This window comes from Dunckerocampus dactyliophorus, chromosome 11 (assembly GCF_027744805.1).
Source record: "Dunckerocampus dactyliophorus isolate RoL2022-P2 chromosome 11, RoL_Ddac_1.1, whole genome shotgun sequence".
NCBI classification, from domain to species: Eukaryota; Metazoa; Chordata; class Actinopteri; order Syngnathiformes; family Syngnathidae; genus Dunckerocampus; species Dunckerocampus dactyliophorus.
Genome location: NC_072829.1, coordinates 26,863,981 through 26,936,069, shown reverse-complemented (window position 1 = coordinate 26,936,069; position 72,089 = coordinate 26,863,981). Strand labels below are relative to the sequence as shown.

At 42.1% G+C, this 72,089-nt stretch overlaps 3 protein-coding genes across 8 annotated transcripts; 1 reads left to right on the top strand and 2 right to left on the bottom strand.

The window, feature by feature from the left end:
- Nucleotides 1-19,765: 19,765 nt before the first annotated feature.
- fgf18a (fibroblast growth factor 18a) lies at nt 19,766-30,948 on the top strand. 3 transcript variants are annotated; one of them, XM_054791834.1, is made up of 5 exons: nt 19,766-21,230; nt 24,846-24,885; nt 24,978-25,155; nt 29,345-29,451; nt 29,542-30,948. In XM_054791834.1, exons 1-5 carry the CDS (start codon nt 21,199-21,201, stop codon nt 29,812-29,814), a joined length of 630 nt encoding a protein of 209 aa, XP_054647809.1. In that variant the 5' UTR covers nt 19,766-21,198; the 3' UTR covers nt 29,815-30,948. The 3 variants fall into 3 exon arrangements, with proteins under 3 accessions (XP_054647809.1, XP_054647808.1, XP_054647807.1); XM_054791833.1 differs by having other exon boundaries at nt 24,975-25,155; nt 29,545-30,948; XM_054791832.1 differs by having other exon boundaries at nt 24,975-25,155.
- A 4,619-nt stretch (nt 30,949-35,567) lies between these two features.
- On the bottom strand, nt 35,568-53,250 carry LOC129189770 (F-box and WD repeat domain-containing 11-A). Of its 2 annotated transcripts, XM_054791827.1 has the most exons (14): nt 53,088-53,239; nt 51,070-51,174; nt 48,549-48,617; nt 46,722-46,941; nt 46,345-46,531; nt 45,387-45,477; nt 44,909-45,046; nt 43,942-44,060; nt 41,981-42,230; nt 41,622-41,740; nt 40,064-40,174; nt 39,899-39,977; nt 39,469-39,633; nt 35,568-36,727 (listed from the first exon to the last, which is right to left on the bottom strand). In XM_054791827.1, exons 1-13 carry the CDS (start codon nt 53,124-53,126, stop codon nt 39,472-39,474), a joined length of 1,689 nt encoding a protein of 562 aa, XP_054647802.1. In that variant the 5' UTR covers nt 53,127-53,239; the 3' UTR covers nt 35,568-36,727; nt 39,469-39,471. The 2 variants fall into 2 exon arrangements, with proteins under 2 accessions (XP_054647802.1, XP_054647803.1); XM_054791828.1 differs by lacking the exon at nt 51,070-51,174 and having other exon boundaries at nt 53,088-53,250.
- A 624-nt stretch (nt 53,251-53,874) lies between these two features.
- On the bottom strand, nt 53,875-65,642 carry LOC129189771 (eukaryotic peptide chain release factor subunit 1). Of its 3 annotated transcripts, none has more exons than XM_054791829.1 (11): nt 65,484-65,642; nt 65,034-65,143; nt 62,460-62,635; nt 60,157-60,296; nt 59,934-60,072; nt 59,593-59,783; nt 56,964-57,093; nt 55,533-55,706; nt 55,371-55,435; nt 55,143-55,290; nt 53,875-54,867 (listed from the first exon to the last, which is right to left on the bottom strand). In XM_054791829.1, exons 2-11 carry the CDS (start codon nt 65,117-65,119, stop codon nt 54,785-54,787), a joined length of 1,332 nt encoding a protein of 443 aa, XP_054647804.1. In that variant the 5' UTR covers nt 65,120-65,143; nt 65,484-65,642; the 3' UTR covers nt 53,875-54,784. The 3 variants fall into 3 exon arrangements, with proteins under 3 accessions (XP_054647804.1, XP_054647805.1, XP_054647806.1); XM_054791830.1 differs by having other exon boundaries at nt 65,488-65,642; XM_054791831.1 differs by lacking the exon at nt 65,484-65,642 and adding an exon at nt 65,228-65,383.
- Between the last annotated feature and the right edge of the window lie 6,447 nt (nt 65,643-72,089).

Below are 72,089 nucleotides of genomic sequence, written 5' to 3'. Positions count from 1 at the left end.
CATTGCCATGAGCCAGATCAGGGTTTCCCGTTCCAAACTGTACTGTGGCCTTTGTTTATTGTGAGAAAAGCATACCCCATTGTGTATTTATACTACCAATATTTTTCTGTATACTGTATGTCACTTTTATGTTGTCTTTCTTCATCTTGTGTCATGCACTCTGTAGAAATACCACCATGAAAACTTGTTATCAGCTCGGCATTGTCCAGAGAAGTGTCAGTGTTTCTTGGCTTGGAGCAGTCCTTGGCAGAGGCTGGATGAGGACGTGTGCAGCAACAGAAAGCAGAAACTAAAGATGGGACATTCTTAAAAAGCCTCTCCCCCCGTTTTTCTGTATGGAAGTCAGACCTACAATATGTCTCCAGGCTGATGCAGCATCTGTGCTTTGTTAGATGTACTACTGTTGCACAAGAATCTGGGGCAAAGGACAACACTTGCTAAATAGCTTGTTTATTGTTAAGTTAAAAGTGCATTAAATTGTGGCGATTTGGAGATTCTTCATGCAAACAATGCAGTTTGAATTGAAAATAAACTCATGCAGACCACTGGTGGAGAGATTGCCTTTGGTGCTTGCTTCAGCGGGTACTGTTTAGAGTCTTCTCTGTGTGTGTTTTTGGGTTTAGGGCGGTTAATTCAGTCTATGATTTACAAACATTTAAGGCCCTGTGCATGTTTCATTTTTCATTTAGTCACAGCCCTAGGCCATGTCCCGGATCGCAACCGCCTCGCTCACCTCGACGCTCCCCTCCTCATCGTCTGGTCTGGTCTGAGGAGACGAGGACCTGCTGGTGACCCCGCAGTCTGCAGAATCCACACAGACACACACACACACACACATTCCTGTAGCTTTCTATATGCACCCTCAGACACACACACACCAGCCAAGAAAACACAGAGCGGCAGACAGAACACACACATGCAGACAACATGCGGAACAAGACGTCTAATGCCATTAATACAAAAAAATGTACACAGACAGACAGGTATGACACAGCTGGCACAAGGGCAGACATCACACGCTCTGGAGAGTTACAAGTTTGTTAACATGCTACACACGCAGAGTGATAGCCACTGACACACTTACTTTTAGATGCATTGCCCCCATGTTTGAACCTTGTCACACCAAAACAGAAATGTACACCGAGCAGACACGCACACACACAAACACACACCTGTGGTTTGGGGCCACAAAACAGAGAAGGCTTTGGTCTTTGAGCTGTCTGTCCCACTTAAAGTGAGCTCAGCTTGTGAAGAGGAGCCTACGGAGAAACACACACACATACAGTGATGAGTACACTGCTGGAGCAGAAGACCTGACTAAGCTGAATTTCCCCCTGATCCCCTTTCCTATTTTCCATGTGCCTCAGCGTAGGAGAACCTGCACCAGGGAGAACTAATGCCCACCATGCACGCGTCACAGTTTGCTTTCACAGCTCCAACTGCGACGCACACATTTCACTCTGTTTTATTTTCCCTCTGCAAAGCTTCGCATGATTCTGCCTCCACTTCCACAACCAAACTTGAAGCCTTATCTCCTTTTCAACACCTCCCCAACTCCCTCCTTCCTCCCATCATCCTTTTGTCATGTCTGTGGTGCTGTGTGGTTGACCAACAGCCAGACAGAGACAAGTGCAGCGAGCATGCGGCCAAACTTGCCTGCTTCTCCACCCAAATTACACGGGACAGTCCCAATTACCCTGTGGCCAACCCAAGAATTTCCTGGGTTATATGTGCTATAGTGACGCGTGCAGGGACAAAACCTCCAACCCCTCCTCCTTTTGCTGTGGTTACAGGGGGTGTCATTAGACGCTTGTTTTACTGTAACCCCAAGAACGTAGCCGCTGGCCGCATCCACGCCACAGGAAGTGCCACTGTAACGTTCTAATAACTGGGATGCATGACAAATGGGAGCGTTAGGGCTAACGCGCTGCTCGTAGTAAATTCCAGCCGGGTCCAGAGGGAGATACTGAGGCAGCATTGCAGGGAAAATGAGAAATTCTAGACAAGCTGCTGTGACTTCTGGGAGGCAGATAAGCATTAGCTGTAACATTTTATGGGATTTTAAGCGTGACGAGAACTTTTTGGACTGTAAGCAAGGTGTAAAGCGCACATGTGGAGGAAAATAACAGATTTATCGGGACAAAGTTTGACTTGGACTGTCGGGAATATTAGTTTGCAGTAAAACTTTCATGCACAACAAAGGAAAAATTAAGAGAGAGACAAAACAGACTTGACAATAATGTTTCTTTTGTCATTTATTCCATGATGTCCATTTATGAGCTGACTCAAGCACAACATTGACAATATATTTTATTGAGCATTTTTATTTAATAATCCCCTAAACGTCTTCTCCACTAACCTTGTACAATTTGCTCTGCTTTATGTGGCAGCTGCATGCACTTGTAGTCTTTATGCGTTTGTAAATACAGTGGAAATTCTAAAGACACTGGTTGACACCTCATTTCAAAACATTTTCTCCCACAATAAATAATGTAAAGTAAATCAATCCGTTCCAAACTGAAATTTTCACCATTAAAAAAACACGTATTAACGATACAGACAATGTTTTAAGTATGATTCTTTATTAATAATTCAACTATAAAGATAAGGTAAACAATGTACAATAAAACAAAAAATAAAGCAAAATTACTCAATCTTTGAAGATGCCTTCCAGACACGTAATGGAGCAACAGGACGGTGTTTGCAAAGTGACACAGTCACCTAGTGGTGTTTTATAGGTATTATTGGAATTAAGATGTTTTGTGTCAATCATTTTAGCATGGCTGGTGAGGAGTTCAGAGTAAAACCACTGCTCCTTCACAATGAGAGGATCCAGTTGAGGTGGCTCGGGCATCTTGTCCAGATGCCTCCTGGACGTCTCCCTGGTGAGGTGTTCCGGGGATGCCCAGCCAGGAGGAGGCCCCGCGGCAGACCCAGGACACGCTGGAGGGATCATGTCTCACAGCTGGTCTGGGAAGCCCTTGCTGTCCTCCCGGTGGAAATGCTGGAACTGCCACTCTAATTATTTCTATGCCACACTATATTCCTTTTCTGATTCTATGGTTATCATTACACTTTGCCAAGTTCCACTGCATGCGCTCATTTTGATGATAATGCCACAACAGGATATGTAGTTCATAGGCATTTTTTGCATTGAGGCCAGTAAAAGATTCTCTTGTCAGCACTAAATGTGACACAAGGCAGACTCTCTGCAGTATGTCATGGCAAAAAAACATGGACTCAATTTCCATTTTCTTTTTAATTGAAAGCAAACCATGGCGGGAGAAGAGAAAAAGAGATGACTGGGAAGGGAACAAGTGAGAGATTGACACGGAGTGGGAGGAGTATGACTAGAGTGATGTAATGGATGAGAGGGATTAGCCTTGAACAAAGTGAAGGGATGCTCTGTGGTGTCACCTGTCGTTGCTCTGACTCCGCCCATCAATCACCGGGGGCGCCGTGCACCCGCAGTGTGTGCTGTGTACAAGCGCCCGTGTGTGCAATCAATTTGTTTGCATAATTTCAAAGTGTGTTTATGTGCGCATGCTGATTGTACGTATCAATATTCCTCCTGTCAGCACTAATGTGCACCATGTGCTTGTGTGTTTTCTCGCATTGTGTTTAGTGTGCGTCCGCATGCAACACTCTGCTGGTGCTTGCCCATCTGCTGCTGTGTAGCTCATCCAGCTTTTCTAATAGCTCCAATAAGCCTGTGGTTTGCCGCCTCATACGCACATGCACACATAAGAGTGTACACACTGGAGCAGGAATATACACAAACACAAACCTTTGCCTGCATGCTTCTCTCGCTGTTATTCTTCTTCCAAGAGAAAGAAGCTAAAAAAAAAAAGACCATTTATTTACTTTCAGTTTTTGAAGCACCGTAGAGAAAGAAAGAGAGCAAAAATGAGGGAGTAGGAAGGTAAAAGGTGGGAACATCAGGATGAAGACAAGTGAGAGTCAGAGAGCGGCAGCTTGAGAGGGAGTGAGAGTTTGTCAAGTAGCAAGTTGTGGTTTGGTCCACTGCTGCATTTGGTTTTGGCTTATGTGGCTTGGGCAGAAATGAGCGAGGAAACAAACCTGGTGAGGATGGAGGAGAAAAAATGAGTAGATGAGTTCACTCAGAACACTTGAAATCATGTTAAAGTGCTTAATAAACGTATCTTCCAAGGGATTTTGTCAATGTTGAGGTTGTGCAAGCATCTCATGAGATGAATTAAGGTTCACCACAACTATTTGAAATATTCCAAGCCGTATTTATGTTTGTCCGTGTCTGCTCCAGGGAGCGCTCTGCCCGGCCCAGCCTGACTCTGGCCTGCCTTCTGCTAGGGCTCGCTTCAGTAGCAGAGTCTCTTTCCAGCCAGTGGGACCATACTGGGTCCAGTTCCAACACACTTATTTACATTTAGGGGAAAATATGCCTTTTCAAATATGCCCTACAAGACCTTTTTAGCCAATGAAATATTTCTACACATGTAAACAGGACAAATTGTCAGGCCGACTTTGACGCGATCCCCCTGGATGTGGTGGATTACACTGAGATTCAAAGCCAGGTTGTTCCAGTTTATCCAACAAAACAGGCCTCTCTTCAACGAGATGTTTATTTGAACCCGCTTGGGAAAAGCCAGGTGTTGCCAGTGTACACAGGCCTAATGCGGTTTGAGGGAGTTTACCTCCGAGTGCAGGTGCTTGGAGGAGTGTGCCGCAGTGTTCATAAGATAAGACCTTGCCATGGAGAAGTGTGTGTGCAATGACCTTTTAAAATTATAGGGACATTTAGCTGCAAACAACCAGAGCCACTGACTGAATGTCACCAAAAGCCAAAGAGGCCACAACATCTTTTATTCCATCTTCAACTCTTTAATAGCATTCTGTCCCTCCCTCATCCTCTGCTAATCTAATCCAGAGCATTGTGATCACATGGAAAAAACAAGTACACACATTTTCTTGTTAACTATAATTGAAACACACACACACACAGGGGGGTATGAGGTAGGGAAAGAAGGCAAAGTGGGGGAAAAAGCGAAATAAACTGTTTATTCAAAAGGCAGCACTTGGCCCCTTTTGTTGTGGTGGGGACCTGTCTTTTATTAGCAGCCTGAAAAGCCTTCAAAGGCTGGAAAGAAAAAGGACATGCCAGGAGACGAGCGTATACAAGGCAGGGGATGGAGAGGGACGGATGGGGAAAAAAGGGGGTCTGGAAAAGGGGACAGGGTAAAAAAGGATTGGAGAAAGAGGCAACAAATAGGTCTCTGGAGGAGGGCTGAGATTCCAAAGTTATGTCTGTACTGGCATGGAATGGAATGGGTAAAATAAAAAACATTTCAAATACATGTGATTTATGATTTTTTGAAAATAATAATAGAAAGGCAAGATGCTGGATGTCCTCCATCGCTGTTCTGTGTTCTTTTCTAATAAATACAATTTTGACTTTAGTTTTGTTCTTAACACTCATATTTTATTAGTAAAACTCCAAAATATAGACTTACATAGACCTACGTATAGGGCTTTATTGGCTTGACTGTTCTGGTCTGTTTGTAGCATTGTGCACTGGCTGCACTCTCACTTGTTACTGAGCGTATCAGAGGGAGTGCATGTTTATGTGTTGGGAGGATAAGTGGGGAATGATGTTTTGTATCACATCTTGATAGCTATATTTAAAAGTATTGGTGCATGAGCGTCTGTACCTAGGAAGATGTGTGTGTATGAGATGTCAGTGTGTGGTCGATGGATGTATTTGGGGATAGCATGGAGAGGCTAAGGAGGCATTCCCTCATTGCGTAAACTTCAGTGCTCTTATCTTTCTCTCAAAGTAAACTGTCAGTGCTCTATTGCACCTCTTCTTCTAAGCGTGTATTCACACTTGTCATCTGATTGCGTTTGCTCTGCTAGTACGCTTTGTTTTGGTCAAGTGTGAACGGCATCATCCAAACCCTGGTGTGCACCAAACAAGCAAACCGAGATTGCTTGATAGATGGGTCTCGGCCACCTTGCAAGTGAAGTCTGGTGCGGTTGACTCGAGGTGAAATGTGAACGCTACACAGACCATGACAGCAAAAAGCATGCAAAAATGTTGTGTTGAGACTTTTCTATGTTTGAGAAAATTAGTTGGAAATGCTGTCTCTCTGCTCTCTATCTGTGTGTGTTACGGCGCTCTTTAAAAGCATATTTTAGAAGCGTTTTGTGAAATCTAAGCTGGTAAATACAGCCGAATGGAATATTTCAGTTACGTCACGTATTATGTCACAAAAGCTAACTTTATGCATACGTTCTTTACAGCTCAGCCTTCGGTCCCACAACAAAAACACCAGTGTGAACGCTAAGTAAACCACTCTAATGTGTGCACTAGGTATGTTTTTTACATTTTTGGTCAGAACGAGGCGACCAAACCGCAAGTGTGAACGCAGTTTTAGTGTTCAATATGTTTGTCTTCTTAAGTGCTGTGGCCTCCAACCGTAAAGCAGTATGTGCACAGTGCATTTAATCCCGTTTGGAGTGCGTCTGTGCATGTGCATGCACACACACACTCGCGCGCACGCTGACTCACTCTGGAAGGCGAATCAAAGTGCTCTGCTTTCAATAAGAGTCACAATCAGCAAAGTGGCAGCAAGAAATGACATCACCACAGCTGGGTCCCCAGCTGGAGCAAAGAAAGGACTTTGGCACACGTGTGTGTGTGTGTGTGTGTGTGTGTGTGTGTGTGTGTGTGTGTGTGCGTGTGGATGTATTTGTGTAACAGTGTCAAAAACCAGCAAGTGCACAGTTTATTTGTAATATGCATATTTCACGCAATTCGTAAACCCTGTGGCAAGGTAACAGGCAAGCACTCCAAATGTGCAACCTTTCCATAGCATCTGGAGGTGTGTGTGAGTGTGTGTATGATGGCGGAGAGCATAAGTGAGATTTCCAACCTCAGTCATCCTGTCGGTCTCTTTTCACATTCTGCGCCTTGTTTCTATTGGAGCAGACAGTGCTGCGGTGAGAAAAACAACAGGAATTTCATCTGTCACTGATTAAGTCCATTAATGTGTTGGTGTCTGATGTCTTTCACACTCCTTCCATACACACCGACGCGCAGCTGCACTCACAAACATACAAGACACACACCCCTGCTCCCACCACACGCACACACACACTGCGACCAAGACACACCATGGAACATCATCCGTGTTTGTGTGCACGTGTGAGTTTGTGTTGGGTGTGAATGGATTTTCACACGCTAAGTCATGCAAGCCGGAAAATACTGATCATAAACTGCCGACCAGCACCAGTAACCATCAGGCCCGCGATGAGCCAAAATATACACACAGACAAACACACACCATGCCACTGCATACACAAGCTGGCGATGCGGTTTACACATGCTCTGCAAGTGCCTGTTTACACACACACGCACGCACACACGCACACACACACAAAGCAGCGCTATCGAACGCACGCATGCATCACGCCAGCCGCTGAAAACACACTGCTACCGAACAAACCACGCAACCAGACAAACGTCTGATGTTGTTACTGTGGTATGTAACACTCCACCACTGTCATTTTAGGAGCCAACCTCGCCGCTTCGAATATGTGCAAGTGTTGGGATTCTTGTAGAAGCACACATGTTGTTGTTGGCTGAAACCAGCTCAGGTGCTGCTTTGCCAATCCATTCTGTACATTTCATTTCCAGACCTTCTGCCACTATGAAACACATCTTCCCATTATACTCAATAGAGTGCTCCCTTTTTTTCACCAGTGACCTCAGTTTGGATCTTTAGTCACATGACAAGTGGCTGTTGCGTTTTCTCAATACAGCTGGAACTGTAATGCGTTTAAACTTACAGATAAATAGAATGAGAATTTGTGTGGATGGAAATTTTGTCACGATATTATGGTTATAGGTAATGGTTTGGTTTATTTAACAGTGGCAGGCGGTGCATTTCGTACTGGGGCCTTCGGTGAGGACTTAAACGACCCAATCCACCACTTAATACCACCACTATCGCATCACAATTGTACAAACCATCAATAATATACATAAAAGCAATGTAACCATGCATGGCATTACAGAATTAGCGATGAATATCATTATTACTCAAGCAAGAAACCCAGTTAACCCTTTTTCTTCAAATACAAACTTCTTCACCACAACATAATTTGGAGCTGCTCAGAATCAATATTTATCTAATAACATGGAAAAAACATAAAAAATGAAAGAAAAAAAAACATCACACTCACCCAGCCACTCACTCGTAAGCAGTGGTCTGGAAGACGGTGTGCAAGTTTGAGATGTTGGAACTGAGCACTGCTGTTAACGTGTTAAAGCCAGATTAAAGAAGAAAAAAAGAGCGTCAGACTCTGTGTGACTCTGTCGGGATGCTACATGAATCAGGCATTATGATGGTAACGGTGTTGTAACATTACTGGAAAACATGAATGGCATTAGTAACGCCGTTACTGTTAATGCCTTTACTCCCAACACCGCTCAACGGTTACTGATAGTCTGGTCAGTTCCTGTTTTAAACGTGTACCAGGTCATCATTTTCAACAAGAGCAACAGAAGATAAAGAATGTTGCAATTATTCTTTGTTGTTGCAATGAAACTTCTAAAGGTGTACAACTCAGAAACTCGACCTAAAAATAATATACTTCTTGTTTCACGTCTTGTTTCACGTCGACAGTGTGCTCTGCTGTACTTTATCATGTATTTTACCATGTGAAACATAGTTAGATACAATAATTGGATCCCTGCATTGATGCCAAAATGGTGCATACTTAATATCCCCCGCGTTATACAGTTGATCTAGTTTAGGGTCGCAAGACGTTGGAGGCGATGCCAGTTGACTTTGGGCGAGAGGCAAGGTACACCCGCGACTAATCACTTGTCAATCACGGAGCACATAGAAACAGACAACCATTCACAAAGTCTTTGGTGAACCTAACATACTGTACGTGTTTTGGACTGTGGAAGGAAACCACAGGGCCCTGAGAAAACTCACGTAAGCACAAGGAAAACATGCAAACTCCAGGACAAGGCATATTGTACTCATAAAATTATTTAATTATATACCAATTACAGCGCAATCTTTTTCATATAAAAGTCTTGTGAGGACGGGCTCCACGATGATGTGCATGCAGCAAGTGCGAGCTATAAATCTATGACTTAGCCTAGTCCAACTGAGCCGGCTCGCTGTTACGTTATGCAACAGACATCTTGACTCATTTATATGTATTTTTGTGATCACTCGCATCTGTGTGTTTGTGATTTCATCATGGGCCTAGCGCTAATTCTGACATTGCGCAGCTCTTGAAAAGTGTGAGAGTCGTCGACAAAGAAATATTTAGCGTTGCAAGAGGAGCTGGATATCAGTGACCCTCAGAAAAACAGTGTATTAATCGTAATACATTGGAATCTACGATGTTGGATGTTTCTAAAGTTGTACAATTACGGAGTTTTTTGCCCCCTAAAGTTGCACATTGATATGACATAGGGCGACAACAAATCACACAAGACTCCAGCACATCCCAAGGACTGACTCCACAAATGTTTTCATTGTTCTTCAGAATTTTGCGGGAATTTATGTGATGCCACTACAGTGACGGCAAAGAACACAAATGAGATGATAGCCATAGAACCAGATATGGAACTTATTGCGACACAGGAAACCAGTACACATGTCTCTATCCTGGCTACTCAGTACAATATGGCTAAAGTGAAACTCAGTTGACACAACTAACAAATTAAGAATTGACTATGTGTTAATGCAGTGGTGTCCAAAGTGCGGCCCAGGGGCCACTTGTGACCAGCAGCTGTTTTTCTATTGGCCTGTGGCACATTCCAAACCTAAAATTTAACAAGAAAACTAAAAAAATAAAAATAAATTTTAAAAAAACAGCAAAAATGGAAAAAGAAGCAGTAATTTTACAAGAATAAAGTCAAGATATTAACAGAAACAGTTGTAATCTGTCAAAAAAATTTACAAAAATGAAATCATAATATTACGAGGAAAAATAATGTCATTTTAGTAGCATAAAGTTGAAATATTAAAGAAAAATGTTTTTTTAAGTTGTAATATTATGAAAAACAAATATACACTATATATATTTATATATACAGTATATACATTTTGCTTTGTAAAATAGCAAAGTGGCCCTCGCATCCTTTAACTTTTCACTATGTGGCCCTCGCTGGAAAACGTTTGGACTCCCATGTGCTACTGTGAAGACACTCATCTCCCAGGCACACACAGAGTCATCCCTCTGCATATTTCCCATGTGTTAGGGGTGAGCACATCATTTGTTTTTTCTGTATACACATGTATGCCAGTTAGGAATATTTTCACTATGTCAAAATGGTGAGTAACTTTAATTTACTCTTGTCATGTAATCATTTATTGTTACACTTGTATTGTATGACAGCTAAGAATGTTACACAGTTACTTTCGACATTGCCAGGTTTTTTGATGGCAGCAGTTTGAATCTGTAACTGATTATTTTAATTTACATATGTTATGGGAAAAAATGAATGGAGAATTACCAGCGCTCCAGAGTGGATTATGTTTGACTTTGGAGGTTCCACTGTGCTCAGGAATGTTGCTTTCTCCTTGCCCAGCTCCTCTCTTTCAAATGGAAGCCGCGCTGTGTCAACGTCAGCAAGCATCAACATAAGCAAGCTATGGATGGACATCAACAGCAGCGAGAGTTTAATCCATGGCTGGGACCCAGACACCAAACAGCGGTCTTCACATCGGAGGAACCAGTGCGCTCCAAGTATGACGGAGGCACGTCAACTCAGGGGTGAGACCGCTCAACCTTTTTTTTCTCAACCATTATTTATTCAGGAAGGGATCTACGCTTCTACAAAGGCACCTCAGTGGTGGCATGAGGGGAAAGTGGGACTGAACCCATGACCTCCCGTCATCAGCTTGTTTATACTCAAGTTTATGCCCACTTTTCTTCAAATTCATAATTCATGGGGATGTGCACCGTTGAATCATAGATGTGGACATAGTCAAATAGAATAAGATCACAGCTGTACACCAGAGGGGGAGGTAAGAGACCTGAAGGAACAGAGCAGTGATGAGGGACGGCTACCAGCACCCCGCAACTCACATTGATGTGCACTGTGAACCATATACATCACACAGCATGGTCCATAAAAAGCCCACATGCTTGCAAAGATGCATTAGCGCGGGGAAGTATGCACAGACGTTGCTCACATGTAGGAATTCCATGTTTGAGTCCTTGCTGAGGAATTTCGAGTTCACACTCATTTGCAACTATTTTCTGACTTTCTTCCTGTTCTGTCATACTCCACTGATCCATCATACGCCTTATTTCCACCACAGGAAACATACGCAAGGCCCTGCCACTCTTCCACAAGTCTGACGTGCAATACAACACAACAATCCAAATCCAGAATCCTGTCATGTGCTATAATTCGGCACTTTCCAGAACACTTAGCTTTCCCTCCAACTGTCACGTCTCGTATATTACTGTCAATCACGTCATCTGCACCAAGCAGAGGTGTCATCCATAATCCGGTCCGAAGGATTCTTGCAGGCCTCACCTGCACATGAATGACAACAGGCCGAGGAGCCAAGACACATGCCGTTTTGCTTGTGGAGGGCAAAAAAAGCGAAGTGGGCAAAAACAAAAAGAGAACTTTAAAACGAGAGTGATTTTTTTTTTTTTTTTGCTCCAAACGGACAAAAGCTTATAAAGCATGACAGGAGAAAATGCTAAACTACAAATGACAGAATAGTGAGGTCCAAAATGGACAGATGGGTAGACGGAGATGGTCGGTCGGGGCAAACTGGGGCTACCATACTGAGCTGGGCCATGCTAAGCTGTATGGCTAGCAGGGGGCTACCCTGCAGGCCTCTCCATATGGAAAGTGTTAGCCTCGCGACTTCTAATGAAATGCAGGCTGACGTCAGACAAGCACCCACCCATTGTTTTGCTGCTTAATTTGTTATAATATTTGTATTACAAATGAGGATTCAACCAGGGCAGAGGAAGAAAGCAGCAATGACTTTTACTGTAAAAACTCCAAATGACAGAGGGACTGCTAACACAAGACGACCCATGAAGGGTTCTCATCTGTCGAAGTGGGAGGTAAAGTGGCCAAACTTGGGTGGGTGCACTTCTGTAAGGACTTGGTGTTAATTGCACATGAAAGTTTAGCACAAACAAACATTTCAACATGACAATATTTTCTTAGAGAAATGCATCATTCTGCCGGCAACTGACTGACTGTTTTATGTATCCTCCTTTACTCATGCTAAAGTGTTATTTTTATATAACACTCTCTCTCTGGCTTATTCCAGAAGGACTTGCCACCGCTTGAGGATCTGGTAGACGTCACGCAGCAATCCAAGGAGAAGAGGATGAGGAAAAAAGCCAGAAGATGAACAAAGGTAGATAGAAAACATGCAAGAGAGACATGAGATTAATGGAGGGGGGTGCATGGTTCTTGCTCTCCCACTCTGACATGTCAGCTCCAAGGTGCTTTACTGGCATGAGTAATGATGGGAGGTGCTGCCAGTGCAATTACATAGCACATTAAAGGGTTTTTATAAACATTACAGTTCCTCCTTTGCCCAGTGGCAAGGCTGAAGGGCAGCAAGAGAGGAAAAAACTGAATGAGAAGTGATGAGAGAAGGTAGGAACAGCGGAAAGGACAGCAGAGAAGAGGAATAAAAGCGACAAAGATGAGGGAGGAAGAGGAAAAGTGGTGGAAAAAGGAAGTGGAGAAGAGAAAGGAAGAGTAAGAGTGATGGATGATCAACATAGTTCTCCAACAGTCAGAAGTATCACAATACAAACAAGATACTGTAGACCAAATCAAATTAAACTCCATTGCTGAATGTGTGAAAAATACTGTACATAAACAACTAGTGATTTCATGTCCAACACAAAGCACAGCTGCATGCAGGGCGTAAAATAATTCTACACAAATACGCACTCCGACCAAGGAACACACACACACACACAGCGACACTACATCGCACACACCCTCGTTGACCCAATCTGCGTACACTCGTGTCCGCTGACACAATAGCTGCGCACGCCACACAACACAGCTGTGCACAGCCTGTCACAGAGGTCCACGACACACTCCCTCAACCAAAAACACACAACCATCACGACCATAATCAAACAAACATGCCAAACAAACACCCAGTGTGTTGAACGCTGCATATTTATACCACAAGCTTGCTGGTCAAAAGCAATTAACTAGAACATCCTCAGAGAGTGTGGAATCTGATCCTGATAAGTAAGGTCAGACAGCATACACACACAGCACCATGGTACTGTTAAGAACAGTTAACCAGGATCTGGGGACAGCACTGTAACCTGCCCTAGACTGAATTCAGCTGGGATAGGCTCCAGCTTCCACAGTGATATGTGTATCTTCAAGAACACCGACTCTCAAGGTGAATTGTTACCGGACCTGTTCGAATGGTGTCTTACGAACGACTCTTCAAAATGAATAATGAGAACCAATTCGCAATTGTGAGTCGTTCTTACTGGCCCATTTCCATCCATTTTCTATGCCGCTTTTCCTCATTAGGGTCGCGGATGGGATAAGCTGAAGCCTATCCCATCTGACTTTGGGCGAGAGGCAGGGTACGACCAATCACAGGGCACATATAGACAAACAACCATTCACACTCACGTTCATACCTGGACAATATATATATACTGTATATATATATGGACAATTTAGTGTCTCCAATTAAACTAACATGCGTATTTTGGAAGTTGGGAGGAAACCGGAGTACCCGCAGAAAACGCATGCACATACGGGGAGAACATGTAAACCCTACACACAGATTGCCAGAGATTCTAACCCAGATCTTCCCGAACTCCTGACTGTGTGGCCAACATGTTAACCACCAGGCCACCGTGCGCTCACCCATTTCGATCAATTTAAATATTGTGCAAAATGTATTTGATTTCAGTAATTCAATTAACGACATGGGGAAAGTTTTTGATTTGAGAGATATTTAACTTTTTGCATAGTTTTTCAATTTTTTATGTATTAGCTGTAAACTAGTCATCACAATTATTAAGTAATTAAGAAATTCAATCTTGAAATATATCATTCGGTGTGGCGTGATGAACAATGTGGGTCCCCGCTTGTCATTAAGGGGTGATAGTGGGTCCCGCAGCCAAACCAGTTGAGAACCATTGTTCTAGAGATTGATTTCTTCCCCTGGTTTCCTGTGCTGGTCAGACATTCTTGAATGGCCCCTCTCGGGCTGTGTTACAGTTGTGGTTTGAACCAAAATTTAAAAAAATACACTTCACTGCTTCTCACTTTGCTTAGCGTTCACACCGGTGTGTTTGTCATGGGACCGCGCAGTATAGAACAGACACGTATGTTTTCATGACATATTACGTAACGGAGCTCAAATATTCCAAACCAAAATGCCATCTGCTGGGTAGATTCTGTAGGTAATTTTTATTTTCTGCTATATTTACCATCGTAGATTTCACGAAAAGCTTCTAAAGTATACTTTTAAAGAAAATTGTTGCACACAGAGAGGGAGAGAGCTGAGCAGAGACAGCAAAAACAACACCTTTTCTCTTACATATGTGTCACTTCTGCAGGCTTTTTGCTGTCATTTTGACACTGGTTGTTGTCTTTGGTCCATTTAGCGTTGCCATTTGAGCTCAAGTAAATCAAACCACACCAGAGTTCGCATGTAAGCGGACCCAATCTCTCGTGGTCACGGTCTACTACCAGGGCTTTGATGATTGCGTTCACGCCTGACCAAAAATAACTGTACTACAGAGCAAACGTACAAGAGTTTGTTTTAATCGAAACAAACGTGACAAGTGTGAAAGCACCATGAGAGCTCCTGATAAACGTTTCAAGGTGGATCCTTATTTTAAATACATCCTGAACCATGATTCTAAATTATAGAGCACCCATATCAGATCAGGTCGGTGTCATAAACTTTGCTGCTCTAATGTTTCGGCACATGTTTTGTATTAATAGATACTTTGGCAACCATTAGCAGCATCAATGACTATAAATCTGCTAATATTAAACTCTGGATCACTCTGGATCCGGTGATTAAAAACATGATTAAAAATCATAAGATGTTGTGATGGCAGGTGTAACTTGAAGTTGCTGGGAACGGTTCACTCTATAAAGCCAAAGCATTGGCCTGACTTCGACAAACTAAATATCATGAAGAATCACCCTGACGTAGGTCCAGCGCGGTATCCCACTCTTTAAGTGTCAAGTTATTCTGGAGCTTCAACTGGGCTGCGCCGAGACAACAGCTGCAATGGATTCTGGGACAGAGCGGAGAGTAAACGATAGTCATTGGATTAATCCTGCTAAGGGAGAGAGAAGTACACCACCAACATCGCGGCTAATAAAAACAATATTTAGTTTTTCTCTTCATCCAGCCGCGCCGCTCTATCACACAAGGGTCTCTCAGCTAATTAACTCCTGCTCTTACTTAGCTGCAGCTGTCCCATCTCGCGCACGCAGACAAGTGGCAAACAGGTTCTCGTTTCAAAGCCGGCCACACTGTACACATTCCACCACTATGCATGGGGCCCCCCTGTCATCAAAGGGCCTTTATTAAGTGTCTCATACATTTACACATTGGGAAACGGTTTAAACTTGGCCCGTGATTAACAGAGCAGCGATATCAATCCCAGAAACCAGTGTTAGGCTGACAGCTCAGCATCTGACTTGAAGTTTAAGGTCTGCAGGTATTAATCAAAGCCACAAGCCTCCTCTTTTTCTCTTTCACCATACGCATGGTCCAGTCTCCCCCCCTCCAAACATGCAGGCCAGCTCATAGGCCAGGCTAATTGGGCAAAATCCTCTGCAATCCTTCAGGATGATGGATTGCATTTATACTCTTCAGACTTTTCAAAGTGTGCACAGCAGTTTGTCTTTGACTAAACCAATGTATTTCCAAACTTCACTCACACTGTCTCATAGAGTCCGCCTCCAGTTTGCAGCCTAAAGTCCAAAACACTGTGCTCCTTCGCCATGACGACCTTGGGGTCAAGCCAAAATGCCCTCATATAATGAGAGTGCTGTTTGGGGATTTGCTTGACTGTGATAGAGAAAGGGCAAGCGCACGCAATGCACCCTGGGTCTTTGTCTGGGTGCTAACGGTATTGACGAGCACTGATCGATGTTAATTGCTAGACAGAATGGCCATATTGACCAGGCTCTCTGGATGAAGAAGCCTGCAGGCCCACTGAAAAGAGCGCCAGATACAGAAAGAGAGAGATGCTGGGGTTAAGATCTGCTGCAGTTACTGGGTACCTCAATGCGCACACACTCTCATTCACTTTAATGAGACGAGAGAAGCTCACAAAGGCATAACGTCCATCAATGCCAAGTTTATTGAACACAAAATCTGTGTCCTTATGACAATGTATTTTTGAGGGCATATGAGCATCCATGTATGAGGTTTGCCCATGTGTGTAGCAAGCTATAATGGCAAATGACAATAGGGACTTTCTATAAAGACGCAATGGTGTGTGCGTGCGTGTATGCGCGTGTGTGTGAATGCAAGTTGCTGTGTGTGCGACTTATCCAAAGATCGATAGGCAGAAGCTGCAGAGGCAAAGACATGAGCAATCAATAAGCAGGCTGCAAACAGAGGCAGGGACAAGGGGAGCAGATAAAAAATGGCTGGGTAGATTAAAGGGACAGATAGGGAGGACAGGAAATGAAAGAGAGCGAGTAATGAGACAGATGAGGAAACAGAAAAAGGAAGCTCTACAATGGCTTTCAATCTGTCTTTTATTCCAACTTGAGGCTACTTTTGGGATCAGTTTTATGGAAAGTTCTTAATGTCCAAACAGGCTGTATGCCACTGGTGGTCACTGGTGGTCTACTGCTTCAGTTGCAGGCAGTGTGGGTTCAGTCCCCCCTCGGTGGCGGTGTGAATGTGAGTGTGAATGTTTGTCTGTCTCTATATGTGCCCTGTGACTGACTGGTGGCAGGACCAAGGTGTAGTCCACCCTTCGCCCAAAGAAGGCTGCAGCACCCATGCGATCCGGAACAGGTTAAAAATTTGATGAATGGAAACAGGCTGAATCTTCTGAATGGCTTTCTTTCTTTCATTAGAACTTTTTTTTAATGGAAGGCTGTATTTGTATTCCAACCACATTGTGGTAAAATAATCAGCAGCGTGTGATCTGACAAGAATAATGGATACAAGCCCCATTCAGCAACACAAATCATGAAGAAGGTCTAATGCTTCTTCTATGTTTATTTGTTTAACTGCAGAGAGTAGCAGGCCTTTATTAGGGGCATGCCCTTCTTCCACAACTTATGTGCAATAGTTTTTTTACGTAAGGTCTTGGACTATACCATTGTTCTGAGCATTGGTCAGTCCAATGATGCTGTCAGACAAATCATTTTATGCCGCCAAAAAGATGACAGTCAAACATGATCACTTAGATGGCTTAGATCAGTGGTCCCCAAACTTTTTTGACCCACGGACCGGCTTCTGTTCCCACAAATCTCCCGCAGACCGGGGGCGGGAGGGGGTTCGTACATTATAGCGATCTAATTTATCTTATTTATTATGTATTGTGTAAAACTAAGACATGAATAACATCAAATTAAAAGCACAAAATGAATGCTGACCCACCATGCACCAGTTCAAGTTCCAGCCAAGTTTTTCCAGAAAGATGATTATATCGCTGTTTGACGTGTGTGGTAACAGTCAGTGCGCTAGCATGAATTCACTTGAGGCAAATGTGCACATTACCGCTCAATAAGTCATCAAAACTTACCTTTATGCATTCCCACATAGTATCAGCATTTGACACCAAATATGAGGTGAAAGAAAAATGGTAAAAATACAGTAGTAGTCTATCTGTGCGGCATGAGATAAAGTTAGCACACGCACAATGGACATGCGTCAAGTGAGGCGGATGTAACAGAGAGAATCCGGCCACTTTTCAAAATAAAACATAAAAAAAATGAAATAATGGAAATTATTTTTTCTTTCTGTGCGGCCCGGTACCAAATGACCCACAGCCGGCCGGGGGGTTGGGGACCACTGGCTTAGATGACCGTAAATTACAGAAAATTAAAAAATAAATTAGATATTTTGCCTCCTTTGCAGCCAAGATCATTGAAGATGTATATTGTATTATCATTCCATCCAAGGAAAAAAATATAAAACATTCAAGCCCACAAACTGCTGTACCTTGCATTCTATTGACTGGTTGATAGAGAATCCTGAATTCCTTGAACACAACATGCTCGACATCCTACATTGCATTATTCTTCTTCAAAGGCAGGTTACGATGTGTAGCTCTCCCATGATGTCACAGCTACTGCAATATGGCCTAAATACCCGACAGTGGAAATACAAGGCAGATCAAGGTTTACTGTTTCAGACTGTACTGCTGAGTGGAAATGTGCCTTTAGAAAGACTCTCAGGTTCAGAATTAATCAATCAACTCTCCATTTGGCTTTTTTGTAGTATACCAAGCGGTATTCAATAGTCCTTCGTCTTGAACCCTACCATCTGGGCTTAAGCGTACCAGACGTCCTCATACCTCATCACCACAGCGCGGTTCAAATCCTTCTCCACAACATTTACACTCATGTCCCTTGCAGCCGTGTGGCAAGCAGGCGAGAAAGCACCCAAACACAGGTGCAAAGACACAGAGTGAGCCAGTGGTATAGGAAAGGAGGCCAGAGGCTTTTCAGTGGAGCATGACTGGAAAGGCATTCAACCGCAGCACCCCTGTGCACGTCCCGGCTCAGAGCATGTCCACTTGCACAAACGTGTGTGCATGTGTGTATGATTTAAAAGTACAATGATGAAAAGAATAAGCCTTCACTCGGAGCCAAGATAACTGTCCCCTCCCACCATCAATGCGCTCTCCTTCACTCTATTCTCTCTCACTGTGTGTGTGTCAATGAAAGGTATGGCAAGAGTGTTGTGTTGGCTTGGCTGACCGTCTGCGGTTGTGCAGCGGTGAGAGGGAGTTTTTTTTCGGGGGGGGGGGGACGCAGAGTGGGCGTTTCTGCAGAAATCCCTGAGAAATGTTCCTTTTGGATCTGTGTCCGTACTTACATACCGCCCTCCCGACTGTCTTTCATTGTCCGTTTCATTTCCCCTCTTAAGGTTTCACTTAAAAGTTAAGAAAAGGGGAGTCAGAATGTATCACTTGAACGAGCAGTGACGGGGGGGTGTGGGGGTGCTGTTGGCTGCGGGGGTGTTATCAGAGGGAGGATTCATGGGGGGTGGGGGGGCGGCTGTAGCAGCTGATTTTTCAAGCGTTTTACTTGTTAAGGCAGGTGTCTTTCATGGAAGTTACACACACCACATCTATCTATCTATTCACCCAACCTTTCATTTAACCTATCCATCCATCACTCACACTCTAGAACCAACTAATGATAGAAGACCACCACCAAGGCACATGCCAACCCATCTCCCGCCTCTTCGTTGGGTCATGTCCCATCCCTCCACAAAGTTTTTTTTTCCTCCATAAACCTCCTTGGCAGAGGTCATACAGTTCTTCTCGTGTTCTTCACCTTTTGAAAGTGTCATTTTTTTCTGGTGCAAGATGGCCTGCATCTCATTGCAAGTGGCTAATCCCATTTTGATCCAATAAGTGTGCATGTGCGTGTGAGAGAGTAAAGAGAGTGAGCGAGGGGTGGGAGGCAGGGAAAGGAGAGGAAAGGAGGGAGGGAGGATTGATCAGCGTCTGTTAAAATCTTGTTCTGGTTTTCTTAGAGTGAGGTCTGTGCCTGCCGACGTCCCTCTCCCGTGCAGCCCCCTTCAACAAGATCTGTTTATGCAAAGAGACGGTGGATTTTTTTAAAGCGAGAACATCTGCATAATAACAGGAAAGTGGATGAAACCACATTGCTGGGCTCATTTTTTGCGTTTTCCCTGGTGTGAATGAAAGAGAGCGGCAGCAAAAGAAGAAAAAGGAGAGAGGAGCTGCAGGTTTTGGAATGGGAGTGGATCTGTCAGTGTGATTTTGGGTAAACACGTTTCCAGTGTTCAACTTTTATTTCTCCACTAACCTGGCGAGCTCGACCCCTCTCTTGTTGCACCGCGGAACGGAGAGACTTTCGTGCTTTTTCCCCCAGTCTTCATAGGAACTGCTTAAACTTTCTAGGTTTAAAAAAATAAATAAAAAGATCGGATTGCATTTTCCCCCTTCAAACATTTTGGAGGTGATGTCATCTTGCAGTGTTTTGGCTGGTATTGTGTCGAGGAGGCTAAGAGAGAAGTACTGCAGCCAGGCGGCAACCAGCGGCTGAGGGCGGCGTGCAAGTCCGGAAAATCAGGTGCAAAGTGCGGCTGTCATTTCCTCTCCGACTCCGCCACCCAGTCACAGCTGTTCCCATCTTCTCAAGCCACCCCTCCCTCGTCCTTTCATAACCCTTCAGTACACTCCCCTGAGCTGGACCGCTCCAGGACCTCGTCGACCTTTGTGACGGACACTGTTAGTGGGTGTCACCGGAGCATCAGACCCTAGGAGGCATCGAGAGGGACCATGACCAATGCCGCCTCGCATCACCCTGCGCCCGCAGAGGCTACATCTCCAACCGGTCATGCTCTCCAGCAATCTGCTCAGGTAGCCCACAACCTCCAACAGTTGCTGGACTTCCTCTACTGGGACTGAACCTGCCCTCCCGTTGTTTTCTCGGATCGAACCCCTCCACTACCTTCCACGTAGAGCAACATTCCACTTACACATCTGACGGTTTAAACGTTACGCATTGGATTACGCACGCCATTACGCACGCATCGCATCGTTCCACCGGGCTCCTGAGGGTCGCCAATCTTTTTGGAGTTTGGAATCTGTAAACAGTGCGCGCGATTTCACCTGTTCTCTTCTGTGCCGGGGGCGCGCATCGTTTAAGGCTCGACATTTTGCGCCCCCGCCCACTCGCCTCCGGCGTGGACAGCAGCTGTTTGAGGTTGCCCTGCGGTCACAGTGGCCCGGCCACTCCGGCCTCAGACCCCAGCCTGCCCACGGCCGCATATTTATCATCCACGCTGTGGGAACTGGGCCACGCCGCCGCCGATGCCAACTGGAGTGGCCGCTAACTCTTTGACTCTGCCTCACATCCACCGGATTTCAACAGCAGGGGGAAACTCTCCGGGCTGCCGGACTGGCTCAGGCCGAGCGAGGAGACTGTCTCTGGGCCAAGTTCCATAGTGGAGGGGGGAAGCGATGTGGCCCCTTCTTTCCACGCTGACCGTCTTGTAAGTCTCTCTTTTAAATGTCTTTATCGTGCAGTAATCAGATATCTGTGTTTAAAATATTTTCAAATAAGCCGAGCAGCACATGAAGATGATGGAGGGGTTGCGGTGTCAAACGATTACATCACTCCTCATCAGTCCCCATGGAAAACATGCCAGGAAAGCCCTGTTTTGATTGGCTGACAGTTCAGGGTCACTGGGTCACACTAGGGGCTGTGTTACTCATAAAAGCTGCCATAAACATCTCCATCACCTTCTGCACTTACTCCAGGGATGGCCAAAACTGGCTCGGGAAGGCCTTTTTCCCATCACCAATTTTTTCAGCGCTGAAAATATTTTAGAGTCAAATAACACCAACTTTATCTAGTGGGATAGAAGCATGATAAAGTGCCAAAAGAAAATCTAAAGGAGGCGATCTAAAGGAGCTCTCCCACATGGCAGTCTTCTCTAGATACTTCTCATTCCTCACATAACCTGGACAGGGTGTGTGCTGCCGCTGCCGCCGCCGTTGCCCAATTTTCTCCTCTCTGCATCCCACTGTCTCCATTTTACCCACCTAACTGCCTACATCTGTCTCCTTGACTTGCCTTGAACCATTTTTTCCACAGATGCTCGCTGAGATAAAACGTATGAATTAATAACTGATGAATGACGGCGCCCCTGGCAGTATCTGAGGAGGAGCAGACCGACTGTTTAGTCTGCTGGTTTTAGTTAAGGTCGACCAAAGCCAATCATCGAGCCATTCATTTCCTCCTTGCCTATCACTTTACCACAGACACTTATGGATTTATTTCCCCCGCCCAAAAAAATGACATTTCACCCGTTTTATTAGACCGTGGCATGCAAAGAGTCCGAACCGCAGCAACCTGTTGCCACTCTCTTAGAAGCCGCAGCTCCACTTTGAGGCTTTCTCTAACTATTGTTCCACAGTCGGGCCTGTTCCTGCTGATATCGCTCACACACCCACTTGCCTCGCCACCGCCGCCGAGGCCCACAGACTAACATGCAACGTGCCGGGGCCCGCTGTTGCAGTGTCGGCCTACCACTCTAACCGCTACTACACACAGATGAAACCACTGCTCTGTGTGCTGAATCCCAGCAGGCCGACCGCGCTCTCTTCACGCCGGTGCCCAGTCGGCGGCGCTGAGGGTTCGCTTGTCCAACCGCAACCTTCTTATGGTGGATCTGCTGGGACGCAGGTTTATGATGTCAGAGAACGTTGCTTGTTTTGGCAGGCAGCCAGTGCACACCGGGCTTTCCCTCTCTACCCTCTGCCTCCTTTCTGACTTTTTTTTTTCACCTATTCTCTCTTTTTCTCATCCCTCCCCCACCATCCACCGATCTCTTTCCTCTCGCCTTCGCTCCACGGCTGGCATAACACAGAGTGTCTGTGGTTTTTGTGGGAGCAGGGGAATCCAGTGCCGAGGCACTTTTCCTTCAGTGTCCTCGACGGCAGTGCGGCCATGGTGTTTTAACAGCTGAGAGTCCTCACAATGCTCAGGTTTTTTTGGCTGTGCAGGCAAAATGTAAGGGGGCCAACACAGCGTTGCCAAGGATGTCTGCATCTATTAGAATGACTCAAGGGTCAACACAGCAAAGTATGCGCTGTCAGAAATAGGCGTACACCATGTCTGTGTAGTTTCTCAGCCATCCAGGTCTTGATAATCCACCAAGGCTGACTCCAAGGCCTTAAAAAGCTTTTTGGATCAAAGGCAAAATATCTTTAACAATGAACAATAAGTCTAGTTGCCTTGAATTCATTGATGAGGAGTGGCATGTACAGCATTGGGCACTGGCCTGACATCACATATGAAGTTTCATAAACAGCAAAGTTGAGTCTGAATCAGCAGCGCCTCTGCTGGTTGCAACCAAATAGTGCATTTAATTTAGCCTCAACTGCTTTTTCATCAACAATCAAATACACATGTAACGGATGCCAGCTAGTATGGCCGTGCGATAGTATTGTGTAAACCTCACTCCCTGACACCTCAAGAGCTGCTCTGGACAGTGAGTTGACAAACCCAGGGCTTTTAGCTCATTGGCTAGCGCTGCTCAACTTAACTCTCATTCGGTAAGGATGTGTGGTCACGCGTGTGCAGGGCTGGACTGTGTGGATGACCAGTTACGCACCCGCCCACCGATTTATCAGTCATTGTCAATCCAAGCTCGTATTTCTAAGAGTGTGGTAAAAAGAGGAGAGAAAGGAAGTAAGGGTATGTGGTGATGTACGTGTGCCAGAGTCAGGAGGCAGTGACTTGTGTTATGATGTGCATGACTTGTAACCTCTTCCCCTTTCTTTCCCATTATTTATCTTTTTGTCTACTTCTCACGCCAGACCAGACCACACTCTGCGGTTACTGTCTTTGCTGCTTTTTTCTGCCTCCTTAGAGAGTTAACCTTTTATGATTCCCTCCCTTCTCCTCCCTCTCACATCAACCCCATTCTTTCTGATTTTATCTCTCACCTCTTTCATTCCTTGGCTATTTATTCTTACATCACCTTCTCTCCATCCCTTTGTGTCCCTCTCAGCTAAGCTCTCCTTCACTATCTCCCAGCCTCAGCAGTGGTGCACATGTCTTTGCTTTGGCCCAGCTGTCAGCTGCCTGCTCCTCCTGTATACACACATCTGTGTGCATGCCCATGACAGTGTGGAGGAGTCACCTCACTAACCCCAAACATAAAGCCTGGAGGCAGGAGAACGATAGGAGGGAGAGACAAAGAGGTGGAGGAGAGATAGGGAGGACAACAAGCCAGAGAAAAAGCGGAGCGGGAGAGGGAAGCGGCATGCGGAGATAGCGCAAAATGAGGTGGGGAAAGACAAGATTGGCGGAATTGTTTTTCAGCCTCCACTCTTGGTTCCGAAAGTCATCAAACCACTAATGCAGAGCAGCTCAAGGACCAACAGATTTTGTAGAATCCCATTCTAAAGCTGTAAATAACAAGTGATAGCTCCAAGGTCGATGTCTAATCTTAGATCAAGTGAGATGAATTTTAATAAAACCAGATGCTTTGGTTGTAATGTAACAACAGAAGCTGTGTGACTACACACATGAATTCTGCATCACCATAATTATTCCTCCAGAAATGATTTTTCCACACATTTGGTAGCTCGCGTTCTCACTTATTCATAGCATCTCTAATTGGTACCGCAATACACTTCTGGCCAAAACCACATCACAGCCCAGTGTACACCTGTAGTCCAGCACAGCTGTCTACATACACACAGCAGCCAAATAAACCGACTCATTCCCTCAGATGTGTGAAGCAAAACATATTCTATTTGTCCCGGCATGTTTGCCATTCTGCTTGGTACCGGTGGGTCATTTGGAGGCCACATTTTGGCATGGCCGGGTCAGAACTTTATCCTCGGAAAGATGGCTGGTAGCGTAACTATAAACAGGTCTATGGGTGTTGCCTGTCTGCTGATGCCTGGACATCTGCCTGTCTGTATGTCAAGCTGCTGTGCCAGCCAGCAGTGTGAGTAATCGGCCAATAAGGAAAAGAGCTGTTGAACTGTAGAGAAGGGAAAAAAAGACATGGGAATGAATGATGGTGTCATGCTTGAGTTTTGCAGCTATCAATGTTGCTTGACTATTCCTGTGATTCCACTATTTCCAGATGTATCCAGATGTTGCTGGTGATGTGCAATCCATTACAGGTGAGCTGCATGACAATGAATGATTTTCCAGAAATAAAGACAAGTTGTATTTTCATGGAAGTTTCTCAAACCTCTGTGTGTGTTTGCAGCAGGTGTTCGGTGTGGATGGGGTCAACTTCAGTGTGCATGTGGAGAACCAGACGCAGGTGCGAGACACCATGAGTCGACGACACCACCGGGTTTACCAACTCTACAGTCGCACCAGCGGCAAACACGTCCAAGTGCTGGGCCGCAGAATAAGTGCCCGGGGAGAAGATGGAGACAAATATGGTAAGACAGACACACACACACACAAACATACAGACATTGAGGTGTGCAGGGAGCACAATAATTAACATTTTGGCACTCGTGAGAAACATTCCGATTGCTGTGCACGCTCACGCACCCTAAAGACAGCAAGTACAAAGACTTGAAGGTTAAACAAGTGAATGCTTGAACGGATGCAGGCTCACTGACAATAGCACACACACATACAGACATGCCTCCCCGGGCTTTGGCACAGGGGCATTGGAGCTTGTCTCGGAGTACAAAGACCTCATCGACTGGCTGCTGACTCAATGATTCGCAAGCGAGCATAAGACAGAAAATGAGCGAGAGAATGAAGGTATAAAATTTTTAAAAAGGAGTGAGTAGTTAGAATAGAAAGCTGGTAACTGGTGTCAGGCCCGATGTTAGAAACTCATCTTCTCCATCGATCTGCGCATTGATTTCACATCCTTGCTGTTGTCTCCTCTAGATTTAAAACAGCAGGCTTCCTCTCCCCCCGCCTCCCACCATTCTTTAACACCCCCTGTGTCCATCCCCCATTCCATCCTCCTCTCCACCTTCAGTGTAATCATGTCTAACCCATTCTTAAACTACACACAATCAATGGGCAGAAGGCGTTCATGTTTCCTTGGATGCTCCTTGTGTTGCATATCACTGCCTTTCACTCACAAGTTACTAACATTTCACCTCCAGCAATATAAATGTGTCGGAAACCACTCCAAAGACTAAAAAAAGCAGGTATCGCCTGCGAGACAAACGTATAGTGATGAAACGGGAGGAGAGTCGGGGGGAAGAGGGAGGGCGGAAGGGAGGTATTGATTTCTTTTGACCCCTTTGTTGACTAAGGTCATGTAGGAACCATTTTAGGGATTTATTTTTAACCAGGCACAAGCACTCTTTGAGGAAGTGATAGTGCCCGGAAGGATGCTACGCTGTACGTGCACACTCAAACACACAGGAGCACACGTGTTCATACACACCTTAACATAACGTTGTAGAAGACATCCCGTCTGAGCCTCCCCTCACTCCTCTCTGCATGCTCACAACCCTCAGTGTTATCTTTTTGGTTTTACGAGGCCCATTTGTGGTCAGTGGCGTTATCTTAAAACCATCTGTTCAACCAGAGATAGTTCCATCAGCCTTTTAGAACTATGCGGTCTAAGAGTCAAATCTAATCTGACCATAAATTGGTGTGATCAGTAGCACGCAAAAGCTACATTTCCAGTCCAGTTTGGTTTGTACGCTTTAAAACAGCAAGCGTGTGACGTAAGTGTGACGTCAGACAAGCAAGGAAGTGTAAACTAGAGCTGTACGCTTCTGTCAAAATGTGAAATGTAAATCAAGATATTCCTGTTTAGAATGGAGATTGCGATTCTTTGGGAGAATTTTTTTTGTTGTTAATCAAATTTTTGCACGATTTATGAAAATGTCGCCTTGTGCTGCTTTATTTCAACTACTGGTGGTCTTTTGAACCTTCTTCGTGAGACTTCATGAAAGGACATTTGACAGGGGATTTTCTTAATGAAATAAATAGGAAGACTTAAAATCATCTACAAAGTCAAAACACATGGTTTGTGATAAAATGATAAAAGTGTGTCAATTAATTAATGCGATCACTCAGCAAATAGCTGCCACCGGCAAGGCTTGCTTGTCAGTTGGAAGAGCGAGGCAGAAGCGTCGGCCATTATGCCAACGACAGTGCCAGTAAAATGTCAGCGCTTGTTTGTGATGCAGCTCGTGAAGTAAAATAAAAAGAATCCCTGTCATTTCTAAGTAAGCGTGCATGTTGGTGTGACTGGAGATCGCAAACGATTTATTGTGCAGCCTCGATGTAAACTTCCATAACGTTCAAGAAAAAATAAATTAGGACACAAGAAGTCTGAAGCCACAGAAAATTTGTTGTTTTAGCAATGCTAGAATGACTATGCAGTTTTTTCATTAATTCGTTCCAAAAGGTCAGACAAAAAAAACGAAACGTACAAAAACAGAGGCAATTTTTCCCATAGGAAATAATGTCAATCCTATTAATCCATTCAAGAAACCCCATAATAAGAACAAAAAGTACATAAATACATACAATAGAGAATAATTATATTTTTACATGGCGAAAACAGTGTAAAATGCCCGAGTGGATGGAGCTTACTGTTGCATCCTAGTGAGATCACACTCAATAGTGTTTCCCACCTTCTTAATCAATTTGTTGGCACTTACAACTTTCTTTAGCCCCATGGTGGGTTATGTGGGTTGGCACACAAAAACAAAATGCATGGACAGTGAGTCAGCAACACATAGGGTGCTTTATTTTGGCACTTGACTTCGCAGAACGACACAGTACACGGCAAACTGACTAGTTTGTTACGTGCAATATCGAAAGAAACTTGAGACAGTACAAAATCCAAGGTAAAATTTTGACAGGAAGACAAAAATGAATACGAAAACCGTACGAAAGCAGAAGTTTGACTGTGTATAACTTGAATGGCACTGAGTAGAATGCAGACCTCTTCCTTATTAAAAAAAAAAAAATAGCCGCACGGTGGACTAGTGGTTAGCATGTTGGCCACACAGTCAGGAGATCGGGAAGACCTGGGTTCGAATCTCCGCTTGGGCATCTCTGTGTGGAGTTTGCATGTTCTCCCCGAGCTTGCGTGTACTCCGAGTACTCCGGTTTCCTCCCACAGTCCAAAAACACGCATGTTAGGTTAATTGGCAACTCTAAACTGTCCATAGTTTAGAGTGGAATGGTTGTTTGTCTATATGTGCCCTGCGCTGGCGACCAGGGTACACCCGAAGTCAGCATACCCCCGCTACCCTAATTAGGATGGATGGAAGTACTACACTAGCTGTACTGCAATTGCTGCTGATGTGGTACCTAAAGGGTGGAGCTACTCTAACTGCAGTCTGTTGATTGTTCAATAAGGAAATTGTGTGCCAATGACTTTTTTGTGGCATTTTCACATTTGTTTCTTGTTTTGGACTAAAACTGTACCCTGTACGGTGTCACCTTTCAGCACCCTTTGTTGGAGTACTAATTGCTTTAATCGTTTGGGATTTCAAAACAGCGCTGTTGTCATGCCGAAATAACATTTTTAAAATGCTTGCACGTGAACTGCCCTTTTTTTTTTCCTAAATCCTTTTCTACCGAGCGGTACAGTTTGGTGTGTAATTTCTAGCAGAGGTGTGGACTTGAGTCACAATTTTGATGACTTTCGACTCAACTTGACAGTAACACCAAAGACCTGCAACTCGACTTGGTCTTTGACATCAATGACTCAATTCTTGACCCGGACCTTAGTACGTTCCGAAATATCAAATACTTGATATTTTCAGCTGAGTAAAATATGTGCTGAGTAAAATATGTCCCCATTCAAAGTATTCAACTAACGTGATCGTTGTTATGTAATTTCCAGCAAGAGAACATATTTGCATTATTGAATGCATCTATTAACGTACAATCAGGTTTAAGACCAAACAACAAATGTGTAAATCCTGAATGCTATGTCAGGACTCTTTGTGTGACTAAGTCTTGTCGCAATGGTTTCATTTTATTAAAAAAAATAGATTGATACATTGTTAAAATGGAATTTTATTAGGGTGACACTATGTGCTTATGACTTATTTATGACTCGAAAATGTCAAGCCTATGACATCGGACCTGACTTGACCTGTCTTGTCTTGATGAGATTTGACTTGGACTTGCACGTCTATGCTCAAGATTTGACTAGAGACTTGAGATTAAAAACTTGAGACTTACTTGAGAGTTGTAAAACACTGACTTGCCCTTATGGTACTTTAATTGTTCTTTGGTACAAAATGCATATGGTGTATTCACACTATGCATGTCCAAAACAGCAAAAAGAAACCAATCCACTTCCGGTCTTAGTATTATTTTAAAAAGACACATTTATGTTTTTTTCAAGGGTTTCCAGTTGTCACACATACAGTATTCTTGCGGATCAATCAATCAACTGCAATGGGAGTTGCACTGCAGTACCACAGCAAATATGTCTCCAGTCTTTTGATTGGTACTATACTTTAAACTACAGTACTTTTGACGGGAAGTATGTTCACTGCTTGATGGGGAAAAAAGGAAAATGTCAATAGATCTGTCAGATAAGGAGATTTTGTTGACACTCTTGTCATTGTCTTCAGTGGCTCTAACGTCTGTCTGTCCCTCCGTCTGTCCCTTCACAAGCCCAGCTCGTAGTGGAGGCAGACACCTTTGGAAGCCAGGTGAGAATCCGGGGCAAAGAAACCAACTTTTACCTGTGCATGAACCGCCGGGGCAAGCTGGTAGGAAAGGTGAGAGACGTCCATGTACTCTCCAGACATAAAAAAAGATTGTGTTACACTGTCCTGACCAGCCCCTCTTTGCTTCTGCTGCTCTCTCAGAAGGCCAGTAACAGAAGCGCCGACTGCGTCTTTGTGGAAAAGGTTCTGGAAAACCACTACACAGCTCTGATGTCAGCACGCTACACGGGCTGGTATGTGGGCTTCACAAAAAGAGGGCGCCCTCGCCGCGGTCCCCACACGCTCCCCAACCAGCAGGACGTACACTTCATGAAGCGTTTCCCTCCTGGGGAGCAGCCTGACCTCACCACACCATTTCGTTTCACCACCATCAGCAAGCGAGGCAAGCGGGTGCGCGCTACTGGACCGCGCTAGTGAAGGGCCATGCTCTAGTCGTCCTAAAAGCCTTGACCCTAAACCTGCCTATGGCTGAACCAGTCAAACAAAAACCAATCGCATTCCACTGAATAACTCCCTTTGTTGGGACAAACATTGACCACAAATTTGATTAATCATTTATGGGGTTTTTCTCTACACCAACCATTTTGCCACTACAGCCCCTTTGTTATAGATTATTCCTCGCAGATTTTATTCCTTTCTGGGACCCTTGGTGGTCCATCACTGGAAGCGATACGGACTTGGTCTGCTTCCCTTCACGGAGCAGAACTATTGACAGAATACCTGAAGGGCAGCCAAGGCTCACGGCTCGACAAAGGCCTTCATTCCACAGCCACAAAAACCACATGGCCTTTTACATCTCCTGTTGTGGACCAGCTGGACAATATCAAGAATGGAATTACAACTGGACCATGCAGAGAGAGGACAAGGGTGAAAAGGAGCAAGTGTGCGCTCCGTCTAAAGGGAAAAAGACTACAGTGTGGACGAAGGGATGGGATGATCTACACAGATCACACGGACCAATAAACGGATTGCTGACATGTGACGCACTTATTCCTCTCACCGCTAAATAGGTGGGAACCTGTGAGAATGACTGACGGGTGGATGAATGGAGTGACTGACTCACTTAATACATGCATGTCTGTAACATGAAGATGAAGAAATGTATGTTTGCGTGTGTGTGTGCGTGTGCGTGCGCGTGTGTGTTTGTGTTAGCGCACCATCAAGCGTGAGTGAACTCACAGCAGGGCCTGACGCTCGAGGAACTGGAATGTATAAAACAAATGTACCAAAAAAACAGTCGCAGAAAACCAAACCAGTGAGCAACCAAAGACAAGTGAGGGGGCTCCTCCCTTTTTGCCATGACCACAAAGGACACAGCACCCTCAGCTTGGCGGCGCAGAGAGGTGATGATGATGATGAGCAGCACAGAGGGGGAGCACACAAGGGAAGGTGCCTTCTCTATAAGCATTGCTATAGAAACGACCCGGGGGACTACGCTCCTGTGCGATACCGTAGATACAGAATGCTGCTACCAGGACATTCAGTGGAACAAACCAAAGTCTCATGCATACACACAGGAGAACAAAATATTAAAGGGAACAATTTATTGAAAGCTATATATAGAATATATATATATATATATATATATATATATATATATATATATATATATATATATATATATGTATATGTATGTATATGTATATGTATGTATATGTATATGTATATGTATATGTATATGTATATATATATATATATGTATGTATATATATATATATATATATATATATATATATATATATATATATATATATATATATATATATATGTATATGTATGTATATGTATGTATATGTATATGTATATGTATATGTATATGTATATGTATATATATATATATATATATATATATATATATATATATATATATATATATATATATATATATATATATGAAAGAAGACAGAAACCCTAAATAAGCAATCTTACTATGATGGTTAGTATAATTATTATGATAAAATTATTTCTTTTATTTATTTCAGCTCTGTGTGCAGCAGTCTTTCTCGACTCAGTAAACTCTACAGAACCATTTCATGTGTCTCTGAAGTGATTTGTCTTACAAGATGCCAAACACAAAAGCATGCATTTTTTTTTATATAGAATTGATTGAGGACCATGAGGCTCCTTAAAATGTGAAGGAGAGACAACTTCCCTATGGAAGTTTGGATACTTGAATTGATTCTGTGAGAATTTTTCTTAACTACATTTGAAAACTTCCATCCATCCATTTTCTATGCCGTTTATCCTAATTAGGGTCATGGGAGTATGCTGGAGCCTATCCCAGCTGACTTCAGGCGAGAGGATGCCAGCCAATCGCAGGGCACATGTAGACAAACAAGCGTTCAGTCTCACATTCATAGCTAAGGACAGTTTAGAGTCGCCAGTTCACCTAACATGCATGTTTTTGGAATGTGGGAGGAAACCGGAGTACCCGGAGAAAACCCTCTCACGCACAGGGAGACCATGCAAACTCCACACAGAGATGCCCTAACGGAAATTCGAACCCAGATCTTCTCGATCTCCTGACTGTGTGGCCAACATGCTAACGACTGGTCCACCGTGTGGCCCCCATTTAAAAACTTAAAAATAGTTATTTAGTTGAAAATGTTTTACTTTTTTCTTGTAATATCAGTAATATAAAATCAGTGCGTCCCGAATGCTCCTTCTTTTATTGACATTCACGTGTTAAAATTACAAAAATTACTTTTCTGTCAAAAAAACTATCCCTTTGTTTTTAGTAGTATATTGGCTATATTCTTGCAAAATCACAGCTTTTTCTTGCAGTATTTTTCTCATATAATTATGACTTCATCCCATAACTATTCATCCTAGTTTTAATGGGGATTATTTGACATTCACTCATTAAAATTCTGATCTTATTCTCATTACATTTTTAATGTAAAAAAAAAAGTAAATAATAGTAATAATAATGTTCATTTTTTTAAGTTTAGTTTAGTTTTGGATTATATCGCACTTTTCAATTTACTAAAAGATGCTTAACAGAAGAACAGAATGAAACAAAAGTAACAATAGATTAATATATATTTTTCAGTTCTTCTAGAACAATTAAATACAATTATGACTTTTTCTAGTACAGTAATTTTATGTTTTTTTCCCCCTCTTTTCTCCTTTTGTTTTACATAATGTTAAGACTTTATTCTTGTAATCTATTCACTTCATTCTTATTTACTTATTTATCTTTTTTCTAAAACTTTTCTAAAAATTTTTTTTCTTATTTATTCCTGTTAAATTCCATGGAAAGTTTGCAACTTGAACATTATTTTTGCAACTGTAAGTGGAAAAATAGTTACTTCCATTAAGATATGTTTCTCTTTTTAGATGATCCTATATAACCTCACCACTCCCATATGGTGATGTCACATTCAAGAGTCAGCTGTCCAAATCCTCCAGTTTTGATGTTTCCAGCTTAGATTAAGCCGTGCCATTCGGAGTGCAGTCAGTAAAAGCTGTAAAGTTCCTCCCTGCAGTGAGAAGCACCCTGTAAGGAAAACATGCACTATTGTGTTTGAGTTGCTTCTCTTCTCATCTATCCCCCTCTTTACCCTCCCCTTCCTTCCATATCATAGCAGGAGGTCATTGAAGAGATGTTGCTGCCAAATGACCCAATCATCCTGGCAGACACAAACAGCTGACTCAGGGGGGGAAAGGGTTGTGCCAGAGGATTCCTATTGCAAGGCAACAGGAATCTGTGGAGGTGGGAGGCCAATGGGGGTGTGGGATAAAAGAAGAGCAAGTCAAGGGGTGGCGGCGTAGGTGGAGGTTCATTTCTGGAACGTTGTTCCAGCTCCGCTCGGGAATGATGGAAATATTTTGCGTAGCAAAACCCAAGAGTGGAAGGTGTATGGTAATCATGTCGAGGAAGGAATGCCAAATATGTGCGTGAGAACGGAGCAGTGACCTGAGAGCTGCAGGAGTTATGGGCCAAAATCCCACAGACCCAGCGGAAGCACACACACCCATACACACACACACACACACACACACACACACACACACACACATCATATATACTAGCCGTGCTCCACCAAGCACAAATCCACTCTACATAACATATTCCCTGAATTTGTGAAATAAACTCAACATGAGGACCCCGCCCTCCATCCTGGCAAACACCTTCTGTATCAAGCCTAAACTACATACATTTTGTTTCTTACACAGGTATAGCAATTATACTTCAAGTACAATATTGTATTTATTCAAACATGCATTCTTCTCTGAGTTATACAAGATGGTGTAGTGGCCTACTGTAACAGGTTGTTGTTTCGTTGGGGGAATTAGCTGACTTTATACTGCCATCTGGTGGTTGTGGATCCTACACGCCACTGTGATGCCATGGAAAGTGACAGGTCCCTCAGGAGGAGATGGAGTGTGTCGAGTGTGTAGATGTTTAGTGTTAGTGGTTTGAGGTAGTAACGCTAAACATAAACTCTATCCTAACCCTGAACACTAATTAAAACACTTACTCCTAACACGAAACCCAGCTCATCTAAAACCCCAAACTTATGCCTAACCCTAACCTTCACAGTAACAAAAACCCTATGACAAAGCCCACCCCTAAACCTTACCCTAACCTCTATCTTGTTGGCATCTGATTGCATGTGGAACGCTGTGGCCATTACCGATCCCGATAGGAAGCCATACATTTGCTCCATCAAGAGGCACTCAGTGAATGAAACATTTTGTAAGTATCGGTCTTGAAATTTTTTCCTGGGACAGTCTCGACGTTTCAACTGTGTTTTGTTCAGTGGTTTTAGGTAGAGCTACAATATGCAAATGCAAGAAGGGGGAGTGAGACAAAAAACATTTGGAACATGTAATTTAAAGAAAAAAAACAAACTGAAATAGGTTGTTTATCACCTGATCAAAAGTTTAAGACCACAGGCTATAAAAGCCAAAATCTGCTCCAATTTTCATTTTCTGTCAGACATTCCCACTGTCATGCCCTCCTGATGGCTATAGATAAGAAGCTTTCTCTTTTTGAACGTGGTCGGATTGTGGAGCTGCATGAACAAGGCCTCTAGCAGCGTGCCATTGCTGCTGAGGTTGGGTGCAGTAAGACAGTCATTCAAAATTGTTTGAAAGATCCTGAGCATTATGGAACAAAAAAGTCAAGTGGTACACCCAAAAAAATTACACCTGCGCTGAGCTGGAGAATCGCCGGAGGATCCGATTGACTGTCCATCAAGACACAGGACTTCCACCCAAATTAAGCCCCTTACTGGTGCCGACTGCAGCGCAATAACCATCCGACGGCATCTGCGGGAGAAAGGTTTAAAAAACAAAAAACGAATTCAAAGACCTCGTCTCCTTCAACGCCACAAAAATTTAAACATTGAAAGGTGGAAAAATGTTTTATTTTGACTTTGAAGGATCTCTAATGAGAAAAAATTTAACTTTTTGACCATCCTGCATGTCCCCCTGATTTAAATCCCATGGAGAACATTTGGGGATGGATGTTAAGGGAGGTTTATACAAATGGCCATCAGTTCCAGACAGTTGATGCCCTTCGTGAAGCCATCTTCAGAGCAATGTTCCCACTAGCCTCCTGGACAGACTCGCATCAAGTGTGTCCAAACGAAGTTTTGAAGGGATTAACGAGAACGGAGGAGCTACTCATTACTGAGGCCTACTGAGAAAATGTTTTCTTCTGGTTTGGAGAGTTTTTTATTATTTTTTTGAGCGATGGTCTTACACTTTTGATGAGTTGATAAAGCGCCTATTTCAGTTGTTGTTTTCAATACATTACTTTTTCAAAGCATTTGTCTCACACCCCCTTCTTGCTTTTGCATATTGTAGCTCTACTTAAAACCTCATTAAGATCCAAATGTGAAAAATGCAAATTCTAGCTATTTTTCAACTGGTCTTAAGATTTTGATCAGGAGTGTATTCAAGCTTGGAGTTGGAAAACATGCATGATTGCAAAGTTGGAATGCCTTGTAGGTAATTTAATTGAACTAAGGCAGTAAATTAATGAGTTAATTCCATGCCTGCCAAGTTTGTCTGCAAGGAATATATCCATCTTGGTCTTCGCTAGAAAAGAAATTAAGAGTAGTGCTGGATGTGCAAATGGGGAGGAAGCAAGAGTGCAAATCCGCCCCCAGTTTCCCACACAAACACACGACATGACAATTAGACACTTGTCCGCGTTACAGTTGGCTCAACACTCACTGTCAAGTACTTTATTCACAATAAGGTCATTTTCCTCTTTAAAAAATCATTTTTAATATACAACACAATTTTTGACAAGACAAGTCCGTTTACAACTAAATTTTGAGCTCAGGAATTCCAGCTTCTCTCATAACCAAAGCAAGCACAGAGATGGAGTGAGAGGGACAGACAAACAGGAGATGTGAAGTTAGAAGAAAAAAAAAGACAGCAAAAAGGGAGGGAGAGGACTAGTATGAATTTTGTACTAACAACCAAAAACATACTCAAATAAAATTAGAAAATAACTGTTATAAAAAAACAGTACGAAAATAACAGTTAAAGAGAAAAACAAAATAGCTGAGGTTGCTGTATCCACAGCAACCTCACATGCATGTCAGACGTTTTTGCTGCTCTGCCAAGTCCACATACATAAGCGCACAGTGTGCGCCCATATTCCAAGCTAGTGTGCATCCCTGGGGGGTGGAGGGGCGGGAACATGAAGCAGGAAGGGAAGTAGTTGTTGTTGGGGGGGTTAGATGTTGAGAAACAGGGAGGAGTGAAGAAGGGGGTGAGAGGGTAGCGTGCAAGGACACACAAGGTCTCCAGAATGCACTCCCTCTGTCTCCGCCCCATCCTTCCCTGGTTTTCCTGGAGCCGACTTAAGAGTCTCTTTCTCCTGCGTCACAGCTCCGGCCATCCTCTGTCCAGCTGTGCCACTCTGTGTGCGCATTTGCATGTGTGTGCATGTATATGTAACATATAAATAGAACTATAAGCAATTCCTTATCTGTCAAGACTGTTTTCGACTGTGGGTGGGAAAACTCAAGAGCAGAAGCTTCATACATTTTTGGGGAAAAGTGACTTATATAGTGTCTGTTAATACTGTCATTAGTGTATTTTACAAAACATAAATTAGTAGAAGGTGAAACTCCTGGGGAAAATACGCTGGTTCAACTGTCGGGCATCTTTAGCGCTGGTGGAAAACGGGCACACGTTTTGAGGTCCTTTCTGAGTCTGGAAGGAGGCGCGAGCAGGCATGGATGTGGACAGAGAGATGACGAAGAGGAAGGGGAAGAGATGGGCTCCTTTCCATGATGGACGCACCCATCAAGCCCAATCAGCCCTGGGCTCCAAGAGAGGGTGCGGTTGATGGAGCCACCTGGGGGGAAAGAACGACAGTTCTGGTCTGCTTAGTGGGTCTAAACAACAGCTGAATACAATTCTTTACACAATGTGAGAGCAGGGCTTGTGTCTGTAAGATGTGCAGACTTTCAGACTTTTATTGTGAAGTTCAAGCTCTTCTGTGTTTGTTTTCTGCAAAGACCAAAAATAAGGAATTTGAATGTTTATCTACATTTTAAATCACTCATCAGTTGGGGTGTCACGAGACGAGACAATACACCAGATTGGGTCTCCAAGAACAGAACATTACTGACAATCTGTGGCAATCTACTAATGTAATTTCTACTGCGTTACACGTCTTCTGCACTGTGTGTGTATGCTACCGGCTCTGCCTCCACCCACTCAGACAAAGAGATGGTATGACTCAAAAAGGCTCACTCCATTGCAAGTGTTCTATGGAACAAACGTGCCAATGTGCTGAAGCCAATGCACAAAGTGAACTCTTGTCGTGCCTGTTTGGAGGTGATAGACAAGGAAACACCTCATTGTGCACCTAACGCATCCAAAACATGTACATAACGTACAAACGGCGACAAAAACGTTACACCCCATTAAACAAACAGCGTATCCCACACACAACGTTGCTAAAATTCAATCAAGGAAGTGTACATGCACATGAGCTGACATTTGCATTGACACACAATGTGAACTTCAGAGTATTTCTGGGTTATTTGTCCTTTTTTTGTCAATATCCAGACGACAACGAACGTGACACTGATTCAAAATCAGAAATATTGTGATTTTTATGTAAGTGCAATTTTTGCTAAAAGAGACATTCATTTTAGTTATCATTTCATTTTTTGTCTCTTTATTATGTTGTTTGTTTAATTTATTTCATTTAAAAGCTCTTGAAAGTCCAGTTACAATGTTAAATACTCTTGAGAAATAAAAGTCGCTTTTGATACGGTGTACTTCCATTATTGTGCCATCATTACATTTACTCATTCAATGCCACAATGTCAATTTGTAAATACATTATTTTGATGTAAAGCAACCCTTTTTTGTGTTGTTTATGTTGTGGTGCAGTTGTTTAGATATTTCAGCTGTCACGAAAGCAAAAAAATCTTCTCAGAAAAGAAGCCGTTTTTCTCCCATTTTGGTTGGGAACTGATATTTTCCTGAAACTTACCTATGTTCTACTGCTGTTTACTAATGAATGGAAAAAGGTAGAAATACACTTTTTCTTTTGATGAAAGACGAGAGTCTAATCTTTCTTTTGGCAGGTTCCAGGTTGATTTAGCCATAGAACACAATACTCTGTGTGCCATGAAATATCAGTCAAAATCATCTAAAATGTCCCGTACTGGAGGGGTTGAATTTTGAAAAATGAGTTAAAAGAAGAGAGTTAAAAGATTTTTCTCAAAAATAAATTTTGCCAATATTATCATTTATCGGCAATAATTTGTGGGAAAATTATCATCCAATAAAATGTGTTATTCTGACAGGCCTACGCATACAAATTGCAATATATTGAGGCGGGCAAAATTATCATGTTCATTTTCATTGTATGTCCATGAGATACTTTTTTTTGTGAATGAGAAATCTTGTCACATTTTAATCTCGTGAGATCTTGTGACACCCCTAATGATCAGTTTAATCAGTTATAGTGGAACCTTCAAAGTCAAATGACCCAAAAGCCAGACAACTTGGAGTTCAAGTACAGTTTGACGGAAAACTGGTCTTTAAAAAGTCGCCATGAAACACGTCACGATTCAAAGAGGAACTGTGCTACTATAACCATATCAATGGAAATGCAATTCTCACTCAGTGGCAGCATGTAAAGCCAATATACATACTGTGTATCTTTCAGGCGTCAAAGTGTGAGTAGTTTTACTACAATTTACATTCATTGTACCGTGGTTATTCAGGAAGTTATCATTCACCTTTACGGTATTTCTTACAGAAACAACTTGGAAGTCAATCATCATAGAATAGATTCTCTTTGACTGTAAATGTTATTTTACTAAATATTATTTTAAAAGAGATGGGAGAACTTCTCTGAATGTTCTAAACTCCTGTTTCCTAGAGGAACTACCATAGCCTGGATGGCGCACAACTTCCCACAGGTGGTGATGTGCTGTCAAACAAGTTCAGACTGATTCAACAGCGCCTCTGCTGGTTGGTGGACTCCGTTTTGCCTCAGTCGCTTAAAGACGGGATTAATCAATCAATTAATTCTGCACAAATGACATGAATTCTTAATAAGTGAATGAATCAGTTATTTTGCCCATCCCTATATAGGGATCCATGTGAGAATGTCAGAAAAAGAAAAGTCAGCTGACATGCCGACAGATGTGGCAACATTCCTTAGTGTTCTTCAGTTCTAACAGTGTGAGCACAGATGGAAAAAGCTGTTCACACTGAGGGGTAGGCCAGATGTGCGTACAGTGGAGAGCGAAGCGCACACTCTGGAATCATTCATTGACGGGCACATTTGTATGGAAACATGGAACATTTGACACACTTGAAAGGGATCAGCATTTAAGTTGGCAGTAATTCTACACGACTAAAAAAAAAAAAAAAAAAAAAACAAATTACTAAAACTAGTTTGGATAGCCTGTCTGAGGCCAGATGCTTTAAGCTGTGTTGAAGACATACTTGCGTATCTTTTCACCAGATCAGCATAAAAACACATCTTGAAGACAGACGCAGTATTTCAGGATGAAGCATTTTTTAGACCCCAGTCAATCAGCTGTCTAATAGTGTGCAAATGCATACCTGCTATCTAGAAATATACGTGTAGGTGCGGGAGGGAGACCGCCCTTCTGACTGGCCATTGGTCAAGACGTTCAGGAAGTCCCAAATCAGAATGGTGTCATCGTGAGAGCTGCTAATGATCTGGAACTCATCAAACTGCAGACGGAACACGCGGCCAGAATGCTCCTAGGAACAAAAATTAGGACATCTGAAATTGTGTTATATTAGCAACTACACCATTGTGTATTAGCAACTATTAGGTAAACCTGCACAAATATAGAGCATACAAAAGAAACAAGACGAATCAATACATCTTTACAAAGACGATGACGCTCAGTTTTGAGTATAGAGCTATTAATTTAACATATTTAGTATTCTGGTTGTACTCTGCGGTGATGAAGTGCTTTGCATCATACTGACAGGTGTGCATGCACTGGGTGTGAACACTCACCACCAGAGTTCGCAGGCATAGTGTGCTTGCAGGGGCTCGCGGGTCCAATGCTGCCTGCAAGTCCCATACTTTAATCTTACTGCAGAGAGAAACGTGACACAATAGTAAGACACAAACCGTGCTAGTTGCATAGAAAACTAAGCGCTTGTTAAAGGGATGACCCACCCATCATAAGCACCACTGACAATCCTCTTGTTGTCAAAGCGGATGCAGCGCACCAATTCTTCATGACCCTCCAGCACTCGCAAACATGCGCCGCACTCGATATCCCATAACCTAAGGCAAGAGAAGCACAACAAGCAAAATAAAATGGCTGTTACACCATATGCTCTTATGTTATGCGCCACTATGTGCAGCAATCAAACCTCATAAGCATGTACTGACATATTAAGGCTGCTCACATAAAGAGAAAGTATTAATGCAAAATCATAAGCAATCGATATCTTTGTAAGGGTTTAAAGGGATGAATAGTATTAGGTCTGTCAAATGAAAATACAGACTTACATGGTAACCTGCCAGCTTCAGATCACAACAATCAATGTAAATTTATTTTACTCGAGTATGGGAATTTTCTTTGATGTGCATACTGTACATTTGAATAACTGACAAAAAACATTTTGGTGGTAGTGAGCCGGCAGCATTATACATCAACCTTTATTATTATTTTTTTTTTTCCACACTCAAGAACTTTATTTATCCGTTAGGAACTTCATTTGTGCAGAGCATCAATGTGTGTACAGTTCACGTAGCCAGCAACACAACACAATAACCCGCATGCACTCAACAAATAATCATAATCATAATCAAGTAATTAACCATCAATTAACAGTCAACATTGGAGAGAAGAGAAAGCCTGCTAGCACAATAAATAAGTAATGATAAAAAGAAACCATTTGTTAAAAATATAAATCAATAAATTGATGAAATAAAATATTTCAAGCACAGTTTTTGGGAGGGGAAAAAAAAACAACTCTATGGGGCATCTGTTCAATAGCTAGTCAAATCCTATACCAGTGGTTTATACACCACTGCGTTGCATTGACATCACAATGCAACAGAAAAGGTCATTAAAACAGAAAGTCAACTTAACTCACGGTACAAATAAATAGCACAACATGTAACAGTTAGGTAAAAGACATATAACCGGCTACTCCTGCTATGGGGAGAGGGATGAACAGCAACTAACGTTGCAGGAGAGGGAGCTGCCGCTTGGTTGCCCAGCATGCTTTGTGGGCACTTTGTATGTGTTGTCTGCTAGCCCTTGTTGTTTATTGCCCACATGGTAGTAGTAGTTATGTGTTAACTTGCTGTGACTGTGTGGTGCTGTTTATTCTTTATTGGTTCTGTCCATTTGCAGTGCACTGTGCAAGCTAGTCGTTGGCTAGCACTTGCGCCAAATAAAGAGTCCATCCTTCATGAGGGTATTACATATCTTTATATTCTACCGTATTTGAGGTGAACTCATAGGCTGAGTATACTTAATTGCATGTTCTGGCTGGTCATGTCGGGCACTGCTGCCATCTAGAGGCTTGTTTTATGTTTAAGCATAAATAAATCCATTACTATAGAAAGTCCCCCTGACACCTCACAGCACCTCCCCATTTGATAAACACTGTCCTATGCTAACGTAAGAGCCAGGATGTGCACTAAAGTCTTCATCTCATCATAGATCACAAGCCTACATGGAGGAAAGAGGCGTGTTCCAGGTCAGTGTCAAACTTACCTAATTGTGTTATCAGATGAGCCGCTGACAACCAGTCTATCCCGATACTGTAGACAGGCAATGCCCCGCTTATGACCGTTTAGAGTACGCACAAATTCACAGGTGCTGGTGCTCCATACCTGCAAAAGAGCAACAAAACAACTTGTAAAATGAAAACTGAAAAACTCGTACCCTCGAGCACAGCAATTACACGGTGGGAGTGTTTAGAGCATGATATTTTCTGGGAAAATCAGGTATGCATTGAAAGTCAGGTCTGCACTGACAGAAGAATGTGAAGATAAAAGCCTAACATTGACATGTAAACACCACCTCATTAATGCACCAATCTGTGCAATATTCATATCTGAGGTTCCTAGTACCTTGATGGTGCGGTCCCCTGAGGCAGAGACAATATATTTGTCGTCAAAATCGACCACGTTGACAGCCGCCCGATGACCCACAAGGACGCGACGTAAGCTAATATCTGTCGGAGATGCCATGTCCCACACAGCGATCGAGCGGTCCTTAGAGCACGTGACCATCAGGCCATTGGCGAAGCGTAAATGAAGCACGGCCTCGTTGTGGTGGATCAGTGTGTTCAGTACCTCGCCCGTCGTCACCTCCCACACCCTGTACAGAAAGAGAGAGAGAGCGAGAGAGAAAGAGAAAGGACAGGAGGAGCAAGGTTTAAAGGTGTAATTGGCCAGGAAAGAAAACAAAGAGTGAGAAAGGTTGACAAAATGATGAAAAGAATGCAGAAAGAGGCATGTAGATGGGACAGCGGGAAAGAAGATTGAAGAAACAAGTGAGTAAATGCAGCAAAAAGGAAAATGGAGACACGAGAATATAATGCCAACTCGTTTTACAATCCAGAGTAACACACTGTGCGTGCTGCCTGTCTACGCACGAGAACAACATAGGACTGTGCTGCATCTTAAGAACCGGGTGTGACTTGCAGAACACTCTGGAAAAGTTCTTGACGAGTTGATGCTGAAGAGCTTAAGTCACATTTTTCCTGGACACCCCTTAAGAGAGCACAGGTCAGGTACGACTCCAGGAGAGAATGGACATTAAGCAGCAGAACAATGCTCATATTTACAGATTCATCTCAAGGCACATGTATATTGTGCTGTAAAAATGGGGGCAGTAGCTACAAAATGCAATAATAATGAACTGATGAAGAAAATCTGTTATAAAGATCATTAACTCAGTTTATTAAATTAGTTAATAGAAGAAAATGTAAAGTCAAAAATTAGTTTTATGAATACTATGCGTAGTCGCCCTCTTCTGGCCATTCAGAATAATGCATGTTGGAGTCACCTCATTAGGGTCACTAATGGGGGTGTTAAAGGAAAATGAATATCAGCATTATAGATGTGATATTACAATCACATATTTTCTTTTTAAATCTGTCAAAAAACATCACAAATATGTAAGTAGACATTGCTGTGATGTTAAATAGTTGCACTGCTTACTCCTTACTAAGCATTTATGCACGGGAGAGAAGGGCAAACTAAAAAAAAAATGAATGAACCGGTCTGGCATAGTGGTTTGGGCGTGCAACTTCTTAAAAATATTTATTTTTAGCACACGTGAATTTCTAACAGCACACCAGAATTGTGTGCGTAAACATCTATCTACTAAATCGACTTGGACTGACATCAATGACTTGAGACATCAGTCTGATGACTTGAGAATACTTCAGCTTTTCAATGAATGTGTCGAGTAAAATGTGTCCCCACTGAAAGTATTCAACTAACGTAATCGTTATGTAATATCCAGCAAGACAACATATTTTCCCTTTGAGTCTGCCTCATTGAATGCATCTGTTAACGTCCGATCAACCAACAACAAATGTGTGGATTATATTTCTGTGCAATGACTAAGGCCTGTATGCTATGTCAGCACTCTTTTTCTGTGACTAAGTCTTGTCATACTGGTCTTTTTTATTTTAAAAAAATAAAACAAAAAATGCATTCATTGTTTTTGTCAAATTTTATACATTGTTACATTCTTAACATGGCATTTTACTTGGGAGTCACTAAACAGTGCTTATGACTTATAAGGACTCAAAAATTTCAAGCCCATGACTTTGGTCTTGACTCGACCTGTACTGCCTTGACTTGAGAGTTGACTTGGATTTGCACGTCTACATTTGAGAATTGACTTGAGACTTAGTTGAGTCTTTCCCAACTTTTGTACAATGTCGCTGTGTTTGAAGTTTTGCTTTGCCCCAGGGTAAGGTGTAGTCCAAATTACTTAATAAATAAAATCTTGCTTGTGAATGCCCAGTTACTGCGCAGCTTGAAAATTATTTGTTACGACAAGATGTGTTTCATACCTAACAGTTGAGTCAGAGGACCCAGTGACGATGACCCTCTCATCATACTGGAGGCACAACACTGAACCTGTGTGACCAGTCAGTATTTTCAGACACTCCAGTGACTGTTTATCCCATATCTGCAGGTAGAAAGAGGAACAATAACACAGAGGACACGCAAGGAGAGGAATAAATTAGTGATTTTGGATTGGGTGCAGATTTAGGTCATGCAAAGAAAGGCCATTTGTCATTGTGATGCTCGTGTTCTGTTCACGCCCCATTTCCCCACTGCTGAGGCGAGCTGTACGTGTGCGCTTGGAGAGCAATTTAGTGCGTCCCTGGGCGCGCGCCAGCCTCCTGCAGAACAATAAGATGACAAATCCGCTTCTTTCCCACTATCCTCCCCTCCTCTTCATCATCTTCTTTTCCTCTTCTCCCAGGCCAGAGAGATAAGTGGGACACACAACAGCACTAGAGTTGAGCCCTTTTAGCCTATAATTCACTTGTTTGCTTTCTCATAGTCTTCTGGTTAAGGCCAAAGGCAGGAAGATGATGGTGCATATTGAGACAAATGAAAGGTTACTTTCATAAATATACAGTTATAGTAAAAAATAACCACACGCATATTTATGTAGACTTCAATATAAACGCTTGAGGTTGTCACTTCTCATGATGCAGCACAAGTGGGATCAATGCTAATTACTGAGGCAATGTGGACAAAATGAAACATGCAAACTGTAAGGTTTCACTTCCTCAGACACAAAGGCAAACAAACGTAAAAGTCCGATGTGACATTTGATGCTATCAGTCAGTGCGGTGGCATACCAGTTTAACACAATGTTCCTTCTCATAAAACTTAAAGTAAGAGAATGATTTGGTTTGTCAATGTCATTTACCTACTGTGTAAATACTGTTTAATAACAACAACAACCAGTTATTCTATGGCACTTTGAACATTGTAGAAACATACAGGCAGACACACACAAACCTTAATGGAATTGTCCCTAAGGCCACTGATGATCTTGTCGTCATCGTACTGGAGACAATAAACCCCTTTACTGTTTTCTGAGCGACATTGAATCCTCTGCAAATTGTGTCTGCCACATCGCCAGTTTGCCTCAATAGTCTGGAGGAAAAATAAAAAAGTACTGTAATGAGAAAGACAAGGATACAAGTAGAAAAACAATACTATTTTGGTGAGAGGATATACAAAAATAGTCGAGTGTTATTAAAAGGAGAATAAATCTAAATGGCAAAATAGAAAGAGGTGGTTGGTTTAAAATGAAAACTGTATTACAAAGCTAAGACAAAAACAGGGAAACGTGGTAGAGTTGTGAAATAGAATGTTGATTAACCAATGCAATCCTGATGTCAGTTGTTGGTCAGCAACACAAATTTCCTTTGTAAAAGGCAGAAAAATGAATCAACACAAACACTTAAGACACATTTGCTTAGGATTCTCTTACCTCTATGTCTTGGATGATTTTGGGATAAAGGGAGTGATAATAAGAGTTGGGTGGGACTTCTGATGTGCGGTTTTTGAACAGATATTTCTCCCTATGGGGGGGGGAAAAACAGTTTTAATTTTTTTTCTTCTCTTATTTAAACCAGATTCCACACTCAAGGCCTTTGCAAAATAGTTTAAATCCTAGGTTTCCAAAGTGGAGTACGGGGGTAATTGTTATTAGGGGTATGTGAACAAAAATGAAAGAAAATAACAATTAGCGCCTAACAGTCACAATTATGAGTGCACCTGAACACCTCATAGCACAGTACAGTCATAACAGAAAGAAGGAAGGACACACGGCATTCTTCATTTTCAAGTTCTTCATTGCTCTGTGTGAGTTATATGAAGAATTAAGTTTGATGATTATGCTGTGTATTAAGAGTGTTTAATCTTGAAGATTTAGCATATATTGGTGTTCCAATCCCCGCACTGTGAAAACCTGTCAATGTATGGGTGTGTCAGGATGAGACAGTGGGGATTGCCCTGAAAATGAGGTTTAACCGCTGCTTGTGTGTATTTTTGGACTTTGGATACTGCTTTATTATGTTTGTTCAACTTCCCCTTTCAAATTGGTATCAAATTAATATGCAGATTTAAATCGTAGCCATTGCAAGTGACTATAAAATGAATTAACCAATTAATCATGATTAATATTTCAATTTAATGCAATGTAAAAAAGGTTTTTTTTTTCAGTGTGCAGCAGTAGGGGGTACATGGCTTCAAGTCAAATGTCTGAAGGGGTACGCGACTGTAAAAAGTTTGGGAACCACTGGTCTAAATCCAACCAATATTTTAATGTAGAAGACAGAATGTATGATACAAGCACGACATACATTTTTAACTAGGGTTTTAATATATAAACCAATGGTAGTCTAGTACTGCATTTGTGTACTGTAACTGTATGTGCTCGTTCTTACCACTGGTGTCGTTCGGACAGTCCTTTCCACAGTGGGTCAGTGCGGACCATGCGTTCTATCAGTTTTTTCCACAGCATACCCTCAGAGATGACCCTCTGCCACTCCTTACACACCAGCTCAGCCGCACACAGCGAACGTGCATCCAGGAAAGACAGAATGTTCTCTGCTATGTGATCTAAGCCTTGTGCTGGAGAAGGGGGGACAGTATTACGTACATGATGTCGCAAAAGGTTTTAACGTGCAACGATGAAACATGTTCAAATCTCTTGTTATTAAAATCCAATTTATGTTGACATATGGTTCAATGTCAAATGGGACAGCTGGAAAGACAATTTTTTCCAGTTACGGTCACATGACATTCCCATTAGCTGTCGTACCTGGCAGTGCAGTGATGAAGTCCCTCTGCAGCATGGGTTTGAGGTAGGAGTTAATGTGGCCGTGCTGGTAGTGGCACATTCGGGATATCAGACGCTCGACAAACTCTACTTGGTCGGCCTCCGACCACTGGTCAAACAGGGCAATGCAGTGTTCTTTCTCCTTCTCGTAGTTCCCCTCTGATGGGCGCTTGCGGGACCCCACAACGGGACCATTACTAAGCTGTAAGAAGAACGAAGAACAAGTCATTCAAGATATAAGTGACCAGGTATACTGGTTCAGAAAAGTGTGAAGATTACTTGGGGTCTCCAGGTCCGATATCAGAAAAAAAAAAAAAAAAAAAAAAAATCGCATTATATCGGCCTGCAACTAAAATCTCCGATACTCGCACTCTGATACAAGCAGTCCATTCCTACGTTTGCGCCAGCACTTCTATCCAGCAGCAGCTCTTCTATTCGTCCAGCCGAACTCACGTGATCACAACACCATGTGCTGGCATGTTTAGCAACGAGTGGAAGTGCTGTCAGATTTGTGGCAGAATTTTTTTTAAAAGTCTGAAAAAGACGTGGCGGCTGAGTGCAAAACTTGTCACGCACAAGTTTAACATGGTGGTTTAATACGAGTTTAATAAGACCAATCTCATCACACATTTGAATCAGGATATTCACTACAAAATGGCTTCCTGAAATATCCACCGCTGTTTGACACATTTGCAAAAGCATGAGAAACTCCCATGAGACGGCAAACACTTCAATGAGCACCTCTATCCTCGCTACATTACACCTCGATAAAACTATACACCTGATGCATCATGAACTAAATGGGTCAGTTTTTCTCATTCTGACTATTGTCCTCTGCTTGAGTAATATCATTTGCTCATTCCACACTACTAACTCAAAATACGTATCATTCATGCTGATATTGGATCGGTATCGGACGATATTCAAGGCTGCAATATTGGAATCGGAAGTTGTATAAGGACACCCCTATAGACGAACACAGAATAAAAAAAGCTGTACACATGTGTCTGTCCTGGCTGCTCAGTACCAAAGCGTGTGACTAAATGTTATCCATCCATCAATCCATCTTCTATGCTGCTTATCCTCCTCACTAGGGTCTCGGACGAGAGGCGGGGTAAACCCTGGACTGGTCGCCAGCCAATCACAGCGCACAAATAGGGTAACAACCATTCACCCTCACATTCATAGCTATGGACAATTTAGAGTCGCCAATTAAGCTAACATGCATGTTTTTGGAATGTGGGAGAAACCAGAGTATCCTGAGAAAACATGGGGAGAACATACAAACTCAACAAAGATTTGAAGCCAGATCTTTCAGATGTCCCGACTGTGTGGCCAACATGCTAACCACTAGTCCACCGTGCAGCCCGTGTGGCTAAATTGTGGTAATAAATTATAATATACTGGTACTTTCAAACCCCACTAACCTCATCTACCTTGAACATCTGAAGATGGTGGGTTGAAATGCTGACAGATTGGCAGTAATAAAGCCAATTTCCGGATTTAATCTGAGTGTTATAGATGTTAATCAAAGTCTATTTATCCATTGGATAATTTTGACATTTACCCTAAATATTTTTCAGGTTAAAGCTGAATGAAACTTTCTGACTTCCTCTTAAAAAAAAAAAAAAGGTCGCCTGGCCATAGATGTGTGGATATAAAATTGTATACACTTCAAAAGCTCTTTATCATCTCAATCATAATTGAAAAATAAGGTAAAATAAACTCAGATGGGTATTGTGCCATTTTTCCACATGCAGTGCAATAATAAAATAATCATGGATCACCACCAACTGACAACAAACATACCTTGAGAACTGTGTTCTTCTTTGGCGACAGGTCATCCACTAGGTTCTGTGAGTCCATCCCCGACGTGTTCTGTTTAAAGGGGACAAAAAAAAAGACAAAATGTGCATATTAAGTGCATTATTTTGTCTTTGCCGCAAGTATATTAAAAGGCACTGTGTTGAGCCAGGGCACTTGTGTGGTTAGCGCTGGACAAATAAATGCCACGAAAACAGCCAAGGAAGGGTAACCGTCATGACTTTTGAGGCTTGCGTGCACAAACACATGTATGCGCCACGCGCGCACACACACACACACACACACGCACAAACACCCACCCACCCACCCACGCACGCTCGCGCACACGCGCGCACAGACATACACAGAGGGGAAAAAACTGATCACTGCAGCAAATTTAGTCTTTCTTGCAGGGTATGTTGCAAAGGAACAGAACAGGAAATTAAAGTATCGCATCTTGGCTATCATAGGCTCGAGTTTGTGTTCTATAACTGAAATTAAAATCAGATAGTGGTCTACGTTATGAAATGGAGGTGGTATTAAAAAAAAGCTGGTAAAGAGACTCCAAACTGTCGCATAATTTCGACGTAACAGTGGTTTTAACACGACCAAAATACACCACCCTACTGTACATACATCTGCGCATAGGAGGATTAACAAGGTTGACTACATTTTCTATATGGAGCACGCACTCATATTCATAAAAAAGCTTAAGTCAATGTGCAATTTTTTTTTTTACTTTTACTTTTACCAAGTACAGCTACAGTACACAATGCCTGAATGAGGATCATCAGTGTTTGAACAGGGTAGAATGGAATTAACTTCCATACTCCGAGAGTGGCAAAAAAACTAAACACTTTTTGACAATATGCTTGTTGAATAAATCCATATAATTTGAAGTAAGAATGTCATAATATAGGGGAAAAAAACCGTAAGTGGTTGCTTTGCTTTGTGACAGGTTTAAAGACGGAAATATGTGCCCTGCGATTGGCTGGCGACCAGTCCAGGGTGTACCCCGCCTGTTACCCAAAGTCAGCTGGGATAGGCTCCAGCATACCCCCGCGACCCTAATGAAGAGAAGTGGCGTAGAAAATGGATGGATATTGTACAATGGGGGATTAAACTTCCGCAAAACCTTTCCCATTTTCTGCTAAAAGTTATGTAGCCCTAAAGTCACTGTATTTAAAAACAATCACTGTGCTATATATCACTGTGTTTAAAAAAAAAAAAAAGAAAAAGAAAAAGATGCCAGTCTGTATGGGCAAAAAGACAATAATAGAGACCAGTCTGTTGATAAATGTTCACAGAATGAATGAAGACTTTTCTCTGCTCATTTTCAAGTTTTAATCTCAGACGGAGACTTCATTTCATAAGAAAACAAAATATTGCCCACCAAGTTAGACTTGCTTCCTGTTTTTTGCAGTTCCGTTCAAGATGGGCTTTTGACAAAATTTCCCTGATTTACCAACAGATATGAAGTTCCTGACTTATGGGTGTTGGTTTAATTTCACACAGTGGTAGACGCTCGTTGTGCACCTTAAAACACGCATGGGCCATTAAAAAAACACTCATGTTTCCTGGGCTCCGTATAAGTGTGCAGTGATTTTAAAGATAACGTATACGTCTCTTTTTACATGTTATAATGTGCGACCAAGTTAGCTGTGGTAGCTTTTTGGGACTTCTGATTGGCCAAAATGCGCATGACATTGCTGACATCACATTGTTCATCTTTCGGCCGCAAACTGGTCGAGACTGATTCAAAAGCCCCTCCGGTTGCTGGCATGTAGTCAAATGCGTCAAGATGCAATTAAATCATCAATTAATTTGACACAATGGACAATTATTAAGCCCTTCCCTAGTAAATACTGTGCAAAAAAATAGACCGCGATTGAAATTATCAGTGTTCACCATTGACACATCCGCACAAAACAAAGAAAAACTCTGGAACCAAGACCCAAGCAAAGGGGTTAAGAAGCCAAGATGGGCTTGCTGGTGTTGATGATCATGCAGGAGAAGAAGAGAGGGAAAGAAGGAACAGACGGACCAGGATTGGCCAGGCAGGCAGGCAAGCAAGCATGTAGTCTCTCAGGGCGTGAAAGAGGACCCTCCCCACGTCGGCCGCCAAGCCTCCAGGAGGATGGATGAAGGTGGCTGCTTCTTTCCACTTGGTGTATTAAAGAAATAATGAATTCAACCACTCCAAATCATGCTAAGTCACTATGACTTTACATGATTCTTGGGACTCTTGATTATAGAAGGTGGTCAATTTTATGTTAGGATGCTAGATTTCCGTTTTTTTAGCAGGGAGAGCCTGGCAACGCACCAGGGAGGGACCTGAGAGCAGTGTGCTTCAACAAGGAGGAAAGGACAACTTCAGATGATGAGGTTGGAGGGTAGGGTTCCATGGATGCTTGATAAGTCATGTCGAGTGGGTAAAGAAAAGTGAAAGTTGAGGAGATGGCGGGGCGGGGGGCGGGATGTAGGTAGAGGAGGAGGAGCAGCAGAATTAAGAGGAGAGAGGCAGAACCTGGTTGTGAGCCCGGGTGGAGGGGATGCTCTGCAGGCACCTGAGTGCACACAAACTCTCAGCCACCGAGGAGCAGCCCAGCCAGAGAGAGCGAGGCACAGAGCACTGTGTGAGAGAGAGAGGGAGGGAGGGAGGAGGAGAACCAAGTGGATAGGGTGAGGGAAGAGCAAGAGAGAGAAAGAGATGTGAAGTAAAGGAAAAGAGACAGTCGGGAGGTGATGATGAGGGGAAATGGAAGGAGGAAACCGAGGAGATGAGTGAATGGATGGATGGATCAATAATGCACGCGTGGATGCAATTTGTCAAGAGTTTGTGTGGAGTAGAAGAGGTGGCGAGTGTTAAGATACATCAATGGATAAACAAATAAATGAGGTTTAGTTGGGAATTGAGGTTGTGAGCGTGTGTCCATCAAAGGTGAGAAAAGAAGAGCAGGGAGGGATTGGGGGGAGTAGTGAGGAGGGGGGGGAAAACCAGTATTAGAGCTACACACACATTGCACAGTGAGCGCAGGAACACACACTCCTTCACACACTAAATACTGACAGATACACACAGAAGCATTATTAGACGTGAACTACGAGGAGATGTGCAGAGGAGTTAGAAGGAGGGGCAGCGTGATTAGTGCATCTATTATTCTCATTTGGACAGGAGTACCGCCTATCGTTGTGGTAGGAGGACACAAATGAAAGCAATAACCACAGAGAGGTCTGACTCCAAAAGACAAAGGTCAAAGTCAGTTCAATATATTAAGTGTGTGTAGTAAACCATCAATGTAATCACCAATGTAAAATGAATCCTTGCGCAGTAAAAACTTTTTAGTTGAATTTTTTTTATAAATAGCAAACTAGGTAGGACAATGGACTCATTTTATGTTGATGGAGAGTTGAGTAATTTTTTAAGACAGTTTGCATTAGTTGAACTAGCTACTCAGCAATATATGGTGAGAGGGTATAAGTCATAATTTGTGTGTAAAGTCATGCAAAATACTGCATGCATTCGAACAACATTACTAAGGGAACAGTTATCTGCACTGATGTCTGGCTTATCCACATAAAACGATACTATTTTAAACTATCCCCATACCTCAGAGGGTAAACAGGTATACCAACGAAACATCTAGAAATAACCAGAATCGCCTAATATCAGTTCAATCATTAACATTACAGCAATGGCTTTTCACGTGCTAACGACACTTTAGCTGGCTCGCTTTTGACGACAGCTAATGGTTAGACAAACACTAATACACGGGCTAAATAACTATCATGTGTAACGAACTATATCTAGCGTGTCTGTTTATAGGCTATGTTTGGTAAGCCGAAGAGATATTCACTGTCACAACTAACTGCCTATTTTGATATAGAGAGGAATGTCAAGAACACCTAGCGTGCTAGCTACCTCGCTAATGCTATATGAATGAAAAGGCAGTGCACTTCCTTCTACGCACTTCAAAAATATAAACACTCATACTTCACATTGTGACCATTTTAGCAACATTCCGATTGGCCCAGGACGATTGGCATTTCCACACGTCTATTACCATGGGGTCTATCAGCACACACTTCATGTGTAAACATAAACGTGAATTTAAATAGTTGCTCGTTCCTTAGCCTGGGCTAGCAGGAAGGCTAAACATCAGACAGGGCCCAGTTAAAGTGGCGCAGCGTCACCGCAGTGAACACTACCCCGAGAAACCTCAACTGTCTTCGGCCGACAACTGTGCGAATCCGCCGTAGACAATGTTAAATGCCAACATTAGCCCAATTGATATGCAGCTCACAGCCATCCGACAACAACAATAAGACATTTTAATAATAATATTGATTATCTGTGATATTCTTTAAAATGTATCGATGATTTCAGGCCCTCCCTTCGATTCCTGGTCCCCCTTTTCTCCTCCACCTCTCCATATAAACCGCTTCGGTTTAACCTCGCTTTCGAATCAGCGTTTCAGCGTTTCCCCCTTATTCGTATTGAAAGAACACTCCGTGTCCACGATGCCGCAGCGAATCGAATCTTACCATCAAATCCAACGTTTTGTCTTCCATCTCCGGCTCCATGTTGACGATCCCCCCCGAAACTCGCTCTGAAAATGGAAACCCAGCCCTGCGTCGGCGGCCCGCAAATGCAGAGACGTCATTCGCTTTGCTCAAGCACACAGCATTGGGTGAAAGAGTGTGAAAGAGAGGGTGGGAGATGGAAACGCCCATGCGTAGAGGCAACATGCTGATTGGAGCGTATCGCCCTAACGGGGCGTGGCTTTGCAATTTTGCTGGTTACTGATTGGCTATCCGGGCTACTAAAGCTTTCCCCGGTGACTCCCCCAAACAGAAGGGCCCTTGCTAAAGCTGCTGTTGCTATCCTGAAGAGGAACATGCTAAGGCAAACTCAATCATCCGCATTGCTTTACTACGAGATGCTGCAGAACCTTGGGTATTCAAGTGTCATGAAGTTCACGGAAGTGAAAAGTGCAATTTGACATGATTTCAATTCCCTTTTGATAGTTTATCCAGCAAAATCTCTGGTAAACCTTGCAATGCCAATCCTTTTTGAATCTTCCCACTTTCCCTCCTGGTAATTAAATTAACATGAATATAATATTTGTTGTATGTGAACAACTTGGTTTAAATGTAAAAAACTGCTACTGAATTTGATAGGAATATGCAAATTGTTAATCATATTACTTTCAACTGAGCTTTTGTTTCCCGATAGGTTTTAGGTTGTCAATGTGCCATCTTGTTTTTCTCCACACACAATCTCATCAAAACAATCCCAAATACAAACACACATCACTAGCTGAACATATGTTGAGACTGATAGTCAAAAATGGGAGGGGTTTAATTTTGGTAGTAAAACAAATCAAACAAATAACTCGGAGAACTTTGATTTGTGCTGCTAAAATTTCGGAAAGGCTGGGTTTCAAACAAAAGAGGTGGATCCTGGTGAATCAATTGAACAACTCAAAAGTACTTTGTCCAGTCATGCATACATCACATCTGACAAGAAAGCAAGGAGATATTCTTCAACTTTCTCCAAGGTGGCAGGCAGACTGACAGCAAAGGTTTGAGAGCACAGGAGATGAGGAGGTAGCAATGGTTTTCAGCAGTTCAAATTTTAATACTTTGTCCCCCTTTCTCTACAGAAACCCAGGTAAAAAAAATCCCCCACTCTCATAAAATACAACAGCAGCAGTTGCCAGTAAAAAATGGAAAAAAAACAAAAACAGAAAGCATTGAGGGGAGGAAAGAGGGATGGAAGAAAAAGAAATGCATTTTCTCTAATATTTGGAGAGTCCAAAGTTCATCTTCATAGTGTGTTGAGGGCAGCAAACAATCTGGGAACTTGCTGTTGTGTTCATTCAAAATGGAGGGAAGGAGCGGGAGATAAAGAACAAAAATGAGTCGAGTCCAATCCAACTAGGGGAAGGAACCAGCACTCTAAGGCAGGGATTTATTCAGGAAAGGCTTTCTCCCTCTCTGGATGAAAGAAAATTTCACTCCTCTTCAGCCTGTGTGGTGTACTTCAATGTGTGTACAGATGAAATGTATGTGCAACGTTGTGTATTCAACAAGTAAGTTGGAAGTTGTCTGTCATTATGTGGTCAACACAGTTGAGCCCCTCACTTGCTGCAAGAGAGGTGGCATTTTTCTTTCCTTATTTCTTCATTCTTTCCTTTGCTTTGTTTTTTTCCTCTCTCCCAGTATCAGTCCCCGACTACCTAGTAGTCATCCAAATCAAAGAACTCATCGTCCTCTCCTTGGTACTCCATGCCCTGGAAGTCCACCCTATACCGCAAGATACCTGGAAGGAGATAAAGGTGACATATCAGCATCAATCAATCAATCAATGGGAGAGCAATCCAGTCGCCTATGTTCGTTAGACTGATAATATCTATGGTTAATTTAATAGAAACTAGTTATTTCACATTTGGCTTCCCATTTTCCCAATTTATAATTCACGTAGTTAAAATTAAGAATTTTTCATTGAACAAGTACCAACCTTTTGTATATTCTCACACACTCATTTTAGCAAACAAAATTTGAAAACACTGTTGTGGTGCGTATTAAAGTGCTCACCCCCAATGCCTCCAAAGCCCTTGACAAACTGGGATCCTTCTTGGCTCTTGTCTGTGACTATCTCCAGCGTGGCCCCAAATTTTTTGTAGTTGTTGGCAAACCACTCTAGCAGCGGCATGCTCTCGATCAGTTCATGTTCTTGCCCTGTCTATCAAAACAATCTAAGTCAGAAGAATTTAAAAACTTCAAAAGACAGCTAAACTGCTTTCAAATCTGTTTAGTAGTTACCTCCTTGTCTGTGAAATGAGACTTGTCTTTCTCCTGTTCTGGTGTTAAGTACAAAGTCTTCTCATCTAAGAATCAACAAAACACATTGAGCATTAAATTCTATGATATAAAGCTGCCCGCTTCCCAATCATGTGACTTGTGGCATAAGCTGTCGATGTGTACCGTTCTCAGCTCCGTTGCTCTCAGCCCCATGTACGCGTAAAATGTAACGCATGGTGTCTAAGTTCTCGTACACTATGAGGATCTCCACGGCTCCCATCTCCAAGGCTTTGAGTGTGTCCTCCACACCAAAGCAGTACTTCCCGGTGTCCTGACTGATCTCATCAAAGTATCGCCCTAGAAAGACAGAAGCGAGGATTAACAATACACCTTTTCTTGATAAGAAAGACCTAAAGGGTCCTGACATGATTTATCAACTTTGCTTAAATATGTTATATATGGTTTGTAATTATGTTCTACATTGTTACATTTTTGAAAGCGTACTGTAAATTCACAAAAATTACTTTGAGAGTTCATGGTGCCACCCATGACGAATTAGCTCACAGGTCAGCCTCATTTCTGGAAATGACGTATGCGGGGTAAAACCTCTCAGCTAAAGCAGAGTAATCAAACGCTTGCCGAGGTAGAACGTCGACTTGGCTCAGTATATTTTCATCAAAATAGTAGTCATGCCAAAATGTTGTGTTGGTACTGGATGTTTGCAGTATCCGACTGATACTGTAAGTTTCTTTTCTTTTTCAAAAAAGGAAGGTTTAAGACAACAATAGATGAAGCAAGTGCAGAGAACGAGAGACAGATGGATGCGCAACTCGAGTTCTGTCCTTTACAGTGATCATTTCACGGTATAAAGGCATTTTGAAAAAGAATGCTATTCCGCCAGTACACAGGAAGAAAAGCAAGACAACGAAGAACGACCACTACGTTGAAGTTGGCAGAAGAGAGTAAGTCATGTCTTGTTTATAATGTCTTCTAAACATTATTCCATGATAGCAACAAGGCTGCAAAGCATTATACATGTTATAAAAACGTCTTTTGACGGTGACATGTTACTGTGGGGGCGGAGACGGTGGGCACATATACAATAAAACCGGCTATAAAAACCCTTTACGCTCATTAAGAAGCCGATTTAAACAATAATTGAAGGATAAGCAACTCCAGAGTAATTTACACTTACCATTCTGTGTTTTGAAGGCAACCAATCCATGTTCTGCAAGGTCTCTATTCCATCTCAAAGTGTTTCTAACCCTAACCCTCCTCAAACTATTGACACGTCGCTCAAATCTTCTCTATAATCACTGTTAACATCCTCTGTATCGTACACTGCCATGTTTGTTTACTTGAGCAATATTACCCTGATGATGTCACTTCTGAAAATGAGGCTGAACTGCAATAACTAGTTCGTCATGGCTGGCGCCATGAACTATAAATGCAATTTTTGCGAATTTACCATTCACTGTCAAAAATCGAAAAATGCAGAACATAATTAAAAAAAATACATACTTAAGCAAAGTTGATGAATAATGTCAGGGATCCTTTAACTGCTCTTGTTGAAAGTTGTGAAAGTTACTGTACTGTGTTAACCATGTCACCTACCTATTAGCTTCTTTTCTTGGATAAACTTGACATTGGAGAGAACCTCTGCTGAGAGCTCAATTGCCTGGTTGAAACCATTTTCACCACCGTAGGAGATGTCCACTAACTTCAGAACCTTGGCTTGTAACCTCTGGTAATAGTAACAAAAAAAGCATCCTTTGGTTATAAACAAATAAATAGCACGTTATGCTGTGTTTCACACCACCACCTAGTGCTGTGCGATATGAACAAAATATATATCCCAATATAGGTAATTTTACATTCCAATAACAATATATAAATCACAATTTTGTACTTTTCTTAAAATTACACATACATTCGTCCCCCACTCCATCGCGGGTCGAACATCGCTCTAACGTGGCTTTTCAAAAATTAATAAATGATCACTGTTTCGTGGTTGACGTAGTCCAAAAAATGCATGAGCTTACATATTTCATATCACATATTCTTGAACTAAATTAAGGATTTTCAAGAATAAAAATGTTCTAACTAAACTAAAATACAAATACAGTGTAAGCCTTACACTAGCAGTACAAAACGTTTATGAACTATAGTCTACACTGGCCACTAGGTGTCACTAGTAACACGCACCAGACTTGACGGCAACAACAGGCTTTTATAATTATCTCACAACAGGAACGACAACAACAATATGATAATACTCATCATCATAACAACACAGGCTACTGTTGTGGCTATACTTCAGCTAAAACTCAACTGAATCCCCAACGTCACTTTCTGTCCACACATTTGGAAGACATTTATTGAATTCTTAATAATGTCTTAAACCTTTAGCCTGGTGAAGTCCTAATATGCAAATTAGATGATTAAATTGACTCCCACCACAATCTTTGGGTCTTACTGATGATTTTTCTCATTTACAGAATGCCTTTATCTCTAACCATTTTCAAGCTACACCTTTTGAAATAGTAAGATCAAATCTGAATATTTTCTTGAAAAAACTCTGGTGCCTAAAAGGTTAAAAGGATTATTTTCTCTGATTGGATCTGGTATCTTGGGTAATATGAGTGTAAAGTTGACTATGGTGTGTTATCTCATGTCTAGAGGGGTCTAATAATGGTAAAAATCCATTTCGAAAGTCATAAACAGGTTTTTTTATGTTCCACCAATGAAAATATTCTGTTTAATATTGAATCCTACTTCGCGGAAATTAATTGAGCCTTATCTGGAACCAATTAACAGCTATTAACAAGGGATTACTATCTATAAAAAATTAAATCTAAATAAAAACACACACATGAAATGAATGCCAAATTCTCTTATATTTTCGACACATATGAATTTACAGATGACATCTGTAATTTCTCGGTGTCTGCAGGACTGCTTGTTATAGACCAGCCATCACCAAATGGTGGACGTTGGTCTGGACCCGGAGCCAATTATGGCCCTTTACGGACCCATGACCAATTAAAGTGAATAGGGAAATATAAAATATAATCATGCTTGCGGACCGATCACAGTGACAGTTTGCGCGCGTAATTACTTCAGTTATTATGGTTACAGTTGAGCCAATGAAATCGTTTGTTTACTTGCCGAGCGAATGAAAACCATGGCTTGCACAAAAGTAAGAATAATTGAACATTTAAAAGGTAATGGACGGACCAATATATGTTCAATCATCCAAAATCCAGTGCCAAACCACAGTGTCTCATGCTCGGAAACTGTAGGGGTGGTGAAAAGCAGAAATGTGACGCGACAACCTGACAAAACACAGGTCATTCGAGGAGAACTATCCACCGACGTCTGATGTGAGAGAGAGGAAAATAACGTAGCTTAGCTTGCCCAGTATAAAAAAATCTATGAGAGTCATAACACATTAATTTATAGCACAGCAATGTGCAAATGAGTGTTCACTAAGGATTGCATGGATATTGGAGCAAAAATAAAACAGCTTTCACTGACAGGAGAGCTGTAGGGGAGTGCTTCTAGAGATCTTACTCAAAAGGTAAACAAAGAGAGGAATTGTGTGACAAATTCAGGTGAATTACAATGTCAGCTACAACATAAAAATGACATTTATGACATAATAAAAAAAAAAAAATCAGAGAAACCGGTGCAGTTTTATTTAACTTAAAAAAAAAACCTGCTGTGCTCGTTCATTGTTTGTACAGTTAAATTTTTTATTATTTATGTGTAATTTGGTCCTGTTTTCCTTTAAATGCAATTTAAGACCTTTGCTTTGAAAAAATTGTATAAACAGCCCTTACTCAATTTTAATTGAAGACCCCTATTATAGACCGTTTTTTTAATCACTTTGTAGTTTTGAGGTAACGTTAGTACTGTAATATTTGTGACTTGTTGTGTGAGCTTGTAAGGGCCGGTGCCTGTCGAGTGCCGTGTGCGTCAGCAAGCTAGAGTTGGCTGTTTTTCTCAGTTTCAAGGAAGCTGGGAGTGTCAATGTGTCAGTGCGACTTGTGGCCGACAGCAACTCTTGTGTGAATGTTATTCCGAATCATTTTCCGCTTGTGAATAAAATAACTGAAGTGCATCGGTGACACGTGTCTCTACCTAACCACAAGCAGGGGCATTACAAGACTTTTGTTGCATTTTGGCAGTGTCATAGAAAGTGATAGAAAAGATTAGACCTGTCTGAGTCATACATACTTACTGGGTCAAACATGTCAGACTGGCTGAGCTCAGTTTTGAAGTCGGCAGAACCAGCCAGAACCATTCCTGCCACATTGACTTTGTCGTTAGAGACAAACAGCTGCACAGCTGTTTCAGCTACTTTCCTCACATAGTTGTGTCTCTTCTCCATTCTTAGACGGGCAAAACGCAGAGCAGACTGTCCTCCTCTGCCTGAAACAAGGATGAAGGAAAATTGAGGAGAACACTAATGGCAATTAAGTAAGAAAGCTTAATCTTTATAAGAACTTTCCCTGATGGCTTGTACCAAATGTAAATATATATACAGAGTATACATATTGTGTGAGCATTGTGGTGTCGTACCGTGCTTCTTGGGTAGGTCCACAGTGAACTTGTGCAGCACCTCCCTGGTGTTCCCCTGCAGCGTGCCAAATAGCGCCCCACTACCGTCAATCACAATGAAGCCAAACTTACTGTCATCAGAAAGCAGGGCCGTCAATGCCTGCGTTGCAGAAGGAAATGAGTCAGGCAGATTGAAAATTTTACTAATTAAGTCATAAGAAATTGAACGGGTAAACATTGTCACCTCAGTATGGAACTTGTTGTCACAGAGATACAGGGAGGTGTTGATTGGCTTAAAAGGCTCAAAGTCGATATTAACTTTTTTCTCCTTCCCTTCGTCTGTAACAATGGTGCCACAGTACACGACTAGGCCATTGGGAGGCACTGTGGAGAGAAGAGTAAAATAAGCGGTTTATCAAAATTACAAGTACATATAAAATCCATATTGCGATTATATACTATATATATATACACACATACACACACACACTGTATACATTAGGGGTGTAACAATTCATTCACTACATCAATGCATCAATTCATATTCCTATGATCCAACTACATTGATCTGTGTACACCAAGTTTCCATTTCTGACGACGGCATACATCGATCTAACATCTTTTAAAATGTAATAATCGATTGAAATGATACCAGGAAATAAAGTATTGAATTTAAGCACAGCAGGCTTTATATGGATGTGTGTGTGTGTGTGTGTGTGTGTGTGTTTGTTTTTTTAAAGCACTTTTAATGATAAAGACAATAAAAACACATTCAGTCTGTCCGTGACATCGTCGTCTTCCGGGTATGTGGTGGTCATGGGAGTTGTAGTCGACTGTGAAATACAGTTGATTGTTTTTTTCTTCTTTTGGTCAGTTAATTCACTTCATTCAGTATTCATATTTAACTCATTTGTCCTTATTTGAAAGTCATTTTAAGTGACATTTATGGAGACAATATGCAAAGTAAGGACGTTTTATATGCCTGTAGTCGGTAGTTTTACGGTCCAGTAGCAGTGACACTGAGTGACATCATCATCCAGCACGGCATGTGTCCAGGTCAAAACATACGCTTACATACGCAGAAGCAATAAATGGCGTGCACTTGCTTGTGCCGGGGAGGAAGGAGGTACCATCATTAACCCACCACACCATGGTATCCTCTTCGGTGTCTCTGTTAAGCACGTCATCAAGACGGCGGACCTATCCTCTTAGCGGTAAAAGGTGTAAGGATTAGTAAGTAGTAAGGATAGCATTACTTGCTAGTTGCTGCATCGTTCTTTCAAATGGCTGCTCTGATGAAATGAGAAAGTTTCAACATCTAATTGAAGATACCATACCACATTCATTTGCTGAGGAATCGCATAATGTCCCTCACATTAGGATACAAAGTGCAGGTTTGGATTGCACTATTTAAAGTAAATAATCATGGCAAACTATACCAATCTCTGTACATCCTGATTTTGTATTACAGTTTTAACTCATTTTTTGTAGTAACTGATCATTGATTCTTAAGTAAGCCAGAATTATTAATAATTTAGACCTGGTTCCCTTACTTTTTGTAGTAATTGATAATTTATTCTTAAGTATGCCAGAATTATTAATAATTTAGACCTGGTTCCCTTACAAAAAACAATGGGAATCTATGGAAACTTCACCTGCACTGTCCAGTATCAAGATATTTATTTCACAGAATTGATTTAAAGTTATCGGATCGTATCATTTTAAATTAACCAATACCGTCCTTTAACCGTACCGGCAACCACAAATCGTGATACAAACTGAAATGTTATTAAAAAGAATCGTTACACACATAAGGGATGTCTGATATTGTCTTTTTTTTTGCTGATACCCGATATAGTCCAACTCTCAATTTCCGATTCTGATATCAACCAATACCGATATGTGTAACATCACATATCTTTTTCTTGAGTCAAATTGTTCTAAAGTAACGATACTCTTAAATGAGTATCGTTGTTTTATTGGCTACTCCACCCATCTTCGAGTAGATGTGTAGTAGGCGGTGCAGACAGACCCTGCTCAAGGGTATAACAGACTTCATAAGTATTTTTAAACTTCTATAAATTTAATGCAGAGGCAGTCATAACAGAGATGGAGCAGCATGGTAAGTGTCAGTCAGCTCCTCGCTCCCCCCCCCCCCCCCCCCCCCCCCCCCCCCCCCACTCTGGCTTCACTCTGTGCAAATGCTTAGTCAAAACAAACAAGAGCAGAGGAAAGCTTGTTGTTGGCCCCTCATTTAATGACATCTGGATGAATTTCTGAATAGACTAGATTAAAAACGCATGAATATAGGAATGTATGAGGAACTCGTTTAGTCAATACAAGAAGCCTTGAAGTGTACTCTGAATCATTGTCCAACACCACCATATAATAATGTAATTTGATGATGCAGTCACATATTTTGAAATTGAAGGTTGGAGGCGCAACTTACACCAGTATAACATTGCATTTTCAATTGCTTGAAGATGATATTTAACATACCCACAAGCAAGGAAGACAACAGTGTGCTCTGTGTTTACATTTACCTACCCTTGTTGTACAGCTTTAGTCTTTGCTGTACAGAGGTTATGGCCCCGAGTACGGAGAGCCTGTTGACTCGACTCTTGATGTTGGAAGCGGTGCCAAACTCATCCGCCAACATTTTGGCCACTCTCGAAATCTGGTCCTTGGGTGGGATGATCAAGGAGATCATGCTGGTGCCATTACTAAAGCGAGAGGGAAGTCAAAGTTAGTATACACGCCTCGGCACACATTCAAAGCTAGGCTATACACAACAGTTTAATAATGTGACATAGTATTATACAGTATTATATAGGTTCACTACACACACACACAATATAGTATATATATATATATATATATATATGTATGTATGTATAAAAAATATACCTCCTTATTTACACACATATTGCCCACAATTAGTTGGAAAACAATTTAAAATATCATAAAAATGTTTTACTGTGGTTTATTTTGATAAGCATGCACCGGAATTGCCTGTCTGCCTTGCTGACACTTGACCAGTGACCAGATATGAGACACGTCTTGAGTTGACTTTCATTTTGCTTCTTATTATTGGGATGTAATGTGTAGTCAATTCACAGCCAACACCTATCTATGCCAGCGTGTGTGATCGCTAGCGTTTCAATCTCATGCCACATTTTTGTTTACATGCCTGGCTGGCAACAGCTAGCTAATTCGGAGCTAAGTGGCTATTACGTTCTTGGGATACACCAGTCATCGATTATCATCACAACTTACTTTTTTTAAAGTGTCACTTAACAATCTTGCTCTCTTGTTATAATATTTCTGGCTTGTTTTCAAAACACTAGTTGTGTGTCGAAGTTGTGCAACAGAAACATGTAGTGTGTGCAGCTTTAGACAGTGACACTATCACAGGGGTCTACAACAGGTAGCTCACCAGCTGATGTTGATTAGTTCACCAAAGAATATTTGCTTTGCCTCTTTTTTTTTTTAAGTGTTCTTTCAAACATGGCATCTGTTTTTAATGACAAATGAGCACACTGAGTGGAGATGCGCTTTGTAAATAGTGCAATTCAAATGTTGGCAGTGTTCTCAGCAACTTTGCCATTAAATCAACAGTTCTGCAATGTTCTTGGTTCTGCTAATTGTTGAAAAAAAGTTAATACGTAAATAAGTCATAAAAATGCTATTGTCTTTTTTTTTTTTTTTTAATTGGAGACGCAGCGGCAGCACTCCACCATCCTATGCAGTCCATCGCCACAGCTTCAAAAAATCCTAGGGGAAACCCTGCCATCCATCCATTTTCTGTACTGCTTTTCCTCATTAGGGTCACTGGTATGCTGGAGCATCAGGCGAGAGGTGGGGTACACCCTGGACTGGTCGCCAGCCAATCACAGGGCACATTTACTGAAAAAAACATTCAATTTAGAGTCTCCAATTAATCTCACATGCATATTTTTGCAGAATGCACATTAATGCATGTTAATGATTTACAGCTAATAAACAAAATTAATTTGGAAAATTGTGAAAAAGTTCAATATTGTACACTAGCGGTTCATGCTCTAATCAGTAAATTAACTGCAAACACTTTGAGCATTTAATTGATGCCTTAGTGTGAACTGATATTCTAATTTGTTATGATTTACCTGTACATGTTCTTAAATTCTGACTGTGTATTTTGTAGTATACTCAACATTTAGCTCAATTTGGAAAACCCTTAAGTAAATACAGCTATGAAAAAGCTAAGTAAATAAATAACAGTGGCCTTCAGAGTGACATAGTTTACAAGGTCTGCCCTTGAAAGCCAGGGCTGAGCACAAGTTCCACTGCTCCACATGATCATCTCTCCATTCACGGGCCATACAGAACTCAATGGCAGGTAGCAACAAGCAGGGTGGATATGGGGCAAACGGCCAACTGTGCAATACATAGAATGCGGTGGAGGACGATCATTCTACGCCACATTCGATGTAAAGCTACTGTGCTAGTAGCTTTGAACTCAACCGTCCACATCTCCGATATCTTCAGTAACAACATTTTCATCACGATTGACCATTGAGAAACAATGACGGTATAGTGACGCTATTAAACGAGTCCAGCTGGATGTTTGGGAAAGAATACCAATGTAACGTCGTATTATAAACACATGGCAGTAGACTGGGTGGCTAGTATGTGCCGTAAGCTAACCGGCCTCTCGCTTGCATCAACGTGCTTTCTCGCTAAAGACATCCATAGCGGCCTCCCTCCAAAGATGACGTCTATAACGGGTGTCATTGGCATCGCTGGCGACTGAATTTAACACATCTTTTTTCAACTCCCTCTGTTGTCATCGGTGATGCTTATACACTGACAAGTCATAACGTCGAGGCAGTCACGTAATTACTAACGTTTTACAGTCCGGCTAAATGCGACGACAGCACCCATTCACTAGCAAGCTAGTAGCAAGCCCACATCGCCAGAAAGCTAGCAATGCTAAGCTAACCACTCCCAAAGTCGGCCCTTTAGCTGATGTCCAGCTGTTGCGACGGGGGCACATTCACATATTAAACCACAACCGTCTTACTATTACCGAGTTACTACCTTACGGTCATAACAGGGACAAACACAGCACCCCATCCTTACCCACGGGCAGCTTCCAAACTTTTGATCAGCTTCTTGATTTTCCATATCTCCACGTTCCTGTCCGCCGCGCTGGGGTCGTCCGCCATCTTTCAGCTGCAATTGTTCAGCACCTAAAAATGTAGCAAAATAAGCAATAAACATATGGAGGTCGTCACAATAGGAAAAAGGCTGATAAACATTAACAAGTCGTATACCTCGCCAAACGAAAGGTGTCCTTTAAGGCACCCGACCAGCACCGAAAACTCGCACTGACCGTCGGAGAGAGCCTCTACCCGGGCTCTCTCGCTCAGTAAAGTGCGCGGAGACTTAGCAGGCCTACAGTCTGCCAGGCCCTAAAGTCCACCCGGTTCTTACCTAATTCGACCTACTTTTTCACCGTACTTCTCCCAATCACCTACTTTACTATTTGATTGTTGGGGTTTAAAAACACTAATAAAATAAGTACCGTACCTGCCTCGGACAACGCCGCTCCACTCTCTGGGTTCTGCGCTGCGTCTAGTCTGTGGTCCGAGAGATGACGTTGCCTTTCCTGCCGGTTTCTCTCCTCCACACGCCGCGCGTGGTGCCGCCGACTGGGCTCACATGTAGGAGGTGGTTCCAAGTGGTGGCGTTCACTTCCTGGAAACCGCATAGAAACCAATGGGAGCACGTGACCTGTGCGTCAATCACGAAACTCTTAGCAACCATTGGATGACTAATAGGACAACATCGTCATAGAGGAGTGGGCGGCGGTCGCAGTGGTTTATGGGGTATGTAGTCAATACACTACCAGTGGATGCTACACTACATAGTCTCTCATGCATATACCTTTTTCTCCCCGTAACGTAGAGCGAGAATACATTCATAGGTATACTTATTTATGTAATATTTCATAATTACATTTAATAAAAGACAAGTACAGTACTACTAGTTAGATAAATACATCTATGTGAGTTAAATAAATGTATGTGACTTAAATAACAGTGAAATACTGGTAAATACAAAATATTCAAATTCCATTTCAAATATTAATTGCGTTGAGCTATTAAAATTGTTTTTGTTTTGATGATTGAAGGCAAACAAATGAAAGTTTATGAACTTTGCAAATAAATCAACGTTTAAAGGAGGTTTGAATAATTTTGAGTGCAGCTGTTGATGGATGGATAGATCTACTTGATTAATCCTGTGAGGCAAATGAAGGCGTCACAGCAGTATGTTCACAATGTATACACAAATGTATATACCTTTAAATATCGTACAGTATATACAAGCTACATAAAAAGAAAGGAAAAGCAAGGATAGAAAAAAGTAGTCATTTATTAACCGCGGCTTAAAAAGTCACCCACAATAGTAGATGACAAAGCTACATATTGGCATATGTATTGGCAGCAATAAAATCTGATTAATTAACACTGTAAGTGTTGGTACAGTATGTTAAGTGCATGGTTTTCTGTTCAAGAATGTTTTACAGTTCATGTAGAGCAAAAAGGCTGATGACAAATAAAAAGCGAATCATCATGTTACACTTACAAAAATACACCGCTAGATGGAAGCATTAGTCAACTGACAAACCAAAGTAGACGTCTGTGTTGGATGTTCGTTAGTGAAGGGTACGTCATAAATCCCAAAATATTCCTATTGTTGAATGGGGGTGGGAGGGCTGAATGTGTATTTTGTCGCCCATGCATGACATTTGACATGACACTTTAATCAGATGGTATTAGGTTGCTATTTGTTGACTATAAGTGTTTATGGTGAATACCAATGGCCTATTTTATGCACAAGACAACACACTCCTTCCAATATCTCTCATGAAATGAGAGCCTGTATGTATTTTCTGTAGTATTGTAGTATTTAGCACCCACCAGTTTTCCACAACGTGTGGGGGGGGGGGGGGGGGGGGGGGGGGGTAAGTGACAAAGCTATTTGTGCAAATGACTGCCTGCAACATTTTGTGGCATTAGTATTAAAGGCAATTTATCACCATCTGTTGACCATTAGAGCTGTGATAATCTGGAAATAGATGACACATGCTCGATTGCGGATAAGATCTGTCCATACCAGGATGCCTATTCCTCATCCACCTGCTGCACATCAGGAATTTTGAGAGAGGAGAGAAAATTGAGCATTTTAGGTTTTTTTGGTGCCTGTAACATTTTGTCCATCTCTGCAGGGTCACAAAAACATTTCAACAGCACCACAAATTGTAGTCAGAAGGAAATGACTAGTAAAATAGTCATTGCGCAATGAAAGCTCAGCATCATCAAGAAGGGAGGTGTCCTCATTACACAACTGCTGTGCAATTTTGAAATAGGTGTGCCAAATAAATGGGCAAGGTGGCATGTATTTAATAAAAGTGCAGACTGTTACACGGTGCTCTTGTATTGCATCAATAAGATGCATCATGTGCATGCTATGTTGTTGTTATAGGACAGTTTGTTTTCACAATAGAACAGAGTGTGAAGATGAAAGGGACGTTCTGTGTGTGTGTATTAGTAGTAATGCATGTGGAAGCATTATGGAGCATGTGGCTGAGGACAGCTGCTACCAGGTTCATTGAGTTCTATTTTTTCCACGTCTGGCCATCTGCTTAAGTAGTGCTGAAGAGAGAGTGGGGGTGAGTGAAGGTGGAACAAGGGATTCTCTGGGGTATTCAAGGACAAACTCTTACTTGCCTGTACCCAATGAATTGGCGTGCAAGCTATTGGACAGAGAAAGGATGCATGGTTACACTTGTGTAGCTACAAAAAATGACATCGGCCGCATGGGAATTGAGATCGGCTGACCACACCAAAAGTTGGCATTCACCCAAAAATCTCTGTCAAGATATGCCTCAAAAGTCACCCAAGAACTTGGAGGTCGAACTCAGACTTCAGCAAATGTTGTGTGACTCAGGGCGCATATAAAGGATTTACTCCATTATGTCATCCTGATTGAGTGAGAATAAGAGACTGGACGCTTTAAAAGGAACGTGGTGCTTGGTATCTTTATTATTTTCCTGTTAAACATGGTTACCTGCAAGGAAACACGTACAGTCATCATTGCTTAGCACAAAAAGAGCTTCATGTGTTGCTAGTAAGATTGCACCTCAATCAACCATTTATCAGATGATGAAAAACTTCAAGGAGAGAGGTTCAATTGCTGTGAAGAAGGCATCAGGGTACCGAAGAAAGTCCAGCAAGTGTCAGGACTGCCTCCGATAGTTGATTTAGCTGCGGAATTGTAGCACTTGCTCAGTAATAGCAGCATTCAGGTGTGAGTGCATCGGCACACACAGTGAGGCGAAGACTTTTGGAAAATGACCTGGTGTCAAGAAAGCCGCAAAGAAGCTGCTTCTCTCCAGGAAAAACATCAGGACAGACTGGTATTCTGCAAGAGATACAGCTATTGGACACCTGAAGACTGGGGTAAAATCATTTTCTCTGATGAATCCCTTTTCTGATCGGTTGGGGCATCCAGAAAAAAGCTTGTCCAGAGAAGAAACGGTGAGAGTTACCTTCAGTCCTGTGTCATGACAACAGTAAAGCATCCTGAAATCATTCATGTGTGGGGTTGCTTCTCAGCTAAGGAAGTGGGCTCACTCACAATTTTGCCCAAGAACACAGCTATGGATAAAGAATGGTACCAAAACATCCTCTGAAAGGAACTTCTCCCACCCATCCAACAACAGTGTGGTGACAATGCTTTTTCCAGCATGATGGATCACCTTGTCATGAGGCAAAAGCGATAACTAACTGACTCGGAAAATAAAACCGACATTTTGGGTGCATGGCCAGGAAACTCCCCAAACCTTAATCCCTTTGACAACTTGTGGTCAATCTTCAAGAGGTGGGTCACCAAACAAAAACCTGCAGATTCTGACAAACTCCAAGCATTTATTATGCAAGAGTGGGCTGCCATCAGTCGGAGTGTGGCCCAGAAGTGAATTGACAGCATGTTGCGGTTAATTGAAAAAGATCACTGCAAATATTAACTCTTTTCAAAAAAATAATCTAGTTGTCAATAAAAACATTTGACACATGCTTGTAATTATACTTCAGTATACCATCGTAACATTTGACAAAAATATCTGAAAATACTAATGCAGCAAACTGTGATGTTCCGCAGGATAGGAACGAGCACTTCCTGTCCTGCGCTCTTATTTTGTCGGTTGGTACTTCCTGCGGGGAGGAAGAGGCAGCCGCTTCACTGCTGGTGGCCGCACAGCTGCCGGGAATTAACATTAGCGGCAGTTAGAAGGCCATCGTCGTCAGACTTGCGGCGCTGGTTCATTGCCCTTGTTCCTCGTCTCCTTGTCGGTGCTGTCACCTGAGAAGTTTACTCACCTGGACAACCTGTACCGTGTTCACAGAGCCTTTTTCCCTCTGTCGCTTTTTGTTCATTCCTGTTGGGCACCATTAAAGATCTTTTATTAGCATTGCAACCAGCTAATGCTAATGTAAATGTATTAATGTATTACGGCAATTCCAGTAATACCTCTAAAACGCCATCCAGTATCAGTATCACTTTGAAAACACCTTCCTGACACAAATGTTGAATACTTTTACTTCATTTTAGTCTTATTTTACAGTGGTTAATGTGGTATATACTTGCATAGCAGTTAAATATGTTAAAATGTACACTTTATATAAATTTTGTGATGGCCACAGTTTGATTAATTTACATTATTTCATTGGAGAAATTTGTTTTGAAAAAACGTGGTATTCAAACAGCATTGCAGATCTAATTGTGTTTGACAATCGAGGTTCCACTGTACCCAAAACTGTTATAAATGATATGAAAGCCACGACTAAAACATGCCAACTATATGATCAATCACAATTTTAGTCCTCCAGTTGATTTTAGCGTTTCAGATGCCTGAAGCTCTCCATGAAAGTGCTTCACTTTGAGCATTGCAGCTCTCAGAAAAAGATGAAGAAACCTTTCAGATCCTCCAAGGGAATTAGGCACCACTTACTCTCTGCTGACTTGCTAATCTGTGACTCACAATGCGACCGTCTCTCGTCATGAAAGCGAGGATCCTAATCATCAGCACTTCAATAGCTTGCTTGTGACTTGAACCGCTCCTATTAGGCTGCGCTTGAACGGTGCGGGGAAGACACGACTGAAGGCGTGTTGTCAGCCATTCTGACTCGTTAGCCCCGGGGCAAGTGAAAAGACTTAAATTTTGAGTAGCAGGGGTGTTTAGGTGCATGCTTCACCATTTGCAAATCTCAGAGTTGGCATTCATGTCACATCCCTGGCTCTCTGACAGCTAGGAGGAGATTTAGGGATCTGCGTCCTCATATTAAGTGGATTAATCAAGAATGGAGAGTTAGGACTGTCATAAATATAAATGAGGGCTTTTTGAAGCACAGGGCGAGCTATGCTTCATGTCCAAACAGTTTAGCCTCTTAGAAGTTTATCAACGCGGAGGATTAAGACCAATGACCTCAGTTCAGAGGCCAGGGGGCTTGGCCAGTCATGACGCACTGGATACGGGTTAAACCGTTAAACCCATAGGTGTAATGGACCTGCTTCCCTGCCAACATCACTGATGCACAGATACACAACGCAGCTGTCCAGTTTGGCTCTTTAAGTTGTTTTTGATTAGTGTAAGAAAGAACTATAATTGCAAATGACAGCAGACGCCTGTGATACATACATACAGTATCTGGGTAGCTGTGAAGATGAACAAGAATCCATATTTATAACATACTATAATCAAATCAAATTACATACAGTTCAACTAATAAATATTCATACCCTGGCCAAATTTTGAGTTAAAGAGAATTTCCATTTGTTAATTGGGTATCTTCAAGCTTAAAACCACACAAGAAAGCATCAAAAGAAAATCACTGTAATTAGCAATTGAAGAAAACAGCTCTGAAATAGACACTATTACGCTTTAAAGTTGTGCTTTCATACCATGAATGACAGTAAAGGAGCCTTGAGCCTCAATGAGTACCCCTTCATTTAAGAATGGTGGTATCGCCGAGGAGGAAAAGAGAAGTCGTACTGTACATGTCATTCCTCAGGGATATAAAGATTTTACACTGATGAGTTTGGTTTAATCCACGCCATCACTCCCGCAGCACGGCTTCAAGACAGATTAGACGAGAGCCACCACCATGACAATCTTGCAGATAGATGGATAGGCCGAGGAAGATGGGAGATGGTGGAAAATTGATTTTCCTGGAGTTACATTAATCAAATTTACTACAGAAGGGCATTATCAGTTCAGTGGATTTAATATGGCATATTAAAGGAAGACAGAGGCGTGTTTGGTGAGGCGAGCCCAGTTTGAAGGATGATAATGGGAGTGATCAAAGGTCCACAGTGTTTATGGCATTCTAATTTCTGAAAAGTCATTATTTACGAAAGCATCTCCAAATGCGACTGAGCTGTGCTTCTTTAGGAATCCACAGATGTCAAAGCATATGTGAGTGTGCTGTGGTGTATGGAAAACTGTCAAGTCACTCAGCATGTTTGTGCCAGCTGCTGAAACGTGCAGCCTGATGCCAGTGATATGAAAAGATGGGCAGATAGCATGGGGCAGGGCCCGATTAAATGAATTCAGACAAATGTTGTGCACGTGTCACATTCAATTCATTCATTTTAGCCCACAGCATCCCCATGCCATTCAAATAAATAACGCGTTAAATTAAAGAATTGAATACATTCTTATGAGTGCATGGGGAGGAAATGCAAATCAGTCAACTAAACCTATACTTACAACTTTTTCAGAACAATTTGGGGAATTTGCAGTGTACAATGGATGTGTTTCACACTTCAACATATTCCATAAAGTATTTCAGCTGTGACATAATTGTATATATTGTAGTCATGAATCTGGTGGTAATGGCATATTTTATTCTGAACACGCTTAACGAAGTTACATTACGGAACATCTCGTACCCTTGCACAATTTAATACGTTGGGAAGGGTGTTGGAAGAAGCAGATCTTATTTACTCCAAGTCCTTGTCTCAGGAATTACCAATAGTAATGTAATGTAATACAATGTTCACATCCTGTGTCTACAATGTTGCCATGTTCGGTAAAGAAAAGAATAAAGGATTTAATACACTAATATATTG

Excerpts from the sequence above, each read along its gene's own strand:
- fgf18a (XM_054791832.1), top strand. The coding sequence starts at position 21,199 with ATGTGGCCCCTTCTTTCCACGCTGACCGTCTT. Across the intron at positions 24,886-24,974 it reads TGATGTGCAATCCATTACAG|CAGGTGTTCGGTGTGGATGG; the intron begins GTGAGCTGCATG and ends GTGTGTTTGCAG. Across the intron at positions 25,156-29,344 it reads AGAAGATGGAGACAAATATG|CCCAGCTCGTAGTGGAGGCA; the intron begins GTAAGACAGACA and ends TCCCTTCACAAG.
- LOC129189770 (XM_054791827.1), bottom strand. The coding sequence starts at position 53,126 with ATGGAGCCGGAGATGGAAGACAAAACGTTGGATTTGATG. Across the intron at positions 48,618-51,069 it reads CCACCCGGGCTCACAACCAG|AACACGTCGGGGATGGACTC; the intron begins GTTCTGCCTCTC and ends CCCTTTAAACAG. Across the intron at positions 45,047-45,386 it reads AAATCATCCAAGACATAGAG|ACTATTGAGGCAAACTGGCG; the intron begins GTAAGAGAATCC and ends TTTTTCCTCCAG.
- LOC129189771 (XM_054791829.1), bottom strand. The coding sequence starts at position 65,119 with ATGGCGGACGACCCCAGCGCGGCGGACAGGAACGTGGAGATATGGAAA. Across the intron at positions 55,436-55,532 it reads GAGCAACGGAGCTGAGAACG|ATGAGAAGACTTTGTACTTA; the intron begins GTACACATCGAC and ends GTTGATTCTTAG. Across the intron at positions 55,291-55,370 it reads CTCATTTCACAGACAAGGAG|ACAGGGCAAGAACATGAACT; the intron begins GTAACTACTAAA and ends TTGTTTTGATAG.